Source organism: Macrotis lagotis, chromosome 1 (genome assembly GCF_037893015.1).
Source record: "Macrotis lagotis isolate mMagLag1 chromosome 1, bilby.v1.9.chrom.fasta, whole genome shotgun sequence".
Taxonomy (NCBI): domain Eukaryota; kingdom Metazoa; phylum Chordata; class Mammalia; order Peramelemorphia; family Peramelidae; genus Macrotis; species Macrotis lagotis.
The window spans coordinates 477,787,715-477,859,803 of NC_133658.1; the positions used below are offsets into that span (position 1 = coordinate 477,787,715).

General features: G+C 34.5%; 1 protein-coding gene and 1 pseudogene across 1 annotated transcript; both read right to left on the bottom strand.

The window, feature by feature from the left end:
* Positions 1-20,164: 20,164 nt before the first annotated feature.
* On the bottom strand, positions 20,165-20,857 carry LOC141519997 (elongation factor 1-alpha 1 pseudogene; annotated as a pseudogene).
* On the bottom strand, positions 20,826-21,628 carry LOC141519985 (putative elongation factor 1-alpha-like 3). Its single transcript, XM_074231909.1, has one exon. It carries the CDS (start codon positions 21,576-21,578, stop codon positions 20,826-20,828), a length of 753 nt encoding a protein of 250 aa, XP_074088010.1. The 5' UTR covers positions 21,579-21,628.
* Positions 21,629-72,089: the final 50,461 nt, after the last annotated feature.

Below are 72,089 nucleotides of genomic sequence, written 5' to 3' on the forward strand. Positions count from 1 at the left end.
AAAAACAAGCATTTCCATAATACTGTACAATGAAAAAGATGATTGCCTATGAAACTGCAAATCTACCGTATGCAATTTGTTATCCCCTCCAACTATACAGCAAAGATATTGGGTAAATTTTCTTTTCTTTTTTCTCTCCCCCCCCCCAAGTCTAGTACTATACTCAGTCAGTCTATCAGCATTTATTAAGTGCCTGCTGTATGCCAGGTACTATATATTAATATACTATATACTATATACCAGTCACATATATTATGCTGGGTATACAAAGAAAAGCAAAAGATAATCCCTTCTCAGGGTGGCTAGGTGGAGCAGTGGATAGAGCACTGGCCCTGGAGTCAGGAGTACCTGAGTTCAAATCCAGTCTCAGACACTTAATAATTACCTAGCTGTGTGGCCTTGTGCAAGCCACTTAACCCCATTGCCTTGCAAAAACTGAAAAAAAAAGGTAATCCCTTCTTTCAATGAGTTCACAGTCTAATGGAGGAGACAACAAGAAAATAACCATGTACAAACTATATTATTTACATATATATGTATCACACATAAATATCTGTATATAATGTATATTTGACTGTATCCATATGTGAGTATATATATATATATATATATATATATATATATTTGTGTGTATATATATTTGTGTGTGTGTGTATTTCTATTATATTTAGATTTAGATATAGATATAGGTTAGATATATACAATTGGAAAGTGATAGCAAAGGGCATAAAAAAGACTCCAGAAATCATGCTACCCAATTCTCTAATTTCACAAGGAAGGAAGTAAACTATATGGAGGTTAAAAGAAACTTATTCAAAATCATTCAGATATATTGTTTGTGGAAACATTTTTTAGGTGTCTGGTTCACATGGACTCCTACGGAGTCTTTTAATAAAGGCAGACATTTATTTAGTAGCAGATGGCTTGAAATAGCCAATCAATTAAACAAGGACTGTTAACCCTCTGGTATGTTCAATACTGCTAGGGAGCAAGAGAGGGGCATTCAATCTGTGGTCTAATTCCTTAGAGAAATATCCAAATATCTCTCACTCTTCCTTTTCCTTCATTTTGTCCTTTCTCTTACTCAATCTTGCACTTAGACTTTGCTAATTCTCAAAATCTACAGAAGATTTTTTGACTTTTTAAAAGTACAATTTTGAGGTTTTTGAAACCTGGGAAAAAATTAGACATGGAATAGCGCTCTCACTGGTCCTATCAAACTGGAAAAGGCTTTGATTATAACTGGTGGTGATAGGCAGTATTTAAGAATGAGCCTAATTTTGAAGCAGCATTTTACCAGAAGTTTGCATGTCATATGATGATTTTTTAACTCATGAAATGAATGGAAACACAAAACAACTCTTAATGATATTCAAATATCCTGCATATCCTGCAATGGTCCAAGCAAAGATCAGTTAATATCTGACAACCTATCAGTTAACAAACATTTGTCCAGCATCTACTAAATTTCAGTCAGTCTGCTAATTAGTAGAAATATATATTTTTAAAAAAACTTGCCCATACAAAGCATAGATTTTCAATGGAACAGAGACTGGGCAGAAACAGCATGCAAATGATTAGTTGCACACAAGATACAGAGTAGGAAAAATGCAAACTTAATTAGGAAATTTCTAGTACCTTTGGAGACCAGGAAAGGTTTCTTTCTGATCATGCCATATGAACCGAAGGACCTAGAAATTTCAGAAGATAGAGATAAAATGAAAATATTCCCGGTATAGTGAAGAATACATGAAGATGGAAGATGAAGCATACTGTTAAAGGAACTGCAAGTGAGACAGTAAAGGGATTCAGCAGAGCACGTAAAGAAAATGCAAGAATCCCATTGCTGGATCATCCACACATTAATTTAACTATTGGTATTTAATATGTGGTTTTTAGCTAATAATCCCTGTCCATTGAGTTGATGTATTACTAAAGATACTGAATCTTAGGTAGCAACATTGAAACTCTAAAGATATTATAATCAATAAATTTTTAAGCTCAATGAGTATTGAGGGTCCATGGAAGATTTATGAGGTTATATAGATAAGAATTTCTTGGAACAGAGAAGCCTGTGGAGGGGCTGCAATCTGTATGGATCTGTATGCAATCTCTATGTACACCTACGGAAACCTAAGTACTCCAAGTATCCAAAACTAGCAGGTGAAAGACATTAATAAATATTCAAGGGTCTTAGGTCAATTTTACTTTGTTTTATATTACTGTGCAAATAGTAAAATAAGGCAGAGTTGTACTTAATATTATTTTCTATGAATATAAGTGAACCTAAAATCAATAAAACAATGTAAAAGAAGTCTTCCTTTTATGTGATAATTACCAAGGTGGGCAATGTACCAGGGGCTTCAGTGCTTTGCATTCCAGTAAAGATGAGATTCCAAGAGATCTTAAGTGTTTCACTCCAAGAATCAATTCTATGGCTCAAAGATAGACTGAGAGTACCTGGGTTCAAATCTGGCCTCAGACACTTAATAATCACCTAGCTGTGTGGCCTTGGGCAAGGCACTTAACCCCCGTTTGCCTTGCAAAACCCTAAAAATAAAAAAAGACAGACTGAAATCAATTGTATACCTCTTTTTTGGGCCAAGATAATTGGCTTGGAATGGACTGAGCCCAAGGATGCAATGATAGATACTTGGCTCTAGAATCATAGAATTAGAATCTGAATGGACCTAGGAAGTGATCTAATACAACTCCTTCATTTTACATATGAGCAAACAGTAATCCAAAGGGATGAGGTGATTTCCTTAAGGTCATAAGTGGCAGAACCATGATTCAATCTATGAAGATTATGCCTGACTACAAATGGAATATTTTCTCAAAGACCAAGTCTATTCAAACTTGGAACAGACTCTAGAACCATTTCTTTCCTCACCAGTATTCTTAATTTTGGGTGATCTGAGGTCCTCTTAAGGATTTGGTAGCAATCAGACCCATCTCTGCAAAAGAGCCATAAGATTACCATCTAAGTAATTACATTGGACTACTTAGTTATCAGAAAAAAAATTCTCAGGCAATAAATATAAATTAATTGAGATCTTATTAGATCTTGGGCCACCTTGAAAAAAAGAAAATAAAACAACAATTCTAAACCAAGCACTTCCTTGATATGAAATGAGGATATATTTTGTTTTTAAATTCCATTAGTAACTTCCTTATTATATTTCTCAGTGTGTTAGAGCAATTGGTTTTGGTAATATAACCCATAAGGCATGCTGATGTGATGGGAAAGTTGTTAACATGATCCAAATTCTTTTAGGATTATTGTATTAGTGACTTCCCTGTCATGTTAGCACCCCTTTTGTATCATATTAGCAAAGGCAGCCCCCGTAAATGCAATAAGAGACTTGACTATGCAATATGTACATTGCTAATAAGATTTCTCAAATTATATTACTAGCTCTCAGAACAGGTTTTTCTGGTGATAAAATAAATAAATACCATGGTGCCATGGCTGCCAGTGTGGAATCACATTCAATACTTTATCACTGAAGCAGCCCAGGGTGCTGCTAGCCGGCTCCTGACATTCTCCAGGACATGCTGAGATGCACACGATGAGAAATGACATGAGTGCCAGTCACCACAGCAGCAGAAGAAATCACCTGGCTGAGTGAGAATAAATAAATGCATCTTTTAACTGAGGAGATTTTGCCAAATGCAAAAAATACTTTCAGATTAACATTGGAATCACTATCAGCTATATGGTCATATTTAGCTCCAAATATGTAAGCTTCTGTTTTAACTTTTATAACTAACAAGGTTTCCAAAGTAAATGTTGAGTATGTATATAAGCAAGAGTTGCTCTTCACTGTAGTCACCATGGGTACCCTACCACTTAGTCCAGTCATGCCAACATTATTCATACCATTTTGGGAATTCCAGTGATTCTGAAAGAATCAAGATTTCTGTTTCATTGATAAGAGAAAAGTTTCTTTCTTGAATAGCTTTCCTCACTGACCAAATCAGTGACAATCTGATGAGACTAGGCTATTGTCATCTTTGTTTGGAGGGGATTTCCTTAAAATGTTTGCTTTATTCTTTTTTTAATGTTATTTCATTTTATTTTTTCCAGTGACACCTAAAGATAGTTTTCAACATTCATTTTTTAAGCTTTATTGAAGGAAACTTAGAAGTGATCTAATCCAACTCCCTCATTTTACACATGAGTAAACTGAAACAATGCTTTTTAAACATATTTTCTACCATTTTCCTTTCCTTCTCTGCCCTCCCTATGATAGCAAGTAATATGATATGTTACACATATATAATCATGTTTAATATATTTCCATATTAGTCATGTTGTAAAAGAAGAATCAGAACTAAAGGGGAGAAAAACCATGAGAAAGAAAGAAAAAACATAAAGTAAGTTTTGAAAAAGTGAAAATGATATCCTTTGGTCGGCATCCATACTCCAGAATTTTTTCTCTGGGTGTGGATGGCATTTTCCCATCATATCTTTCAGAATTGTTCTTGATCACTGAACTGCTGAGTTAAGGCCATCATATCATCACATATTGTTGCTGTTAATGTGTACAATGTTCTTCTGGTTCTGCTCACTTCATGCAGCATCAGTTCATGCAAGTTTTTCCAGACTTTTCTGAACCCAACTCCTCATGATTTCTTATGGAGAACATTCATATAACATAACTTGTTTAGTCACTCCTCAACTGATGAGTATGCCCTCAACTTCCAGTTCTTTGGCACTGCTAAAAGACCTGTTATAAATCTTTTTATACATATGGTTCCTTTCACCTTTTTATGATTTCTTGGGAATATAGACCTAGTATTGTTGAACAAAGGGCATGCACAGGTTTTAGCCCTAAAATCGCTCTCCAAAATGATTGGATCAGTTCACAACTCCACTAACAGTATATTTGTCTTATTCTTAAGGCAAAAGTGTCTCTCATGCTTTCTAAACCTTTATGGATTAATGAAAAGACCATTGGAACTAGAGTCAGAAGGCATAGGTTTTTAATTGACATTCTTAGTTTTGCTACTTGTAGCTGTGTGACTTTGGACAAGTCCAATAACCTCTCTGAACCTCAAGTTTTCTCATCTGTAAAATAAGTGAGTTGGAATGGATGCTCTGTGAAGTTCATTTTTGCTAAAAGTCCTATGACTTATCCATTGCTCTAGTAAGAGAATGACCGGAGTAGTCCTGACTATCAACCAGAGGGCATCGGACTAGAAGCCTTGAGCCACAGGCATCTCTGAAATATGCATCTTCTACTTTAAGATGACTAATGCCTACAGAAAAGTAATATATTTATATATTGATGATTCAAGAAGAATTTTAGGGTCTATTGTGAACAAGACATTCTTTTAGTGACTTTTTGGGCTTGCAGAGAAAAGAAGAGGAAAGCGACATGGAAGAAAACTCATGATTCTATCCATATAGTAAACTCCTACTGAAGGAACTCCTTCCTGAGTGCTGAACATCAGTTGCTATGCAAATAACTGGCAATGAGAATTACTCTTTCAATGATTTACCCAAGGTCACACAAGCACATTAAATATTGAATGTAATACCTCCTGCTTATTTCTCTAACTACAGGTGAAAAGCTAATATATATCAGAAACAACTTGAAGATAGGTTTTTCTTATTCTGAAACCTGATCTTTATCTAATACTTCATGATGCCTCTTAGTTTCAGAAGGAATTATGCTTCTACATACAGTTCTCAATCATATATGGTAATATGAATAGCATTGAAGATCTGAAAATCCACAGATAAACACTATTTAACTTCATAATTGATTTTTAAAAATTCACAATTGCCTTATATACGAGGTTAATGTTCTTAAGTAAATGCAATTCCTGGAGCATTTCCTAATTGATATTGGTGAGGAAAGGTACCCAGGATATTTCTTTTACTGATTTACATAAGTGATGTAAGTGAAAATTCTTGATGGTGAGGTGAGATATTATTATAAAATTCTTTGCATGGTTGCAAATGATTAGCCAAAATGGAGTCAGGGCTTTTGAGAATGTATGGTTTAGGCCTGTGCAAGTCTACAAGGGACATCAAAGATCATGTTGGCCAGTGGGGAAAACTGAAGCCAGGATAAATTAAGTGATCACATGCCCTAGATTATATGGCTTGTTAGTGACTAGAGCCAGAGTTGGAACTTTGCTTTCTATACCACATTTCCTCTCTTAATGAAGTCAAGGACTAATAGCAGACTCACTCCTGTCATAGTGTTCTTTGATTCCTGACAAAATACAACTTGATTATAGCAAGAAAAAAAATACAAAAGCAATTTTCTTTAAGAAACTAGGGCCTCTTCAATAAACTCAAATTTCAATTAATAAAATGACATAGTGAAAGTACATTAAATATTGAATGCAATACTTCCTGCCTATTTCTCTGACCACAGGTGAAAAGATTTGCCCTGACAATCCCATCTCTGACAAAGAAGCATTAAATGATGCAAGTCTTGGAAACAGCCCCTCACCATCAGAATTCAGGCTTCCATACTTGAAAAATGAAAAAAACTTCCCAGACCAGGAAGATGAGGCCAACATCTCTTCCCTGCCTTCATACTCCACTTCCCCACCACAGCACATACCTTTTCATATCAGAGGACTCTAGAATCTATTTCCTTAGCCATTCCTTGGGGTTTCTGCATGTACAGCAACTTCTCTATGCATGGTGGGTATAGTTAGTACTTTTATTTGCCACCAAAGTAGCAAATTACCCTGTAAACAGCCCACCAGAGCTGATGGGTAATTGAATTGTAACTGTTGACTTTAGACATTTGGTACATTTGCTGCAAGAAGTAAATTTTCAAAACTTCATCTTGAAGCAGTCAGACAAAATGAAAGGTAATATTCTTTATCTGCCACAGATTGCTGCAGATGAACTGCTTTCATATGAGCTTAAATAAGATTTAGTGTATTCCATCCTTCAGCTGGCCACAATTGAGAGTGATTGTGATCAATACTGCCGGCCCTGCATGCAGCTCCTTGCATTGTGCATTACAATGGAGGAGCCACCGTATTCAAAATTTTCCTGTGTCAAATTAATTTCCATGTTATCCCCAAATTCAATTAGATGGGAACCCCGTGTAACTAAAAAAGTGTCCGACATCCCACGGTGACAAATTACGGTGCTTAGTGTGCATATCAAGGCGAAGTGTTGAGCCTTGCTAATCTTCTCACTAATTCTCAATTACCGTAAAATGAAGCCATAAATCACACAGACAGGGGATCGATGGAAATGTTGTTTTCAGGGTGATTGGCAGCCTCCCCAAAGGTTTTCTGTAAGTTGGTTTAAGGTTACCGTTCTCCAAGGGGGGAGGGGGCGGGATGCAAGGTAGGGTGTGGGGGGGGGGAGGGGGGAGAGGATAGAGTCTTGCTCAATCTCTATGATATAGGCCCACAGGCCTTTAGGGGATAGTGTGGAGGGACAGCACCAATTTCAGCCCATCAGACATCCAATTTTTCTCCTTTTCATACCTGCTGTAGTAAATGAGAAACAAATTAAATTTCACTCCACTATCTCCACAGAAACCATTTAAATTTTTCATGGAAACTAAATTGTCCCCAGACAAATAGCCCCCTGATTCTATGAAAATATACTGCAGCGCTGGGGACAGAAATAAATTTGTGTCACTCTGGATATGCCATTCTCTGTAATGTCATTCACCGCCGACCAATAAATGAGGCCCTCCCGGAACACAATGGCAGAGCCCCGTGCTCCGACGCATTTGCATTGTTCACCCACTCCGGAGCGGTCTAATATTCTCCCTGTTATTAATTTGCAGCCTGGGTTTTACATTCATGAGGCCAAGATTGAAATGTAAATGAGGCACAAAATAAGTAGTCAGCAGTAGCCCTGGCCGAGCAGCCTGTGTCATAGTCTCATGGACTTACATGAAAAGAGTTATCACTCAGAGAGATTAGCAGCTCAGAACATCAATCACAGCTGCAAGGAAACAATGAATAAAATCGCCCCGACATGAAGAAGGAAATTACAAGAGCTCTAAAGTGGAAAGGGAATATGTAATGGGGCTACCTGTTGTCAGAGTGCTAAAGGTGGCAGTAATAAAAGGATCCAAATTCCTTCTCTCTCTCTCTCTCTCTCTCTCTCTCTCTCTCTCTCTCTCTGTCTCTGTCTCTCTGTCTGTATACATATATATACATATCTATCTCTGTCTCTGTCTATATATCTATATATCTCTGTCTCTGTCTCTGGATATATATATATATATATATATATATATATATATATATATATATATAATTTCTCACTCTGTCTCTGTCTTTCTCTGTCTCTGTCTCTGTCTCTCTCTACATATATATTTTTTCTCTCTGTCTGTCTATATATGTATTTTTCTCTATATATATATATTTACATATATTTCTTTGTCTCCCTTTCTGTCTCTGTCTCTGTCTCTGTCTCTGTCTCTGTCTCTCTCTACATATATAATATATTTTTTCTCTCTATGTCTCTCTCTATATTTCTCTCTATAGCTGTATGTATTTCTCTCTGTCTTTGTCACTCTCTCCATCTCTCTCTCTCTCTCTCTCTCTCTCTCTATATATATATATATATATATATATATATATATATAATACAGATACAGATAGAGAGATAGAGATAGATTTTTCTCTGATTCTGTCTCTGTGTGTGTCTCTCTCTCTATATATATTTCTATATATGTATTTCTCTCTCTGTCTCTGTCTGTCTCTCTCTCTCTCACTCTGTGTGTGTGTGTGTGTGTCTCTCTCTCCCTTATTTCCCCTCTCTGGTGCTCTGCTGCTGGTATTTAAATCATGCATTTTTTTTGTCATCTCAATTTTTCTACTAAATGAGCCTCTATTCCTTGGCTGGAGGTATATGATGCCTCTCAATGCTGACAAATGGAAACCCACAGCAATGAGTTTGAAAGCCTGTGACTATATATATCACCCATTCCTATAAAGCTCCCAAAATCATGCATAACTTATTAATTATTTTTTAATTAAGTGGCTCCAGTTCCTTGAACACAGAATATGCCATCTATAAGTCAAGACAGGAAATCAGAGAGGTTAATACACAAGATTACCTATTTGTCTCTACATGATAATGATAACAATTTGTATTTATATAGTGCTCAAGAGCCTTCTAACAGATCAGCCAGGTAGATATTATTTCTATTGCCACTCTACAGCTAAGGATATGACAGACCTAGAGGTTAAGTGAATTGCCCAGAGTCAATCAATTAGAAGGAAAACAAGAAGAATTTGAATTCAGGTTTTCCCCATCTCAAGCACAATATTTAAGCCAGATTGATCAACATATCTCACAAAATTTGCCACTATAGCAAAAACTGAGTATGTTAAAGCATACTCTTTTTTTTTTTTTAGGAAAAAGTCAATTGGCAGATTGCTGAATCAAAGAATAAACTAAATCAAACTCAGAGACATAATTATACTTTATTTTCCACATTTTCCTACTTAAATATTACCTGTCAAAGGTAATGAATTCTGGAAAGTACTAAAACAAAACCCTCAGTTATAGTAAAGTAAGAACAAGATAGATTTGAACTCAGAAGACTAGGCCCGAATTTTAACTCTGACATTTGTGAACCCTCTGATTGTGAGAATCTCTCTGAAACTCAAGTCTCCTGACTTCTCATAGAATATACTGGGTTACTTCCCAAAGACATTGCAGTTGGGGAATGAGGAAAACCAGACTAAGTCCTTCCTTTTTCATGAATTAACTGTTTGATAGTGGGAAGCCCTTGGTTTCTAACAGTTTTCTGATTTACACATGTGAGTTGCTAATCTGTATTTCTAGAATGAATTCCCATTCTTGGAACTTCTAACATTCATGAAAATTAAAGGTCTGAAACCACTTTGCCTACTCTCCTCATATCCAAAACAAAATAAAAAAATAAAAATACAATTCTTATTTTCAGGGTTCTTGTGGTAGGTGTGCTCTATGGACTTTAAAGTACTATGTAAATATGAATTGCTTTCATAAGTAACAGTGAAAATATATGTATTAACTATGATTAATAATGAATATGAGAAAGATGAGCTAGTAAAATTTCTTTCAAGACAAATTGTTTGATTCTCCTAAGCCAAAGTTCCTTACTTCTAGAATACAGATATGACACAGGTTAGCTCAACAAAGAATCTTTATAATTATTCACCTCCCAAAGAGTTTCTGAAAATTCATTGGTGAGAAAGTACCTTGAGAATTTCAGAATTTTCAAAAAGGAAAGGAGCTCCCTCATTCCAAATGTGTAAAGTACAAGAAAAGCTTGCCAATTTAGACTGAAAGGAAGGGAAGGACAGTGTGACCTAGTGAAAATTCTGAATTATAAAATGTTTTTAAAGTATGAAGCTTAGCTGCTTTGAGTAATTCAGAGCAGGCTAAAAATTATTCCTGAGAGGATATGATTTAATGAAATGATAAGACTGATTCAGAGTTATCATATCTTTTACTCATATGAATGGAGCACAAACTGCTTACGGGAATGCATTTTTTCCTTAAATATTTTAACCATGCCCTACCCTCTACTCTTGTTTGCTTTATTGATTTGCATTCTGAAGAAAGAATTTGATTAAGCAAAATAAACTAACTAATCATCCATGTCAATTATCCCAAATTGTGGATTAGTGAAATCCAAGTCAATTTAAATTTATTGGCTTGACCTGTCTGAAGAACTTTCAATAGTAGTATATTTTTAGGACACTAGGGTATCACATCATACTGAGAACATTTATTAAACCATAATGTGTTTGCAGACAACATTGTGCTGATTTCATTAAGCCCTAGAAGAGTGTAGAAACTCTTAAATGAGATCCATAATCACTTAAAAGATTTTGGTTAAAGTATCCTCATGGGAAAAAAGAAACTAAGTGGATGAAAAAGTCCTATTATCCAAATTATAATATGAATAAATGTTGAATGAATAAATGAAAAAGTATGTATAGTTTACTTATGTCAAGCATCATGCTAAGTACTATTGGATACAAAAAAAGACAATCCCTACCCAAAGAAGCATATAATCAAATAATGTAAAATAAGGCATAAAAGGAAATGGTGATCACAGAAAAAAAATTTGGACAGTAAAGTGAAAGGAATGATGAATGGAGTCATAGAGAAACTGTTTGATATTTCTTTTCCAAGAACAGGAGTGCTAATTTAATTATTATTCTCAGGACTAGAGGTGGAAGGGTTTAGGGGAAGAGGGAAGGTTTGCACAGATGACCCAGGATTAGCAATATGGGGTTCTATGCTGAATTATAAATAATAAAAGTTTACCAGTCAAAAGCAGGAAGATTCAAGGTATTTGGTAGCTCATTAAATAGATTTTTAGAAAATGTCTAACTTCATCTGTGTATATACACAAACATATATGTATATGTTACATGAATATATAGGTAGACATTTGTATATCCACGTCCATATATATATATATATATATATATATATATATACATATATATATACATATATATATATACATATAATTTGTGATGTATGCTAGATTCTCATTGGGAAATTGGGCAGTGTTTCTAATAACCCCAAGCTTCTCCTTGAAACAAAGACTCATTCTTTAACATATGCCTCAAGTTAAGGCTTTAGTAGTGAGATTGTGCTGTGATTGTCCAGAAACAGCATTTCATTTGGAACAGATACAATGGTGGAGGAGGAGGTGGAGGAGGAGGAGGAGGAGGAGGAGACATTGATGAACCAGTCACCTTTAAGAATATGAGATATATAATAAGGGACAGACAACCTTTTTACCTTAGTGTTATCTTAGTGCTAAGAGAATATGGAAAAGTTATGGAATGACATGAACAAAAGTCATATAATGGAATGAATGGATATGATCATCATAGAGCACGATAGGCTAGTAGATGTTTTAGTTTCTTGGTTAACTGCAAATATGGTCCATCCAAGTAAAGATAAGGAGGTCAGCCTAGGAAAATGATCTTAAGAATTGATTTAGCCCTCCTGGTAAGAAGATAACATGATAAGGAAATGGGCAATATAAAAAGCCACCCTCTTTACTGTTTGTGGGCTTCTTAGATCCAAGACAACTTCTGGTTCTGTGTAGAGTCTCATGATTTGACCTCACTGAACTTGTCTTCACAGGGGAACTGGTAGAACATAAGCAACCCTGATCAATGTGTCCTTGTGTCTGCCACCATCTGAAAGGTTATTAAATAGTGTATCTCATTAAAGCTACTGCTTATTCACATACTTAGACTCTAAACACTTCACTGAATCAGATTTTATCCTTGCCTGAATAGAGGGAGTATTCAGAGATGAGATCACAAATATACCCAAAGCTGAAAACAGACTCTGTGAAGATACTGCATTCTTGAACCATGTAATAGGATCATAGAGGCACAAAATCTTAGAGCTGGAAGTGACCTCAGAAGTCATTTTAGTCAAACCACATGAATCTCATTTATCTAGCATCCATTTAAACACCTTCAGTGATGGGAAACACTATTCTTTGCAAGAACAAAATTCCATTGTTTTTAGCAGAAGATTTTAAACCTTAAATTGAACCAAAATATGACTCTTGTAGACTTTCACCTTATCATTTTAGTTCTATCTTCTTTCCACATGACCCTTTAAACATTTGAAGATTATTGTCATATACTGCTTCCCATCCTTACCTCAGCCCATTGTTAAATCTTCTCTAGGTGAACCCTACCCTGTACCTCCAAACTAAGCCTTCTATGGCATATTCTCCATTCTTCTCACATTCTCTCATCTTCTAGATGTGCTCTAGCTTTTCATTATGGAACTCGGAACTGTATACCATCAGATAGAGATGATGCTTCTAGGCCAGAACATAGAAGATTCCTCACCTCCTTTGCCAAACCAAAAGCATTACATTTCTAAGTTTAGCCTAAAATCACCTTCACTGACTTGATGCAGCATCAAGCTAATTCAGTTTGTTTATAATTATAGTCATTTTTCCCACAATATTCATGGTCCCTTACATTGCCTGTTCCCAAAAAGAATTTCTTTCTTTTGTTTGTTTTTTGCAAGGCAATTGAGTTAAGTGACTTACCCAGGGTTACACAGCTAGATAATCATTAAGTGGTGAGGTCAAATTTGAACTCAGGTCCTCCTGACTCCAGGACCAGTACTCTATCAACTGTGCCACCTAGCTGCCCTGTTTTCTTTCTTTCTTTTTCTTTCTTTCTTTCTTTCTTTCTTTCTTTCTTTCTTTCTTTCTTTCTTTCTTTCTTCTTTTTTTTGTTTTCCCAAAGAAAATTTCAAACCTATATTTGTTCAGATGTTTGCTTTTTCAATTCCAAGTACAGAATCCTATATTTATTAAATTTCATATTAGGAACTTGGGTCCATCATTTCAATTGTTTAGTATCTTTTGAGATCCTGTTTCTGTCATCTACCATATTAGGCCTTTTTCCCCATATGAATGCCCAATAGTGAGTACCTTTCCTCTTCTTTGAAAAGTCTAAGAGGACAGGATAAAATATGAATGACTCAGTGAAGTTCTTGGAGTCTAAGTATGTGAGTGAATGCATACCCCAGGGATATATCATACCCCTCAATAGCACATTTTAAGTTAACATATGACTACTTCTATATTTCTCAAGAGGTGGAGAAATAGATGAGTGGAGCAGTAAAACATAATAGCAAACTCATTAGAATTGTAGTGGAGTCCTTGTTCCAAATCTTAACTCCATCACCTATTCATATGACTATGAAAAAGTCATTTGACCTTTTTATAGCTTAGTTTCTTCATCTTTAAAATGGAATACTTTCACTTCCACTTTCACAGTGCTGTTGCTTATGAACCAGAAAGTGCTATATAAATGACCTATTACTATCATCATGATCATTAGTAATAAAATTTGTCTGAATTTTGATGATTTCCCAGGTATTGTTGAATTTACCAATCTTCACATAGAGAGAAATTAATTAAACCAAACAATACTATAATCTCCAGTATGTTGAAAAAGGTTCTAATTTCCTAGCTGCCATTCTTTTATCAGATGCCCTTATTCACTAACTTGAGAGAAATACAATTTTATTCAGTAGGAGTGATAGTATCAAAGCACACACACAGACACGCACACACACAAATATATTCACACCAATTCAATTTAAAATAGTTACTGGGGGAGGATGGAAAATATAACCAAAAATTAAGAATTGACTTAATAAAGACATAAAAGGGTATCACAATGAAATTCTACCCACATGACATCTAAGTACCAAAGTATTAAGCATGAAGTATATCATAAAAATTTCTGAGAGAAGAAAAAATATAAACATCCTTAATTTGAAGACCTCTTCTTTTGCTTCTATACAATTACTGACTAATTGCATGGGGTAGTACCTAAGTTGATTCTCAGGATGTGAAAATTCAGCTCATGGCTTCTCCAGGCCCTCTGGAAATATTTCTTCTCCCATTTACTCTTGCTATTTCATTTCATTTATTCAGTATCACTATCAGTAGAAGGTAGACAGAAGAAAAGAAAAGAACCTGAAACTCAAATGAATTCATTTGCTTCTTGTTAGCAGTTTTGATTAATTTTAAGTTTGTTATGCTAGAATATTGGTTTAAATTAGCTTTCTAGAGTCTTTATGAATTTCAATTATCTATTTTATTCCTGTCTCCCATTAACATGGATAATTGAGAATTAGTAGTAAGTAATCACATATATCCATAGCAAAAGTTCAAGTATATGCCATTGTGTCCCTTATAAATGATAGAACAGAAGAACTACAGGTTGAGAAACAATCATCCTGCCTAAATGTTCTTTCTATAATTGTGTCTAATTTACTGTGCAAAAGTGGGCACAAGTCTTCACCAAGCTTTTAAAAAGCAAATGCAGCTTACAGAGCAGGTTGTGACCAGCAAAGCTTCATACTCCCCCTTCCCTATCTCCTCATCCCATTGTCTTCACTCTTAGTGTCTCAGAATATCTTTTTAATTGCTTATCAAATGGATAGTTATTGTATCATAAAATCTTCAAAGCCATTTCCTAGTCCCATTCAGTTGTAGAGCTGAACTTTTATATGATGATATATCACAATGGATTATGCTAATCAGCTTGTTAATAGCTCTGCTGGAATTCACTCTCAGAGCATTAAAACAAACCAGTCCTTACAATGGATTAGGAAATGTTTTATATAGCTTAAGAACCAGGGACCTTCATGACAAGGCCAGTAAATAATGGTAGAATCTGAGAAGAATGAAGAAATACTAAGTTAAATTATTTATACATTAATCAAAAATACAGTTGTTAAGCAATATCATTAGTTCATCACTAATTGTTTTATGGATTTGTGATGAATTACTCATCTAAATGCAGCATGAACCCAGTCTATCTTCACATTCTAACTAGACTCCTATAAAGTCTGATTTCTTTTTTCAGAACCATAACAGAAATATAGCAAGGAATGGAGGGGCATTAGAATATCCCCTTTTTTCATTTTGACATTAAAATTTGGTTTATTTGTTTCTGCCAAGATTCCCAGAATAAGAATTGCTTGAAAATATCCAAATTGAATTCTAATACTTTTTAAAATTTTGTATTTTCATAACACCTTTAGTCTAAAGATCTTAAAGAACTATTGTGAGGATCTGATGGGAAAAATCATACATGTAAGTACTTTGGCATAATAAGTGGTATATAAATGTAAGTTTCTATTATTATTGTTTTTTAGAAATGAATTCAATTGAACTTGATTGAATTTATTTTAAGAATAATAATATTAATGCTTATTGAATTTTATGTAAATTATGGAGAGGCAAACTTTTTTTATTTAATTTGGGCCCCCCAAAATGGAACAGACTATCTTGATAGGAATGAACTTCCAATTACTGGAATTATTTAATTAAAAGCTGTGTAGCCATTTGGGATTACTTCAGAGAGAAGACCAAACTTTCTATCCAACTACAAAACCCCATTGAGGCAGGAAGAACTTCCATTTTGGAAATATCCATGAAAGGAATTCTGGGATTGTCTGATTCTGTTAGTTTACCCAAGGAGATGGCAGAGTTTGGACTTTAACCTAAGATCCCTGATTCCCAATTCATTGATGGCTTACCAACATCTAAAGAAATAGAATGAGTTGGTTAGTAGACTGCTATGTTTGGGGAAGTAGGTATAGAACTATAGCTCAAATGAGTGATTGATCATATACAGATAAAATAATTATTACCAAGGGCATATGAATGCATATGAAAATTCAAGTAATTACAGAGAAGTTTGTGCTGGATGTGTCTGAACTACTTTGTTGTTGTTCAGTTGTTTCAGTTATGTCCAACTCTTCATGACTCTAGTTGAAGTTTTCTTGGCAAAGATGGAGTGGAACATTTCCTTCTGCAGTTCATTTTGCAGATGAAGTAACTGAAAGAAACAAGGTTAAGTGATGTGCTTAGGGTTATACAACTAGTAATCATCTGGGATAAGATTTGAACTCACCAAGCAAGATGAGTCTTCCTGAGTCCAGATCTGGTGCCCTATCCACTGCACCACCTGGCTACTCCAAACTACACCATTATACTTTTGCCTTCCAGTTAAATGTTTAGTAGATAGAAATGTAAATATGTGCTCTTACAATTAAATGTTTTAATTTACACTTGCCTATATGTTGCATACTGAACTCTTTAAGAGACAAGATTATACTAGATCTCCCCTACCTCAAAATAACAGCTATGATATGACCAGTCATCTATTATGAAATATGAAATAGCACTTTTCAAGAGTGGCAAAATTTGCCACACAACAGATCAAGCCCTTTTGCATCCTCTTAACTGTCATAATTAAGGTCTCCAGACTTCCAAAGTTCATATCTAGAAGTGGAGGTAAAGCTATCACTTCAATAATTAAAGTACTAAAAATCTATCACAATATTGAAAAAAAATCAGAGATAACAATAGTCAATAATATTAATCAATCAACCTTTATTAAGCACCTACTATATGCTTAACATAATGAGAAAAAACAAATCTTGAACTCAAGGAATATACAATATAATGTTTCAAAGTCTCCAAAGGAAGAGCTAATAAAGATACAAAATCACAGGGGAATCATATACACTGCCTTTTTCCATGGAAACCCTGGGCTTTTCACCCGCATAGAATTTAGTGCTCTTCATCCCCACCCTAAGCCAAACTCCCTGGGGAGAATTGAATAACGTGTTTCAGGGTTGGAGGCAGGCAAAGATAGCTATGCCCTATTTCAACTGAGAGTCAGCTAATTATAGAGTATTGTATAGATTTGATTGTTTCTCAATAAAAGTAATCCAAGAGCCTGTAGATGGGTACATGACTATTTATTTGCCCAAAAGGAGCATAGTGGGGGCAGCTAGGTAGTGTAGTGTATAGAGTACTGGCGGTAGAGTCAGGAGGACCTGAGTTCAAATCGGCTTCAGACACTTAATAATCACTTAACTGTGTGACCTTGGGCAAGTTACTTAATTCCACTACCTTGCTAAAAACAAAAAACAAAAAAAAACAACAACACAAAAACAAAAACAAAAAAGGAGCCTAGTGGTTTGTACTGTGCTACAGAATTCAAGGGTGAGAAGTGATTGAAAACTCCCACTTTTCTTAGTCAAGATGGATCACTATATAATGCAAGCCCAATTCAAAGAAATACATTCTCTTGCTAATACAATACCTCTGTATGTTAGAAGAAATGAAGATACTTATTACCCTTGTAGGGATCCAGTGCCTGGGAATAGTGATGAGCTTCCCACCAAGAAGCTTCCCAAAAAGCTGAGAACTGGGTTCTATAATTCCGCACACACACCCCCGACAGACTTGAGCAGAACAGATCAAATTGAAATAGAGTTCAGAAGAGAGAAGAAATTCTACACAGATCACAGCATCTTCTTCATCATTTTAATAATATAGCACTCTTCACCTTCAAAGCACTACACAGACGTTAACTAATCAATTAAACATGTTCTTATCTTTCCTGATTGGAGCCCTGCTATGCAGGTCAAAAAGGCTTGGCCACATCCTGCTGAAATGAGCAGTCTTAAAAGGAAATGCAGACATGCAGATATTCTCTATTCAGCCAAAATTAAGTAATGTCATCATAGCAGAACTCAGGTGCTTCGGGAAGAAGATGCTCTGGAGTGTCTTTCAGATTAAATGAGGATGAATCTACGGGCAAAAACTAGAAATCTCAGTTAATGGGAATGTACCCCAGAAAGGAAGATCATACTGATTCTTTCAATCTCATCTTATTTGTATTTTTCCCACCTTTCCTGAGTCATAGAATATTCATTTTTTAAAAAGATTTCATTTATTTTGAGTTTTACAATTCCCCCCCATTCTTGCTTCCCACCCCCCACAGAAGGCATTCTGTTAGTCTTTACATTGTTTTCATGCTATACATTGATTTCAGTTGAATGTGATGACAGGGAAATCATATCCTTAAGGAAGAAAAATAAAGTATGAAATAGCAAAATTACATAATAAGATAATGGTTTTTTATTTTTCTGATTTGAAGGTAATATAATCTTTGGTCTTTAGTCAAAGTCCGTAATTTTTTTTCCCTCTGGATACAGATGGCATTCTCCATTACAGATATCCTAATATTATCTCTGGTTGTTGCACTGGTGGAATGAACAAGTCCATCAAGGTTGATCATCACCCCCATGTTGCTGTTAGGGTGTACAATGTTTTTCTGGTTCTGCTCATCTCGCTCAGCATCAATTCCTGCAAATCCTTCCAGGCTTCCCTGAATTCCCATCCTTCCTGGTTTCTAATAGAACAATAGTATTCTATCACATACATATACCACAGTTTGTTAAGCCATTCCCCCAAATGAAGGACACTCACTTAATTTCCAATTTTTTGCTACCACAAACAGGGCTGCTATAAATATTTTTGTACAAGTGATGTTTTTACCCTTTTTCATCATATCTTCAGGGTATAGACCCAGTAGTAGTATTGCTGGATCAAAGGGTATGCACATTTTTGTTGACCTTTGGGCATAATTCCCCAGAAAGGTTGGATGAGTTCACAGCTCCACCAACAATGTATTAGTGTCCCAGATTTCCCACATCCCTTCCAATACTGATCATTGCCCTTTTTGGTCATATTGGACAGTCTGATACGTGTGAGGTTGTGAGTTAGAGTATATTCTAATAGATGTCAAACTTCATGGCCTCTATTTTATATATAAAGAAACTAACTTACTGGGTCACAGAAGAATCACTAGCATAAGTGGTCTCTAGAATATGATTTTCTAATCTATCAGTCACTGCCTCACTTCAGTTAAGTACTTAATCCTCTGAATTACATAGAAATTCCAATTGTAAACTAAATTTCTGTGTTGCTTCTGCCACATTATTTTGGTAAACAAATATTTGGTAATAAATGTCAAAACAGGGACACTTTTCAAGTGTCTTCTAACAAATTTGAAGGACCAACAGTTTCTATTAGTTTGGCTAAACAATCACAACTGTCCAAATAAAATGTTCAGTAGAATTGTTATAAAATCATGGTAATAATTAGTTTTTTAAATGGCTTTGTTCTTATTTCACTTAAAATTGATTTATTAATACTGTTAAGATACTGAAAACTCTTGTTCTTACTTCAGAATTAGTCACTGATCTTGGGCAGTCTTGTTTTCATGCCATCTGACGGCTACCTATGAGCCACTGGTGACAAAGTTCATTAATAGATGGAAAAGTCATATATTTACATATATGAAGGGCCTATCAGATCCTAGAATATGCTTGTATCCAAGACACCTGAGTTTGAGTCTTGAATCATGGCTTTTAACCACAGACAAGTCACTTAACTTTTCCTAGTCTTTGTTTCCTCATCTGTAAAATAGGGATAATAATACTTATAATGATCACTTTACAGGGTTGTAGTGAGAAAAGTACTCACAAGTCTTAAAGAGCTATAGAAATATGACCTATCTTTTTTTTCGCATTAAACTGTTTTAATGGTCTCAAAATTCTGTGACAGATTTATGGTCAAGTTGTTTCCATTTAAAAATTACTGATTTTAAAAACTAATAACTTAAAACTGCCATGAAACAAATGGTCCACAAAAACATTCCTTTCCTCCTGAAGCTTTTACGATGCATTGTAATCATTAACCAGTCTTTTACTATTAAACTTAAATGGCCAATTGAGACAAACAGTTCTGAGACCTTCTTCCACCACTGATTAAGACTGGGGTGGCAGGTGTACAGAATATTCATTTAGCCTTCTGGGCCTTCTGGGCAGATTTTGTGACCTTGCCAGCTCCAGCAGCCTTCTTGTCAACTGTCTTGATGACACCAACTGCAACAGTCTGCCTCATATCACGGACAGCAAAATGACCCAGAGGAGGATAATCAGAGAAGCTCTCCACACACATGGGCTTGCCTGGAATCATGTCAACGATGGCAGCATCACCAGATTTCAGGAATTTAGGGCCATCTTCCAGCTTCTTACCAGAACGATGATCAAGCTTCTCCTTCAGCTCAGCAAACTTGCAAGCAATGTGAGCAATGTGACAATCCAGAACAGGTGCATAGCCAGCACTGATTTGGCCTGGATGGTTCAGGATAATGACCTGTGCAGTGAAGCCAGCTGCTTCCATTGGTGGATCATTCTTGCTATCACCAGCCACATTACCACGGCGTACATCTTTGACAGACACATTCTTGACATTGAAACCAACGTTATCCCCAGGCAGAGCTTCGCTCAAAGCTTCATGGTGCATTTCAACAGACTTTACTTCAGTTGTAACATTGACTGGGGCAAAAGTGACCACCATTCCTGGTTTTAGAACACCAGTTTCCACTCTGCCAACAGGTACAGTACCAATACCGCCAATCTGGTAGACATCTTAGAGGGGTAGACGGAGGGGCTTGTCAGTTGGGTGAGTTGGAGGCAGGATGCAATCCAAGGCTTCGAGCAGTGTAGTTCCATTAGCATTACCATCCTTACGAGTGACTTTCCATCCCTTGGACCAAGGCATATTAAAGCTTGGCTCCAGCATGTTGTCACCGTTCCAACCTGAAATTGGCACAAAGGCTACTGTGTCAGGGTTGTAGCCAATTTTCTTAATGTAGGTGCTGACTTCCTTGACAATTTCCTCATATCTCTTCTGGCTGTAAGGGGGCTCAGTGGAATCCATTTTGTTTACACCAACAATCAGTTGTTTTACACCTAGTGTGTAGGCCAGAAGGGCATGCTCATGGGTCTGCCCATTCTTTGAGATACCAGCTTCAAATTCACCAACACCAGCAGCAACAATCAGGACGGCACAGTCGGCCTGAGATGTGCTTGTAATCATGTTCTTGATAAAGTCTTTGTGTCCTGGAGCATCTATAATGGTCACATAATACTTGCTGGTCTCAAATTTCCACAGGGAGATATCAATAGTGATACCACACTCACGTTCAGCCTTCAGCTTATCCAAGACCCAGGCGTATTTGAAGGAGCCCTTTCCCATCTCAGCAGCCTCCTTCTCAAACTTCTCAATGGTTCTTTTATCTATTCCACCACATTTGTAGATGAGGTGGCCAGTCGTAGTAGACTTGCCAGAGTCTACGTGTCCAATGACGATAATGTTAATGTGAGTCTTTTCCTTGCCCATTTTTGTGGAGGTTTAGCGATGGTTTTCACAACACCTGTGTTCTGGCGGCAAACCCGCTGCGAAAAAGTGAAATATGACCTATCTTGAGGGAAATAGGTGATTCAGAGAATAGAGTACTGGTGTTAAAGTCAGAAAGATCTTCTCAAAGACCTTGAGGAATGACTTCTAAAGCTTCTTCAGACACTTAACCCCACTGCTTCCAAAAGGTAAAAAGAGAAAAAAATAGGGGCAGCTAGGTGGTGTAGTAGAACTGAGTTCAAATTTGACCTCAACATTTAATAATTACCTACCTGTATTACCTTGGGCAAGTCACTTAATACCATTGCCTTGGGGGAAAAAAGTAGCTTTGTGACAATGGACAAATGACTTTACTTCTTTCTATCTCAGTTCCATCATCTGTAAAATGGGGATAATAACAGTATCTCTCCCCCAGGGTTGTTATGAGAATGAAAAGTTGGAATATTTTTGAAGTCTTTGCAGCCCTTAAAGTGTTATATAAATGCTTGCTATTACTATTGTCAGCCTTTATAAAAATGAACTAGATGTAGGCAAGGATAGGTAGGTTTTGCAGTGGATAGAGTGCTCTAAGGCAAAAAGACTCATCTTCTTGAGTTCAATTAGCTGTGTGACCCTGTGTGACCCTATTGGTCTCAGTTTTCTCATCTATAAAATGAGCTGAAGAAATAAATGACAAATCACTCTAGTATCTCTTCTAAGAAAACCCCGAATAAGGTGACAAAGGGTCAGATACAACTGAAATGACTGAACTACAACAAAGTTGAAGGAAGAAGAAGGAAATCTAAGAAACAGAAGATGGGAGGAATTGTTTTGTTTTATTTCTTAAGTATTATAGACTAAATCTCTGGGTGTTAAGCTTGAAAATTATGGCTCTGGGCATTACTCTCCACCTGAGATTTTGAACCTTAACTTTAAAACAACTTCAATGACATCTCATAAATTAAATTCTTTTGGATCATGGAGAACGGCTTGTCTGAAATTTTAAAATATACATATTAAAAAGAAAAACCATGTCCTTCATTGCACCAGCACTCACAACCTCATTGTAAGTTGTGCTCCAGGCAGAAATCTCACTTGACAAATCCAAGTTCTAGTTCTTGGGACAATTCTTCTATAAGGATAGAGGTTTGACACTTGTCACCAAACACTTGTTTACCAAAAAAAAAAAGTAGCAGAAGCAACACAGAAATTCAGGCTACAATTTGAATTTCTATGTAAATCAAAGTAATAGTATTTAAACTGAAGTGAGGCAATGATTGATAGATTAGAAAATCACATTTTAGAGATCATTCATGGTAATGATTCTTCAGTGATCCAGCAATTTAGTTTCTTTATATATAAAATGGAAACCATGAAGTTTACTAGCTATTAGAACATTCCCTGACTTCGGAAAAGCAGAAAACAAAGGAAAAGAAATGAGTCTTCTCTCTGTTCTAAAAACCCAGGGTATATTACGTAATACTTAAATTTGAGTTCATTTGTAATATCTCCCCAAAACTGGGGCAGAGGGATGAGAAGTAGATGAGTATTCATTTTATACTGTGAACTAGTATGGGGATGATATTTAGTTACTATGAACAAAATAAATGTTAAATATGACAAAAAGACATAGAACAGGACTCATTAATCTATATTACAACTATTCAAATGGTTTTTGAAGGTTAAGATTTAAATTATGCCATGACATGTAGCAATTTGTGGGAATACTAAATATACATTGTTTCTGTTCACCTTAGCTCTCCATTTCCCCCTAAAGTCCCTGGCTTCTAACCAATCTAGTCAAGGCTTTGGCTCTTCTTTTTGGTGATCATATTCTCTAATTCAGAAACTCCCTCTACAATCAGTTTTCTCAAACCAAGGGATCCAGAATTTCTAGTATCTTAAAATTACAAGTTTGTCTCCAAATCTGGATAAAGCCATCCCAATGTTAATGGTTGGTCACATACTTAAATATGAAACAGAAAAAGAAGGAGGAAATCTAAAGCATTGAAATTCATTCTCCAGTTTTTGTTTAAAAAATATATGTGTTTCAAATGTACATGTACAACTTTTCAAGGTATGGGAAAATTTAGGGAAAGGAATGAGCTGTCCATTCCTCATTCCCTCATGGGAAGGTTTGACGTCTCTTGTTACACTTTTTTTAATTTAAATTTATTTTTATTAAAGATATTATATGAGTTTTACATTTTCCCCCAATCTTGCTTTCCTCCCCACCCCACAGAGAGCACTCTGTCAGTCTTTACTTTGTTTCCATGCTGTACCTTGATCCAAATTGGGTGTGATCTCTTGTTATACTCTTCACAGGTCTTGTCATTCCTTTTAAAGATCCACTGATTCATGGCCTCTTCCTGATTGGTGGGCCAATAACAGAGTTTTTTTAGCATTTTGGAACACATACTTATAAATCTGGCATGACACATAACTGATTGGAGGTGTTATCATGTCCACAGCCCCCAAAAACTTTAGTCATGACATAGAACATATGATCAGCAAGAAGGCTGATAGTATACCAGAGATCTTACTCCTTGCTTGTCCCTGGTCCAGACTGAAGATTAAGAAAGTAGGCATGAAATGTGTCAAAGAAAGAGAGGAGAGTATTCCAAGCAAGACCTCACCTGAATGCACAGCTTTCTATAGAACCCTAATTCTATAGTGCCATATCTAACTTAGTTCAAGATTAATATCTTCTCCTCTTTAAGGTAACTGGATTCTGATGACAATATGTTTATCTAGAAGGGTCCCTTTACAGGTAAGATTTAGTTATGTCATTTCAGTATCCATTTGCCTGACTTTCTGTCCACAATTTCTATAAACCTCATCTGCTTAATCTCCTCCCTTCCACACCCCCCCCCCAAAAAAAACTCTTGCCTTTGTTGGTCCTAAAATGGGCTCTTGGATTTTAGACTTTGAATATCTCTAAGACTATTTTAAGAAACATTTATGTCTTCATTAGAAGTTACCCCTCCCTTCTCTTTGTTTCCCTTCTTACTGATCCACTAAATTAGTTTTTACAAACTTGATGTTTGGAATAACTCAGCCTATGATGAAAAGGTTACCTCTTCAGTCTATGTCATATAGGTCATGGGACTGGTGACCAAAACCACTTTGGTCTTGGTTTCCTAGATCTACAACTTTGCTCAATGATGACTTGTCCTAGACTAAATTTTCTCTAGTTCTAAACCAGTTTTTTCACATTCATTCCCATCCGGGATCTCATTATTGGCCAAACTTTTCAGAGAGATAAACTTTCTAGCCAAGAACAATCAGATTTTATTTTCCTTATCACATAAGAATTCAATCATTTCCTTATCTGGTGATCACCAGTCACTGATCATTTTTTGTCCCCTTCTTTGTAAGGGAATCTAGATGGCATAGAGGGATAGATCAGAAGTCAGGAAGACCTGAATTGAAATCAAGCTTCAGACACTATAATGTAGGTGACCTCTGGAACATCAGTTAATATTTATCCATCTCAGTTTTCTCAACTGTGAAATTGAGATAATAATGGCACCTACCTCCCAGAGTTGTTAGTATGATCAAATTAGATGTTTTTTAGGTTTTTGCAAGGCAAATGGGATTAAGTGGCTTGCACAAGGCCACACAGCTAGGTAATTATTAAATGTTTGAGACCGGATTTGAACCCAGGTACTCCTGACTCCAGGGCCGGGGCTTTATCCACTGCTCTACCTAGCTGCCCCCTAAATTAGATATTTTCAAAGCATTTTGCAAATCTTAAAGTACTTTGTAAATGTCAATATCATTATTGTTATGATTATTATAATTATCAACATTATTCTGGAAGGAAAGACTATAAGGTAATTTAGGAATAAGAAGTAATAGGTATGTCAAAAATCGAATGTTCTCTCACTCCTAGCTTCCTACTCTTCAATAATTATTGACTAATTGAGAAGAGCTATTTTACTAATCCTATCTATCAAGATTGTGAGCATTATTCAGACCTTTCGTAAAGGGAAAAGGCAGTTAGGAGATGCAGTGGATAGAGTGCCAAACCTTAGTCAGTAAGACTCATCTTCTTGAGTTCAAATCAGGTCTAACACATTTAGTAGCAATATGACCCTGGACAAGTGACTTAACTCTGCCTCAGTTTCCTCTGTAAAATGAAATAAAGAAGATGACAAACTATTCCAGTATCTTTACCAAGAAACCCTAAATGGGGTGATAAAGAGCCAAATTTGACAGAAATGACTAATCAACAATGGCGAGGGGGAAAGGAGAGAGGCCAGGTATGCATGTTAACTTGGCTAAGTTGATTTTCCTCATGTTATTAAGCCCTATCCAGGTATTCATTTATCAGAAGGACTCTTCTAATGACCTATCCTTTAACGATAGGGAATTTTAACTTGTTGCTCCTCAAAAGATTTCAAGGGTCTATGCAAATTTGTTTTCACTAGCCTCTAATTAAAATTTAACATCTCCTTCAATAAGGATTGTAGGCAGTAAAGCATTATTTAAGACAGGATCACATAGAGTCCCTACCAAAAGCCTCTATGAAATAAAAGAAAGATTAAGAAGCCCTATTCTAGAATAATAGCTGTAAACATTCCTCAATATATTCTTCTTTGCAGTGGGAGATATAATAGAACTTGAGCCAACATAAGCAAAAGATCATTTCAGGAACCCTGTGAGTTTTTTCACCACTGCCAAAATTAAATTATTTTACACATTAAAGTTGAATTAAAGCTATTATATACCTGAGCCTAGTGTATATAATAGCAAGATCACATTTATAAAGCACTTAATAAATTACAAAATGTTTTTCTCACAATATTCTGTAATAGGTAGTATAAGCATCAAATTCCATGTTTTGTTTTGTTTTTTTTAAATGGAGTCAGACCATTTTATTGACATGGAGCACTTCCATTATGTAAACTACTACTACTAGTAAATGGGGGCATATTATTTATAACTTCTAGTCTTAGAGATTTAAATGAGATGTTGAGAAGTTATTTAACTTGCCCTGTATCAGGGTCATAACTTGAACCTAGATCTGTATCCTTTCCAATGCCCAATTAAGATGAATACATAATAACTTGGGATTCAACTGGAATCACCGAATCAGAGATCTAGAATGAAAAAGAACCCGAGAAGCAATCTACTCTCTAACCTTTATTTCACAGATGAGTAAACTAAGGGCTGAGGGCAGGGAAGATAGGGTTTGGGCATTTGTTTATCATCATATAAATTGAATTTGAACCTAGAGACGCATTTTTCCATTGTCCAGTGCCATCATCCAGCTGAACTGGTATTATTTCCTCATTATATGCATGGTAGAAACAGAAATTATTTCTTAGTTTTTTTCCTCTTCTTTCTCCATCTCTTTTCCCCCATTTATTTTTAACCCTACTCAACTACATAAGAAAACCTCTGCAGAACAGGAGAGGGGAAAACTACAAGTTATCTTGACTCTGCCAGTATTGGATTTACCACAGTTTGGATGGACATGACTGATACTGAAGAAGAATGATGCCAAGACTGGGGCTTCTCACCACTTTTGGAAGCTAGACATGGAGCAAACCTCAGTGTTGGACAATGAAGTAGAATCCCTGCTAAAGGCATGTTACATCATTAGGTGATAGGCACTGAAAATAAATAAAAGCACCTACTGGTCATTTGCCCACTAGGTTGATTCATTGAAGATGGGCTGAAAAGCCAGGACAAATTCTATAAGATTGTCAAAAGGGACTCACTGAAAGAATCAGGCAGCTACAAAGAATGAAGTGAACTATCTCTTCTCATTATAGTCAGGAGACCAAGCCTGTGATATCTCTAGGAGCTCAATCTAAATAAGGCCCTATCCTCTCGTCTCTTTCACATTATGAATAAAAACATGAAATTAGTTTTATGTCAGAAGAACAACCCCTAAGACACTTGTAACTTATAATTATGATTTCTAAGCTGTTTGGCTTGTCAGTATCAAGGAATTCACAGCCCAAGACTTCCAGGACTTTATAGGCTGAGACACACTGCACTAGCTGTGGAAAATTAACTATGAATCTCTCATCTGCATTCTGATTTATTAACTACAGTGAAAAACAGAAACTAAGAAAATGGATTCGACATCCAGAGAATATTGGCTGTGAAAGGACCCTGTGGATATGTTTCAATGCTTCACCAAAGAGTTTTACTTTTACTTATAACAGTGGTAACAAGGTAAAGAGGCAATACTTTTCCCAAAGATCCCATATTGCTTACTACAGTAGGCAAAAAATGAGTATGCTCCATTTCACAGATGTAGAAAAGAGGTCAAAAACAAGTGAAATCATTTGCCCAAGAACACGTAATTCTATAGATCTTTGATCATCATGATTTCCCTCCATATTTCTCATCTATCCCAATTACTGTCATGAGTCCAAATAAAATACCTAAGGAGTTTCTGTATTTTAGAATCCAGGAGGTGAAAAGGGACTCAAAAACTAACCACAAAATCACAGCCCTAAAGGACAATACTCATTTAATGACATAATTCTTCTGGTTCAGTGATTTTCAAAGAATGAATAGAAGTTTTGCTAAGTGTGCTATGAAATTTGAGATACGTTATCACAGATGAAAGACATATAATTTTCTTTAGCATAATTTTGCAAGCATAAGTAGTATGAAAAAGTATTCAAAAAGTTAAAGAATAATAATACAATTTTCCTGTTACACATTTACACTAACCTCAAAACACATTATACCTTTTATTCTTTTGCTTTTTATTCCTAAAAAATGACTTCCTAGGACTTCCTGTTTGTTTCAGACTTCTAGAATAGTCCTATTCCATTGAATTCTCTTACTTTTCTGTCTTCTGGGTTGTTTTTTGTTTTGTTTAGTTGTTTTTTAAGGTGGAGGTTGTTTTGTTTTAATTTATAGAATAAAACAAACAATTCTATAACAATATAATAAAAAAGATAATTGCACATAAAATTGCATGCTTTTGGGTTCCATTTTGTGATGAATCCTTTGATCATGGCAACCTATGAAATGAAGAAAATTGCAAACTAGATTTCAGTTTAATATGACCTCCCTTTTCCTTCCACGTGAACCAAAGTAAGACAATAGAAAAATGGAGAGAATATTGAAAATCTCTTGTCTTCTTCATCATGTACAATTTTGACATAACTATTGTTCATCTATATTCATCATGTTTTTCCAGTAACCAGAAAATACATATATGAGTGTAAGAATTGAATTATAACACTTTTAAAACATTCCTATTATAAATGAATTTATGAGACAAAAAGAAATTGCAGCTGAATGCAAAGATAAGTTCCCGAGGATCTCCTTGGAGAAGAAAATAAAGAAGTTGGTAGGGTTAGTACTGATTTTATCATTTATCAAGGATAAAAAGAAGCAATTTCAATTTTAATATAATAAAGTGCTGATGATATTTTCAAGAAGATCACCTTAAAAAATAGTTGAAGCTTCAATTCCCTTAACTGTTAAAAAAGATAAAGAGGTTTAAAAACTTCTACAGAGATCTTAAGTTAGTCAATGTATATATATATATATATATATATATATATATATATATATATATATATCTTTAGCGCATGTAGAGCAGGCTAGCTGGATATGTATTAGATGGCTTGAATTTAGATGAACATATTCAGCTGTCTCCATCAAGTTGGATCTATGTATTGAACACTAGTGTCATGAAATTTCCTTACAGTCTGATTAAGACAATGTTAATTGAGATCCAAAATAAACACTACAATGCTTTCTTGGATTGATTTCATAGTTAACATAGTGGCAATGACAATTATGTTTTGATCAACTTTATTCAGTTTCAGGGAACTTGAAGTTCAAGTTCAAGTTCCCCAGGAACTTGATAATGTAAGTTGTTAAAAAAGGAAAGGAGGAGATATTCAGATTTTTTTCATTTTGTGACCACAAATTCTCTTTAACATTGATTTATTGATCTTCACTGTTTTCAGCTGTTTTTTGTCTTGACAAAACAACCTACTTCTTTGCCTTTGGAATTATCTCAGGGAAAAGGAAAGAGATATTTTAATATTTTTGTAACTTCAGTGCAATATTAGAATATTATAGAACATTAGAGGAAGATGACAAAAATAAGTTGTAGAATATATAAAAACCTTATGCATATATATATATATATATATCATGAATACATTCTCTGAGAAGAGAGTTGGGAGGCTATATATATATATATACATATATATATATATATATGTATATATGAAACATCAAATAAAATCTTAAAATAAGAAATTGATTATATTTCAATGGATGGAGGAATGATTTTCATTTCTGAATTCATCAATCTGGAACGAACTGAATCAACCATTCTGGCACAGTCAGATTACCAATGAGTTAGAGGAAAAAAAGCAAAATTAATATCAAATTAAAAAAAACAAAAATGAAGATAGGGTATTCAATTTAGTGAACTCCAACCTAAACTATTTAAATAAGCTATTTTTGCTGACAAATGGGAAGTGAATAAAAGAATAAACATTAATACAAATTATTGTCATTTCCTAAAGATACTTTACTTATTCAAATTACTTGTCATAAGGACATAAATAGAACTTGGAAACTACCTCATTAATAAAGCACTTGATTTTATTTCTTATTTGACTTCCTTGATATATACTCTTAATAGTGATCTAGAGTTGCTAGATCAAAGAGTGTGAATATGCTTTAGGTATTTTTCCTACAAAATTCTAGTGATATGGAGAGAAATTGGACTATTTCACAGTTCCACTAACAATGTGTAATCTTTCCTGATGCCCTCTCATGCAATGTATCAAAATGGAGTAGAAACACTCCAGCCCTTTCTCTGAGTTTAACTTACCCATCCACTTGCTCTCTCTAGCAGGTCTAGGTTGTTAAATACAAACCTCCACAACACAATTACGTTCATACACTCTAGAGTTTATTAAAGTTTATGCTGATGGAGGAAATACAAATTCTTATTTAACATTCTAGCTCTTGAGCCCCTACCTAATGTGTTTTCAGTCTATACAGTTAGCCAATCACAAGGTAATACATCTATCTAAATGGTACATGATATATAAATAACTAATAACTAATATAATGGTGACACCACTGACTTGTTAGGAAGACAAAAGAAATAATATCATAGATACTAGTAAATTAAATCAAATACATAAAAAGAAAATGTATCTGGATATAAATATAAGTCCAAAAATGATTTTCCATGATGGCACTTTACCTGGGTTATATAGACAAGCCCAGTCAATTATTAGTTTTGGTATACAGTCAGAATGATACTGACAGCTTTCATTCATGAAATCATCTCACCATAACAGTAAAGTCCCTATCTGCTCTTCCTTCTCAAGTCAGAGTTGGCAACAGAATGATTCACCTTTCTTTAGTGCTTCTTCTTCTTCTTCTTCTTCTTCTTCTTCTTCTTCTTCTTCTTCTTCTTCTTTGTCTTCTTCTTCATCTTCATCTTCATCTTCATCTTCCTTCTTCTTCTTCTTCTTCTTCCTTCCATTTTGTTGCAAGGCAGTGGGGTTAAGTGACTTGCCCAAGGTCACACAGCTAGGTATTTAATAAGGGTCTGAGGCTATATTTGAACTTATGTCCTCCTGACTCAAGAGCTGGTGTTCTATCCACTGTGCCACCTAGCTACTCCTGATTCACCTTTCTGCGACACTAGATTTTCTTGAAGGACAATGGTTAAATTTCTCCAACCTATCAGGAATCATTCAATTGAAGTCTTCTCTCCACTGACTACTTTTAACTCACTCAACTCCAACTGTTTTTTTCATACCTCTGCCTCACCCCAGTCTTCACCTTATCTTAGGTTTCTCTTCCTCTGCTGATGCTGACTGCTTTTGCTGGGATTCTTCAGTAGCTTACTCTCAGTGACTTACTTTTCATGTAAAAACAACTCCTCAAATTTCTCCCACCAAATCAGTACTTTTTGTTTGTCATACCTCAGCTTCCAAATGTTTATATTTCTTATTTTCTTAACTTTATCATTTCTTTAAAAATGTTTTATTTGCATTATTATATTTGACCCGGGTCCTTCTTGACACCAAGAGCCAAATATAATTATTTCTATTTTACAGATCAAGGAAACTGAGACTGAAAAAGGTTGTGATTTGCCCAGGACCACATAGATTAAGTGTTTGGATTTGAACTCTGGTCTTCCTGGCTCCAAATGTAGCATTCTATTAACTTTACCATATAGTTGCCTGATTTTTTTACTATATTTAATCATAAAACATGCCTATGCAAATTAGTGGAGGTATCCAACAAGCTTTGTAGTTCTGCATAAAAGTATTCATTCATAGCAATGGCAAAATCTTGCATTCTTTGACAATATAGATCTCATATTTTCTTTTCTTTTAATAAAATGTCCTTTATGAAAAGTTTAAGAGAGACAGTGTATTTTATAATTATACCAATTCATTGCTTTACCAACAATGCATTAGTGGTCCTGTCTTCACATAACACCAACATTTATTATTCCCATTTTTTTATCATCTTTGGCAATTTTTAGCACATAATGTAAAACCCCAAGTTTGTTTTGATTTGGATTTCTCTTAAGTAATAACTGGAACCATTCTTTCATGTAGTAAATGATTGTAATTCTTTTTAAAATCCAATAGTTTTATTAATAGTTTTATTAATACCTTGTAATGTCTTAAGTCCTGAAGATAGTAAAGATACTTTAAAATATCATTTACCATCATTGGCAGTGGAGACATAATATTTTGACTATGACATTATAGTCTGACTATAGTATGTAGACATCTTATTTTCCTTATCCAGGCCTAATCCTCAACTACTTTGGACCTATATCACTGGCAGTCTGACTTAGTCACATTCTTCAGATGAGGAAACTAATGAGATTCAGTGAATTATCCATGGATGCATAGTGAGCAAGTAACAGAAAAGGCCAGGTCCTTCTTGACTCCAGGATCTTTCAATGTTGCCTTTCTCTTTTTCTTGCTGCCTCTCCTATTAATCTTTGGAGCCCCTTAGTGCCTTTATACAATGTCCTGAATGGAGCAACTACTTAAATAATATTTTTTGTTTTCTTTTTAACGGAGATCACATAGCTGGATAAAGTCTGAGCTAGTACTGGAAGTCAGATTTCTATATTAATGGCACACTTACATCATGTTGCTTAGAACCAAATACCAAAAAAAATGCTACAGAAGTGTTTTTATAGCATAAGGTGCAGTAGAATATCAAGCCTCTCGATTTGGAAACTATCCTGTTGTTGTACTGTTGCTGCCATCATATCTGACTCTTATTGACCCTGTTTGGGATTTTTTTGGCAAAAATACTGGAGTGATTTCCTTCTCCAGCTCATTTTATAGTTTGAGAAACCTCCAGAAAACAGGGTTAAGTGATTTACCTAGGACCATACAGCTAGTAAGTGTTTGAGGCCAGATTTAATCTCAGAAAGATGAGCATTCCTGATTATTATAATACCTAGGTGCTCTACTAATCCTTCTGTTAATGTAGCCCATTACCAGGGTTCTGCATCAAATTCTGATTTTGTTACATTTTTTTCACTATGGATGTAATGCTAACTTTTCTAAGACTATATTCCAGGATCCCAAATGCTGGCATTTCCTATTATGTTGGAAAGGTTTAAAACCTGGACTGAACAATTAAACAATGTCTGTCATCTGAGAGCCAGACTAGATGAAGTTGGAGTGATTTGTTACCAGAAGGTTGACCATGAGTCTAATTCTAAATCATATACTCCTAAAGTCATTTTAAAATGTTTTTTCTAAATGCAGAAATTCAGAAAGAATGTCTGTCACGAGGATCTATGTTAGTCAATGGAATAATTACCCAGTTGCATGACATCCTTATCACACAGTATTAAAATACTGCAATAAGATTGCTTTAATTTTTAAAGTTGTCACATTCCACCACTGATTCCCATTAAGTCAATGTTCAACTTAAACCCCAAGATTCCTCTCACAAAACCCTATAAATGTGATTATCTTTTATTCTAAAAGTGATGTAGTACAGTAGAAAGGATTCCTAATTTGAGACTGGAGGAACCAGTTTCTAATTCTGACTTTGTCACTTAGTCTTTGTGTGACATCAGCAAGTTATTTGGGATCATAGATCTAGAACTGGAGAGGATATCAGATAATAGCTAATATTTACATAGTGCCTATTATATGGGCTAATTGCTTCACAAATATGATTTTATTCTCACAACTGCCCTATTGTCAGTGGGAGGTCAATGCTATCATTGTCCCAATTTTATTGTTAAGAAAACTGAGGCAAGCAGAAGGTTTTTTTTAGGTATTTTTTTTTTTTTTGCAAGGCAAATGGGGTTAAGTGGCTTCCCCGAGGCCACACGGCTAGGTAATTATTTAGTCTCTGAGACCAGATTTGAACCCAGGTACTCCTGACTCCAAGGCCGGTGCTTTATCCACTACGCCACCTAGCTGCCCCCGGAAGCAGAAGTTGAAATGAGTAGTTTACACAGCTAACAAGTGTCTAGGGTAAAATCTAAGGATATCTAGTCATCTAAGGCAACTAGGTGGCTCAGTGGATAGAGTGGCAGGTATGAAGTCAGGAAGTCTCATCCACCTGATTTCAAATCTAACCTCCCAGGGAAGTGCAGTAAGGAGCAGTAAATGAGGCAGAGTGGATCCTCACCTCTGATTCTGATCAGAGGCAAGTCATTTCACTCTGACTACCTCAGGTTCCTCTTCTGTAAAATGAGCATGAGAAGGAAATGACAAACCACTCCAGCATCTTTGCCAGGAAAACTTCATAAATGCCTGAAATGAATGAAAAAAAATTAATTTTCAGTCTCTTCATTTTACAAATGAGAAAAACTGTCATTTATAGCATCTTACCTTAAAATTTGTAAAGACTTTCATATATGAAAAAAAATTTTGTGCCTCTAAAACAACCTGATGAAATAGATACTGCTGTTTTCCCCCCATTTTATAGATGAGAAAACTAAGGATAATTTCAGTTTATGGAAGTTATCTAGTCTATATAGCCAGTAAGTGTCAATGCCTCAATTACCAACACAGATCTTGCTGAATCCAAGTCCAATACCCTATACATTATGCACACTGCTTCACATTCATTACAAGAAAGAGTGTTTAAAAATGTCAACCCTCCAATGTTATTCAGCTATTCCAATGACACAAAATCAAGACCCTGTGTACTAACTTGCTGCAAATACAATTTTTAAATTAGCTGGTTTATTTGTATTACATCTAATGAATGACTGCATGACATTTGTTTGCAAAATTATAACCTTCAGAATGCTATGTATGGTAATCCCCTGACTAATTCAATCACCTTTCAGATCAAAAGTAGGGAAGTTAGTGGTGACACATCTCTTAGTCAGTCACTTTTCAAAAAGGAACAAACTGCCACTGTTTATCAATTTGCCATATCACAAGTCAGTGAAATCCCCAGGACAATTGGGTTCTTTCTCGCTTCCCCACCACTTACGTTCTTTTTGGCCTCTCGTTTCTCTCTTTTGTCTCTTTTTTTCTCTTATTCCCTCTTGAGAAACAGATGTCTCATGTTAAAAAAAAAATTGAGTTACAGATTCAGTGTGAGATTCACGATGTTTGCTCCAGTTTATTAATGTTAACCAAATAAAAATGACATTAGTGAAAAAAGATCTACATGATACCTCGAAACTCCCAAGATTAGGCCAGATGGTCACTTCTAACCGATGTAATCTAGTAAACTGGTGAAAGGCAGCCTATTGATTGGATTTCTGACTTTAAATGCAGGCCCCATATCTACACATGTCCACACTGATATCAGTTGCTTGAAATCCAATACAGAAGTGTAGATTGGGAGATGATGTTAGTTGCTGCCTATTAAAGCTGTCAATTCCATCTGTTGTCTAATACTTTAAGATGCCCAATGTAGTTTTTTAATAGATCAGTATTAGATTAAAAGGCCATATATTAAGACTTTTATTGTTTAGGAAGTGCAGATAAATCTGTAATTAAATGACACAATGGATCAGGAGCTGTGCTGGCTGGATTTGGACCAAAATTCACAATTAGCAAATTGCCAAAGATCTAAAAGGCATCCAGAATGGCCTGGGGACAATTTATATTTGTATTTATTTATTTAGATTTATTTTCTTCTTATTAAGATAAAAGAAAAGAGAAAGAATGCTTCTCTGTAAGTAATCTATATCATCATTGCCATTCTTTCCAGAACTCACCATGAGGATGTTCTTGTGGTGCTGTTATCTTAAAATCCCCAAGCTCAGCTCTTTGTAGCTCACTCCTCTCTCCTCTGCACATAAGGGCTATGGTTTGATATCTGTCCCAGAAGTGCTGCATAAAGAAAATGGTGAAAATCCCATCAAAGCTGCAACTCTGGGACTGTTATATACTCTCAACCACTACTCTTCTTTTCTTTTTAGTAGAGAAGCTAAAATGAATGGTCTGTCACCCAAAAGTACCTAAAGCTTTGAACATCTAGGATGTAGCTTCCTGTCAGAAAGGATCTGAAAAGCTTTGCAACAGGATAGCATTTTGAAGAAAATCATAAAACCAAATAATGACAACAGTTTAATAGTGTTGTTCTTTCACTTTTAAAAATAATTTTTCATACACACACACACACACACACATATATATGTGTGTATATATATATATATTATATATATATATATATATATATATACACATACAGCATTTGGTTACTGTAACAAAGTAAGTTTTCCAAGTATCATTATCCCCATTTTAAATCTACAGAAATGTTCAGACAAGATAAGTAATTTACCCAATGTAACACAGCTTGTAGAAACAGAATTGACATTCAAACTTGGGTTTTCTAATTCTGGTGGCACTTATTCAGGAGAAAGTGGGTAAGCTCCAAGCACTAAAAATAATAAAAGGAAATCGACATTCTCAAAGGGGAGGAGAAGGGGTGGCTAAGTGGCATAGTGGATAAAGCACTGGCCCTGGAGTCAGGAGTACCTGGGTTCAAATCCAACCTCAGACACTTAATAATTACCTAGCTGTGTGGCCTTGGGCCCAATTTGCCTTGCAGAAACCTAAAAAAAAGGGAGAAGTGGTTATCAGGACCAAAGAATTGGTACAAGGTCATGTCAAATGCAAAATAATTGTAGCCCAGGTGGCTGGGGCCAAAATGAACAGAATGGAATGGAAATGATTTAGATAAGTCTTCCCTTAAGTCTTTATTTACATATTTATATATTAGGTTCTAAATGTGACAGACACAGTCCCCATTAGAACAAGGGTCACTTATGATTAATATAGCTGACAAGGTGGGGGGGGGAGTGGGGAACCTACAATTACAAGACCACCTTATAAAGTTTAAGATGTTTGCATAATGCTGGGGAAGCAGGAAACCCCAAGACAAAAAAAAAGGATCACCCCCCCCCCAAAAAATCAGCTATGCTTTAAAGGAAATTAAAATGAGAAAGAGAAAGGATAGCTACCTTCAATCCTACCTATAGATATTGAAAGGAGGTTTGAATACAAGTGAATGCTTATTGTGGACCTAGTTCAATATTAAAAATAAAAAACAAATCTCTTCTAAATTGTTGATTGCTAATGATGTGATATTAGTCATTTCCATTTCAAACTTTCACTTTAGAGATGGCTCCAGTGGTTTAGTGGCAAAAGCATTGGATCTGATGGGCCCAGGAGTGTGTAATAGAAAGAACCCAGGATTTAGAATCAAGCCAACCTGAGTTAATATTTCTGGGTAAATAATCAACTAACCTCTAGGAACTTCATTTCTTTCATCTGTTAATAGGGAATGAACTAAATATATCTGCATAACCTACTTCATAATTTTGTTTTGGATTAAAAAAATTAATCTCTTTGAACCTCAGTTCTGAAGGAGGGAGGAGAGAGAGAGAGAGAGAGAGAGAGAGAGACAGAGAGACAGAGAGACAGAGAGACAGAGAGACAGAGAGACAGAGAGACAGAGAGAGACAGAGAGAGACAGAGGCAGAGAGACAAAGCCAGAGACTGACAGAGAGGGAGAGAGAGAGAGAGAGAGAAGGAGGAAGGGAGGCAGAAAAGAAAGAAGGAAGGACAAAAGGCAGAAAGGAAAAGAGGGAGAAAGGGAAAGAGGAAGAGAGGGAGAAAGGAAAAAGAGAAGGAAGAGAGGAGAGGAAAGAAGAGAGGGAGGGAGAAAGGGAATGAAGAAGAGAGGGAAGGAGAAAGGGGAGGAGGAAGGAAAGAAGAAAAAAATATTTATCTGAGACAACTTTATGCTAATCTCAAAAGAGTTCCACATCATATTTCCCTCAGCTCTCTGAATACCCAGGATTGCAGAAACTCTAATTCTTTAATGACCAGAAACAAAAAGAAAGAACCTTGGGTTCTTTCTTGATTTCTTGCACCTTGAGTTCACCAATATGACTCTCAAGTCTGTTTTTTCACTCCAAGAAACTGCTTTGTTTCTACCTTATTATCTCCTTGCTGATAATCATTTGCTCTACAAGGGGGAAAAAATCCCTTGTATAAATCTAAAGTGCACCATATGATTAAGTCTTTATCATTGAAAAATATCCCTTAGCACTTTTATGCCTTGATTTTTGTTACAAGATGCCTTCCTTTAAAAGAATGGTTATAATGTGGTATATGATTATGATGGAATATTAATGAGCCACAAGAAATTACAAGAAGGATGATTTTAGGAAAAACTTATAAAGACTTACATGATGCAAAGTGAAGTGAGTAGAACTGGAAGAACAACGTATATTAATAGCAATATTGTTTGAAAATCAACTATGAATGGCAGCATTTTCAGCAATAAAATGATATTAAGGAAAATCCCAAAGGACTCATAATGAAGCTTGCTAACCCCCCCAGAGAACGAATTGTTATTGTCTGAATACATGTTGAAATATTATTTTTTCAGTTTTTAGTTTGAGACTTCTTGTACAAAATGAATAATATGTAAATGTTTTACATGATTGCACAAGTATAACCATATCATAATACTTTCTCAAGGATGGGGAGGGTAAAGAATAGGGATAGAATTTGGACAAACTTTAAAAAAAAGACAAATGTTAAAAAATTATTTTCTCAGGTAATTAAAGAAAAAATAAAATATTTTTTAAAAAATATCGTTATATTTTCCAAGATATGATACCTAAAACCACACTGAAACAGAAGAGGGTTATAAAAAACTAAAATATAAAAATATCTTTTCCTCAAAGCCAATTTCTCTTCCTACACTGGTAGTTTGTTTCTAGAGCACCACTCTCAGTCATCCAAGTTCATGACATTGGAGTCATCCTCAACCTTCTATTTTTCTTCACTTCCTCCCAAAGTCTGTCAAGTCTTATCAAATCTGTCTTTATAACATCTCTCACATCCCTCCCCTTCTCCTTCTTCAAACACCCATCACCTTAGGACAGGTGCTTATCATCATTCACCTGGAATATTGCAAAATGACTCAAATTGATCTCTCCAACTCTTGTCTCTCCTCTAATTCATCCTCTTCACAGCTACCTGCAGTTTTCTTAAAGCACATGTCTGATCATCTGACTCTTCAGCTCAAAATATTACTAACTATTACCCCTAGATAAAACACAACTTCCTCCTTAGGCTATTCAGATTTTCACAGTCAGTCCCAGCATACATTTATAAGCTTATCTCTATTACTTTAATTCATGTACTATATATCTGTTATAATTGATTTCTTGTTCCTTCTAAATACTACTCCAAGTACATTCTCCATGCCTTTCACTGGTTGTTCTGACAGTTAGAATCATGCCCCATTACCCCTGCCTCTTGATGTCCCTGCTTCCCTTCAAAGTTCAGTTTAAATGCTGACTACATGTGGCCTTCCTTACCCTCTTCAGTACATCCTGAGCTACTCTTCATTATTCCCCTCAAATACTTACCACAGTGGATAAACGCAAAATTCTAGAAGCCATTTTTATTTCCTTTTTACTTATATCAGGAGCACATACATGGATGTCCATCTATTATGCCTATTTCTCAGCATATATCCAGATCATTTTCATTTTCTGCCATCCATTTCTTTGACAATATCTTTTACTGCTTGATTCTTCTTTGTAGTTTTTTTTATTTGTTTTGTGTTGTAGCCAAGTCATTCAAATTTATATAACACTTTACAGATTAAAAAAAAACATATTATAGAATTACTGAAGCAATATTTGAAAAAGCAAATCATGTTTTGTTGGGGGGGGGGGGGGTTGGTTTGTTTTTTGTTACTAAGATGTTTGCTTTCTCCATCAAAGGATTTCTCCAGAATCTATAGTCACTTAAGTAGGCAGAAAGGGTTGAATTCTGAAGAAGCTTATTCTCCTAGGCTCTTCCACCTCTCTGGCTCTTAAAATCCACACCTCAGAACCCTAAAAAAACATAGATTCATATCCAGTTTCTCCCCAAAAGGGGAAACAGAAAAGTTCTCAATATGAAATGCAATTCAGCTATAGATCTACTACTTATTTCCTCTACACAAAAGAAAAACTTAACATACAAGATCCTCAAGTATACAATGACAGAAAAACTTTAGCAATTACCAATAGAAGTTACATGATTATTGTAATACTCTTTGAGGAAGTCAAGGCATATTTAAAGAGAAAAAAAACATTTTGTGTGGTTGATAAATAGCCCTATCCTTGCCAAACAGCTTCCTTAAGGACCAAGGCTTTTGACTAACTTGGTCAGGGATCGGGCTCATCTTCCTGTAAGTAGTTATCTTATCATGGAATATTAGGATAACCACACTACTTAGAATCAGAAGTCATATACTCTGTGTTCTTCTTGCTGCTTTTATTTTTTTATATAAAGCCATGGAGTTAAGTGATTTGGCCAAGGTCACACAGCTAGGTAATTATTGTCTAAGGTTGGATTTGAACTCAGGTCCTCCTGACTTCAGGGCTGGTGCTCTATCTACTGTGCCACCTAGCTGCCCCCTCATTGCTGCTTTTAGAGGTAAATGATGTTATGAAAAACATTCAACTTCCTTATCACATATTAATATAGAGAATTATGATGAATGAGGCAGAAACATAATCTGTAATCTTTTAATGCTATTAAAATCTGGTAATCCTGTTATGAGTGTGGAAGGCTGCTCTTGAGATGTAAATTGACTTCTATTGTTTCATTGTTTAATGTAAAATTTGTAGCTTATCTTCTCATTCCCAACCCCTCAGCTTCCAGCCCTCTACCTGATTTTGGTCACTTGGGAGGGAGGTAGTTCCCCTTTTGTCCTCAGTACCCAGATAAGAGTCAAGGCTACAAAACCTGGGTTGAACCTCCACTGTGGGCCCATTTGCTCATCTGGCCTAGTCAACTCCCTTTGACTATTCCTTATCTCTTTCTCTCTTTATCTCTCTCTCCCTCAGTCACCATCTGTGTCTCGGTCTACCAAACAGCCTCACCTAGCCTTTTGTTATTCATCTTGCCATAAAGTGCTTGTTGACCCTTCAGGAGGAAAAAATTTTAAACATTTACTTCGCTATATTTCATAATAAAATCCTGGCAGTTTTAACATCCCAAAGAGCATGCAAACTCTTGTCCTTTTCAATGGCACTCAACTTCTCAGTTACCCTAAATTCCATCTTTAATTGGTGATCCCTCAAAAAATCAACAATATGACTTTCCACCTCTAACTCTGAGTGTTTTCTCTATCTTCTAGGCTTAGAACTCTCTTATTATTCACCTTTTCTTCACTGACTTCCTTTGAGGTTCAGCTAAAGTCCCACCTTCTTCAGGAAGTTTTTATTGATTTTCCTTAATCTTAAAACCTTCCCTCTTAGATTATCTTTTAATTTATCCTATTTCCTATTTCAATTTATGCCTATTTGCTATTTTCACCTAGATGTTTACATTATCTCCCTTATTAAATAGTGAACTGTGAACTCCATGAGAGAAGGAACTATAGTTTTATCTTTCTTTATATCCCTAGTGTTTAGCACAGTGTCTGGTACACTGGAGGTGATTAATAATTGCTTGTTGACTTGGTTCCTAGCACTTCTCTTCCAGTTTTCATGTCAGACAAATGGTCATGCTCTGGATCTACTTCATCTGTTGGGATGGTTCCTTCTTGGTTCACCTAAGCAGAGACATATACCTTAACATTCATGTGCTTACAGTGCCAGGTTTCAGGCTGGGGGAGTTAGGAAGGGCAGCAACCCTTCCCTGACCTTTCCTAGCCCTTTGTAGAGAGGCTGCAAAAATCCTTTATGAGACAGGATAAGGAGAGACTGCAGATAGAGAGATTATCTGAGAGAGAGAGAGAGAGAGAGAGAGAGAGAGTGAGAGAGAGAGAAAGAGATCAAAGATAGGGTCCTCTTTTTTTTGAAGAGACAATGACTCTTTTTGCTCAGTGATCATTAAAGAAATGACTTTACATTTCATAGTACCAAGGTCTTTCATTATTGAGCCATATATGTTACAATAAATACCAGGTTAGCTCTTGTCCATGCTTTGTCAAATGTAGCTCATATAAAAATAGTAATATTAGATCAATTTGAAATTATCAAAATGACTTGACAAAGAATAGTCAGTATTTAGCTAGGTGGTACAGTGGATAGAGTGCTGAACCTGGAATCAGGAAGATGTGAATTTAAATCCAGTCTCAGGCATTTATTAACTATGTGACCCTTGGCAAAATATTTAATTTGCCTCAGTCTCTACTTCTGTAAAATGGGAATTATAATGATACCTACCTTCTAGAATTGCTATGAGGATAAAATAAGATATCTGTAAAGGACTTTACAAATCTTAAAAACCTATAAATAGTCTAGTAATCATCATTGCCATCATTATTACTCAATACTTAAGGTCAATTTGGAAAGATGCCTTCAATGGAATTCCTAGTTATCTGCACTTGGGCCTATTGGCTTGCTATTTTTTGTTAGTTATTGAAATAAAAGCAAATTCAATAAATTTACAAAGGACATGAAGGCAGAGGAGTTAACTAACACACTAGATGACAGAATTTTAAAAAATTTTCATAGGATAAAAGATTGAGCCAATTCTTATGTCTTAATAAGCATAAAAGTAAAATCTTTCACTTGGGTTCCAAATAACTACTTCACCAATACCAAAAAGAGAGGAACATGCTTAAAGAGCAGTTTCTTTGCTAAAGACCTTGGAGGATTTTAGGTAATAACATGCCAGTATGAGTCAATAGTGTGAAATAATAATCTCTAAAAACCTATTGGGATCCTGAACTGTGTTAAGGGAGGTATAACTTTCAGGAATGAAGTGACAAATCAGGGGTTGCTAGAAGCAACTCAAACTGGCTCGCAAGAACCAATTGTTAAATTTTCAATGTGAGTGCTTACACTTCAGAAATTGACAAAACAGGATTTGACTTGTTGTTTTCCTGATCTTTATTAAAGAAAATGATGGAAAAATGTTTGTAAAATAGATTAAAATTAAAAATTGGTTGTGAATAATTTTCCCCTTTTTGAGCTGGTTATTATGATAAATCTTGCCAGCATACCACTGTGACTCCTACTGAACTCAGTCTTAGTCAAATTCCATTTGGGAACACTTTGCTTAGTTCTGGATATCATCATTTAGGAAAAGACATTGACACATTGCCAAGCATCCAGAGGAAGGCAAATAAAAGAGTGAAGGACTTTAAATCTACATTAAATAAAGATCACTTGAAGAGAATGAAGATGTTTAGCTACCTTTATGTTTTATAGAAGTGTCAAAAGGGTCCTCAAGAGGAAGCTTAAATAGGAAGTCAGAACTTGGAGCAATGGGTAACAGTTACAAAGGGACAAATTTATGCTTGATGTCAGGAAAAAATTCCTAATAATTATCAACATCCCAAAGAAGAATGGGCTGTTTCTGAAGAGAGTGGTTTCACCTTCATTGGAAATCTTTAAGCAGTCTATATATATAGTGACATATCAACTATTTTGCACAGGAGATTCTTTGTGGGAAAAAAAATGAGCTAGATTAAAGTGGGGCTAGTTAATACAGCAGATAGAGCACCTGCTCTGGAGTAAGGAGGACCTGAGTTCAAATGTGGTCTCAGACACTTAATACTTACTTAGCTATGTGACTTGGGAAAGTCACTTAACCCCATTGCCTTGCAAAACAAAAAACAAACAAAAAATGAGCTAGAATATATGGCCACTGATATCCCTTCTAAAGGTGAATTTCAATGATTGTGATTTCACAACAGCTAGGTGACATATAGGGATGTGCTAGTAAATGGTGAGCAACTGGCTCTGCAAAGATAGTAATGATAAATAGGCACATGACAAATTTTAATTTTGATTGGCATTAATAACATATCTGTCACTTTGTTAAGCCTAAACAATCAGCAAAGCATTAAATCAACCCCTCATTTGTAGGGTTTGTTGATTTTCAAGGTATAAATTCTCACAATGGAAATTTTACAATTAGCTCTTGTGAGTTGATTTGTGCTCACTCCAGGACACTCCTGGTATGTTATAAATTTGAATTAATATTATATAACAAGGGTTTTACCAAGCACTATTCTCATGACAACTATACTGAGTAATACAATTATTGTTAAATACATTTTACATGTGAGGAAACTGACATTCAGAGAGTTAAAGTGACATAGCAAATAAACAAAATATGTAGGATTCAAATTCAGTTCTCATAGCTATTTCTATTATTCTATACTATCTCTCTATGATTATGCACATTAATCACCCCAGAAGACATTCTCAATGATTTATAAATAATTGAAAATCAAAGCACTGTCTTTCAATTATGTTCATGTAACCTCTAGATGATGTTCATTTCTATGTAGCCAAAGTACAATCAGACTAGGTATAGGAAAATTATCTTTTTTATCCAAGTTAGGAGAGAGAAGATTGAATTTAGGTTTTATTGGGGAAGATGTCTTCCAAGCTAAACTTTTTAGTAAGTGTTTATATTCTTATAAATTACTCCTACTGCTTCCTTTGGATAATCTCTATTCTCTTCTGTTCTATTCAATTTTTTTTGTACTTGAACCCAAAAGCTAGGGAAGCATTGCAATACTGTGGAAAGAGTAATTCTTTTGCTTTTAGTCTTTTGTGTCATGGAATAGTTCTGTAATTTTGAATAAATCACCTCAACACTCTGAAAATCTTAAATCCTCAAATATAAAATAGGTTTTGATGAGGGGATCACCAAGGTCCTGTTGAGATCAAATATTTTATCTATCTCCTATGATGATACTTCCTTAAAGTTCCTAAAAAACAGATAGGACTTAAATCTTAAGTAAAAATAAACACCAAAGTAGATTCTATTGTGTGCATTTCTTCAACAAGAAATAATTGCAAAAATATTAACTTTGGGATTACTATGTGCTAGTCACTCTGATAGCCCAGACTATTATAGTCAAATTCCAAAATTCTCAGACAAAGGAGAAAATACTGCAAGTAGCCAAAAAGGAGCAATTTAGATACAAAGGAGGTACAATCAGAATTACACAGGACTTATCAGCTTCAACATTAAAGGATCAGAGAACTGGAATATGATATTTCAGAGGTCAAAGGACCTTGGATTACAACCAAGAATTTACTACCCTGCAAAATTTAGCATATTCTATTAAGGGAAAAGATATATTTTCAATGAAATAGAGAGCTTCTAAAATTTTCTGATTAAAAAGATCAGAACTGAACAGAAAACCCAGTTTTCAAATACAAGACACAAGAGGTACATGAAAAGGTAAATGGAAGGAGGGAAAAAATTCAATGCTTGTCAACATTGGATTATCCCTACAGGGGAAGATACATCCCTACAGGGGAAGATAACATTTGTAACTCTTGAGAATTGTATTTCTCTTAAGATAGCTAAAGGGTTGAATATAGTTGAAAGGAAAATATTTAGAAGATATGGGTATGTTTGGGTCTTATCCTTTGTTGTGTAAAAAGACCAAAATAACCTCACTATGTTGAAACAAATTACAGTGTTTCAACTTGGCTAATCATGGTTCAGATGAACCCCTTGGGTGTTTACTCTAAACTTATGTATCTCACTATTACTTTGAGTTACTTTAATTCTCCCTTGCTCATAGAGCTCAGCATTTTCTCTATGCTGGGAAATCCTATACCAATGTCTCCCATGCCTTACTCTAAAGTTTTTAAGAGAGACCTTCAGGGTGTCCCAGAATTTAAAATACTTAGAGGCTTTATATATAATTAAATTGAAAGCAGCCTTACTTTACTAGATACCTTAGTTAAGAAGAGTTGTAGTACAATTGGGGTAGAAGGTGGAAATTACTTAGAAATTACTTTGGACATAAAGAGATTAGAAAGTAATCTTGTCTTAATCCATACTTTAATATCATGGTTGTGGACAGAGGGAGACAGTGTACCCAATACTTTGATTGAGGAGGATAGTAGGACAATGGCTAGAGTAATATAGAGATGAAGGGAGAGGATGTACATAGGGGACTGGAAATGAAAAGTTCATGAAGTGGTTTTGCTTTCTTTTTTGGCTTCAATTGGAGGAAGCAGTCTGGGGAGGGAGGTACAAATAGTTCCTGAAATGATTTGACTTTCCATGATACTTTGTTTCATGAAGATTGTGTGTTCATGGGAGGTACTTGAAAAGAAGGTAAAATACAAAGCGATTATAAATTGATGTGATTTTTTATTCTTAGGAAGTGTATGTCAATTGACACAAATGAGGGGAAGGTACTTAGTGCTTATCCATCAATCAACCTTTGAGAATAGTTCTTTTCTCAAGACAAATAAAAGGAGTATATTAGGACAAAGGGGTTGTAAGTACAAGAAAGGATTAAAAGAATAAAAACATAAAAAAGAAGTTCTATACTAGGAGAAAACTAGGTATTAGTATATTAAAAATACCAGATGAAAAGGCAACTATTATAATAGAGGAAAAGAAGGGAGAGTGTGAACACTGAGAAAATCTAGTAAATAGATTTGGCCGGAGAGGAAATAACATACATTCCCAATTGTATTTAAAAAAATCTATTCTATCCTACAGGGAAATGGGAGGGCCAGAACAGAAAGAAAGAAAGGGGAAGAAGGAAGTGATAAAAGGGAAAGCAAAGGTAAAAGTAAAAGTAAAGTTAAAGTTAAAATTTTAAAGAAAAGTTAAAGGGGAAAAGAAGCAAAACATTGGTGAGAAGGAATAAGAAGAAAGGAAAGAGACAAGTATAAATGGGAAAAGATAGAATGAAGGGAAAGTTAGAACTAGCCATTTTAAATGCAAATGTGAATGGGATGAATTCTTCCCTAAAATGGAGGCAGGTAGCAGAGTGATTAAAAACCACAATCCTATAATATGTTGTTTATAAGAAACACATTTGAAACAGAAAGATATACACAAGGTAAAGGTTAAGGGTTGAAACAAAGCATAGTATACTTCAGAGGAAATAAAAAAAATCAGGGATAGCAATATTGACCTCAGACAAAGCAAAAGCAAAAATAAATCTCATTAACAGAGATAAGAAAGGAAACTACATCTTCTTAAAAGGCACCATAGGCAATAAAGTTATATTATTATTAAATATATATGTATACTATATATACACACACACACACACACACACACACACACATACGTCTGGATGTATAGCATCCAGATTCTTAGAGGAGAGGCTGAAGGAATTACAAGGAATCATAAACAGTAAACTTTTAATAATGGGGTACCTCAACCTTCCTTTCTCAGAATAAGATAAATTAAACCCCAAATTTCACAAGAAGAAAGATGAATAAAATCTTTAGAAAATTTAGATATGATAGACCTATGGAGCAAACTGAAAAGAGAGATAAAAAATATTTATATACCTTTTTCTTTGCAGTACTATATACCTATACCTATACCTATACCTATACCTATACTTATACTTATACTTATACCTATACATATACCTATACCTATACCTATACTTATACCTATACCAAAATTGATCATGTGCTAGGACATAAAACCCCTACAATCAAATGGAGAAAGACAGAAATAATTAAAGCATACTTTTCATATCATGTTGCAATAAAGTTGCATGTAATAAAGTAATAATAAAAAATAATTGGAAATTAAAAAAACAATTTTAAAGAATCAGTGTAACAGACAACAAATCATAGAAATAATCAAACATTTCATCTAAGAAAATTATAACAACATTTATGAGATACAGCCAAAGAAGTTTTTAGGAGAAATTTCATCTCTAAATGTTTATATGACTAAAATAGAGAAAGAGGAGATCAATAAATTGGGCATGCAATTGAAAAAGTCAGAAAAAGAACAAAGTAATGATCCTCAATTAAACACCAAATTAGAAATTCTGAAAATCAAAGGAAATATTAATATAATTGAAAGCAAGAAAACTATTGATTTAATAAATAAAACTGAGAGTTGGTTTTATGAAGAAAAAATAGATAAATCTTTGGTTAATCTGATTTAAAAAAAAAAGAATACCAAATTGCCAGTATCAAAAACAAAAAGGGTGAACTCACCACCAATGAAGAGGAAATTAAATAGATAGTTTGAAGCTATTTTGCTGACTGTATTTCAATGAATTTGACAACCTGGATGAAATGGATGAATATCTACAAAAATAAAAACTACCCAGATGGACATAAAAAGAAATAAAGTACTGAAAGAACCCCATTTCAGAAAAAGAAATTGAAGAAAACATCAATAAACTCCCTAAGAATAAGTCTCCAGATCCAGATGGATTTCCAAGTGAATTCTACCAAAGAGCTAAGGAAAAATTAATTCCAATTCTACACAAACTATTTTGAAAAATTGGAAAAGTAAGAGTTCTGGCAAATTCCTTTTATGACAGTAATATAGTACTGATTCCTACACCAGGAAGAAGTAAACTCCCTGATGAACATTGAAGCAAATATTATAAATAAATTTTTAGCAAGGAGACTACAACAAGTTATTATTAAGATAACACCATGATCAGGTAGGATTTATACCAGATAGGCGGGAGTGATTCAATATTAGGAAAACATTCAACTTAATTGAATATATCAATAACAAAACCAACAGAAATCAAATTATTATCTCAATAGATGCTGAAAAAGTCTTTGACAAAACATAACATCCATTCCTACTAAAAACAGAGAGTATAGGAATAAATGTAGTTTTTCTTAAAATAATAAGTAGTATCTATCTAAAATCATCAGAAATTCTATATGTAATGGGAATAAGCTAGAAACATTTTTAATAAGATGGGGGGGTGAAACAAGAATATCCATTATCACCATAATTATTCAATATAGTATTAAAAGTGCTAACTTTAGCAATGACAAGAAAAGAAATTGAAGGAATTAGAATTGGCAATGAGGAAGCAAAACTTTCACACTTTGCACTTGATAAAATTGTTTACTTAAAGAATCTAAAAAATCATCTAACATCTTCTTGAGATAATTAACAAATTCAACTAAGCAGCAAGATTTAAAATAACCCCACAAAAACCATAAACATGGAATTTTCTGGGTGGAGCCAGAAGACAAAAGTAGTGCCAAAATGTCTACATGTGAAACTTCAAAGGAGTTTATGAATAGGTCTCAAATCCAAAAGAAACTTCCTGGAAGAGCTCAAAAAAAGATTTTCAAAAATAAAGAAGAGAGAAATAAGAAAATGGAGAAAAGTAATGAGAGTCATGCAGGAGAATTAGGAAAAATGACTGAAGGAAATGACATCTTTAAAAATAAAATTGATCATATGGAAAAGGAAAACAACTCATCAAAAAGTAAAGTTGACCAACTGGAAAGGAAAAAACACCTCATCTAAAAGGATAATTAACTTATTAGAAAAGGAAAGACAAAAATCTACTGAAGAAAATGAAGCCCTAAGAATTAGCATTACTCAAAGAGAAACTAATATCTCTGTGAGATACCAAGTTATTATTTTTTTAAAAAAGCAAAATGATGAAAAATATAGAAGAAAAGATAAAGTACCACTTAGGAAAAATGGCCAAGCTGGAAAATAGATCCAAGAGAGATAATTTACCAATTATTAGTCTACCTGAAAGCCACAATCAGAAAAAAAGTCTAGAAAATATCTTGCAGGAAATTATCATAGAAAACTGTCTTAATAGCTTAGATCAAGAAGACAAAATAGTCTTTGAAAGAATCCATTGATCACCCCCAGAATGAGATCCCAGAATAAAAAGTACAAGGAATGTTGTGACTAAATTTAAAATTCTCTTCTAATGGGAAAAAAAATACTAAAAGCAGTCAAAAAGAAGCAATTTAATACCAGAGAGTCACAGTCAGGATTATACAAGGTTTATCAGCTTCAATATAAAAGGATTGGAGGGCCTAGAATATGATACTCCAGAGAACAAAGGAGCTTGGATTACAATGAATAAAAAACGATAATGCAAAATTCAGCATATTATTTCAAGGAAGAAGAAAGATTTTCCACATAAGAGAGGACTTCCAAACTTAGCTGACAAAAAGACCAGTAGTAAAGAGAAAATTTGATCTTCAAATACAAGAATCATGAGATGTATAAAAAGGTAAACATAAAGGGAGAAAATGTTAGTCAATAAGAGTAAACTGTGTACATTCCAACATAAGATGATACTTGTTTGTAACTCTTGAGAATTGTATTTCTCTCAAGTCAATTGAAAGGAGCATACTTAGACAGAAGTGTATGTATAAATTGAGTGTGATCAAACTTTTAGCTATTGAGGGTTGTTTTGTTGGAGGTATTGTACTTAGAAAGCAGGTGTGTGAGTATAAATTGATCATAATATAAGGAGTCTTATGGCTCCTGAGAATTGTATTTCTAACAGCAGAGTTGAAAGGAATATACTTTGATAGAAGGAGTAGATATAATATAGTTATAAAATGTTAGTCAATAAGATTAAACTGTCAATATTCTTAAACAGGATGTCATTTGTAACTCTTGTGAATTTTATTTCTATTAGAACAGTTGAAAGGAGCATACTTAGCCTGAGAGTATGGGTACAAATTGATTTTGATGTGATTTTGATTATGATTCTTGAGAATTGTATTCCTAAAGGCTAAGTTGAGGGGAGCATACTTGGACAGAGGATGTGAGTATGAAGTGATTATGGTGTGATGATGCTTAAAAATCAATCCATCCACCAACCAACCCTTGAGGATAGTACTTCTATGAGGACAAATGAAAGCAGTATGATTTTAGAGACAAGTACAAGACAATTATAAAACAAGAAATTTTAAAAAAGGATTATGCTGAGAGAAGAAGTGTGAAGGCATTAGAAAATAAATACTACATGAAGAGGCACAAAAGACCTATTATAGTAGAAGAAAAGAAAGGAGTGTATGAACACTGAATAAATCTTACTCTCCATAGATTTGGCTCAAAGAAGAAATAACATCCATTCCCCATTAATTTAGAAATTTATCCTACACTACAGGGAAGTATGAGGGGATAGGAGAAAGAAAGGGAAAGGAGGGGGATTACAAAATGGAGGGAAGAAAAAAGAGTACAAGGAAAGAAAAAATAAAAGGGGGAAAGGGAGAAGAAAAGGGAAGAGGACTGATAGAAGACAGGGCAGTTTTAAAGAGGTATTAGTTAGAAGCAAAATAGAGGTGACATGGAATAAGAGGAAAGGAGAGAAAAAAGTACATCAGGGGCAAGATAGGATGGAAAGAAATACAGTTATTATTCATAATTGTGAATGTGAATGAGATGAACTATCCCATAAAGCTAGAACAGATGGCAGAATGGATTAAAAAACAGAATCTTAAAATATGTAGTTTACAGGAAACACTTTAGAAGCAGGGAGATACAAACAAGGTAAAGGTCAGACTGCAGTAGAGTAGCTCGAGCTTTGGCAAAAATTAAACAAAGAAAACCAGAGGGAAAAATATCAATCTCAGATGAAGCAAAATTAAAAAACAGTTCTAATTGAAAAGAATAAGGAAGGAAGCACATCAATATTAAGCATATATGCACCTAGTGGTATAGCATTCAAATTCTTAGAGTTAAAGTATTACAGGGAGCATAGTCAGCAAAATTATATAAGTGGGGGATACCAACCTCCCTCTCTCAGAATTAGAAAAATATAATATAAATAAACAAAGAAGAAGGTAAGAAAATGAAAATTGAATTTTAGAAAAGTTAGATATGCTAGACATCTAGAGAAAATTGAATGGGGATAGAAAAGAACATACTTTCTTCCCAGTGGTACATGAAACCTACAGAAAAATTGACCATTTATTAGGGCATAAAAACTTCACAATCAAATGCAGAAGAGCATAAATATATGCATCCCTTTCTTGTAATAAAGGACCTTTCCATGCAATAAAGAAATGAGTGGCCTTGGGCAAGCCACTTAACCCCATTTGCCTTGGAAAAACCTAAAAAAAAAAAAGAAATGAGTGAATAAACAAAAAATAATAGAAATAAGGAATAATTTTATCCTAGAAAATGAAAATGATGAAACATCATGGCAAAACTTGTGACATATAGTCAAAGCAGATAACAGGGAAAATTTTTGTATCTCTAAATATTTACATGAACAAAATAAAGAGGAGATTATTTAGGGGAGTGCATGTTGTTAAAAAAAAGTCAGAAAAAGAACAAATTAAAAATCTCCAATTAAGTAGCAAATTGGAAATTATAGACCAATCAATCTTCCTAATGAATGTTGTTGGAAAAAAAAAATTTTTAGTTTTTTTTTTTTTTTTGCAAAGCAATGGGGTTAAGTGGCTTGCCCAAGGCCACACAGCTAATTAATTATTAAGTGTCTGAGGCTGGATTTGAACTCAGGTATTCCTGACTCCAGGCCCAATGCTCTATCCACTGTACCACCTAGGTGCCCCTGGAAAATTTTTAAATAAAATTTTAGCAAAGAGATTACAGCAAGTTATTTCAAGAATAATGCACTATGAGCAGGTAGGATTTATACCAGGAATAACAAGCTGGCTCAATATTAGGAAAATAATCAGCATAATAACAATGAACAGAAACCATATGATTATCTCAATAGATATTGCATACTCTTTTGACAAAATATAGCACCTGTTCCTATTAAAAACACTAGAGAATATAAGAATAATGCAGTTTTCCTTAAAATTATGATTGTTTATCTAAAAACATCAGCAAGCATTGCATATAATGAGGATAAACTAGAAGCAACCCCAATAAGATCAGAGATAAAACAAGGGTGCCCATTATTACCACTATTATTCAATATTATATTAGAAATGTAAAGTTTAGTAATAAGAGAAGAAAAAGAAATTGAAAGCTTTAGAATAAGCCATGAGGAAACAAAACTCTCACTCTTTGTATATGATATGATGGTATACTTAGAGAATCCTTAGAAAAGCAACTCAAAAACTACTTGAAATAATGAACAACTTTAGCAAAGTAGTAGAATGTAAAATGAATCATAAAAATTATCAACCTTTCTATATATGACCCACAAAGTCCAACAACAAGAGAGAGAAAGAAAAATTCCATTTAAAGTAACTATAAACAACATAAAATATTTGGGAATCTACCTCCCAAGGAAAACTCAGAAACTTTATGAAAAGTTTTCAGTCAGATCTAAACAATTGTTAAAACATCAATTACTCATGAATAGACTGAGGCAATATAATAAAAATGTCAATTCTACCTAAATTAAATTACTTATTTAGTGCCACACCAATCAAACTACCAAAAAACTATTTTACAGAGTTAGAAAAAATAATAACAAAATTTATCTGGAGGAATAAAAGATCAAGAATATCAAGGAAATTTTTGCAAAAGAAAATTAAAAGGAAAGTGGCCTAGCCAGACAGGATCTAAAACTATTATAAAGCAACAGTCAACAAAACTTTCTGATACTGGTTAAGAGAGAAGGGGATCAGTGGAATAGATTAGATACAAAAGAAGCAGTCATAAGTGACTATGCAAAACCCAAAAGACTTCTGGAACCAGAGCTCACCATTTGACAAAACTGCTGTGAAAATTGGAAAATAATTTGTCAAAAACTAGGTATAAAAACCACATCACATAATTTATACCAAGATGAGGTAAAAATGGGTAAAGGAATTAGACACAAAAGGTAACACTTTGGACCAATTGGGAGAACAAGGAATAATCTATATGTCAGATTTATGAAGAGGGGAGGAAATTATGGTCTAACAAGAGATAGAGAACATTATAAATTGTAAAATGTATGCTTTCAACTACATTAAATTAAAACATTTTTGCACAAACAATACCAATGCCACTTCAATTAGAAGGAATGAAGAAAACTGGGAAACCATTTTCAAAGTTAGTCTTTCTGATAAAGAGCTTGTTTCTAAAATATATAGAAAATGGATTCAAATTTATAAGAATACAGGTCATTCTCTAATTGATAAATGGTCAAAGGACATGAACAGGTAGTTTTCAGATGAAGAAATTAAAGTTATCTCTAGTCATATGAAAAAATGTTCTAAATCATTATTTAGCAGAGAACTGCAAATTAAAACAACTCTGAGATGCCATCTCATCATACCTTTCAGACTAGTTAAAATGATCAGTGGTGGAGAGGATGTGGAAAAAACTGGTACATTAATCAGTGTTGGTGGATTTATGAACTGATCTAACCACTCTGGAGAGCAATTTGGAACTATACCTGAAGGTCAACAAAACTGTGCATACCCTTTGGTCCAGCAATACTTCTGCTAGGTCTATACCCTAAAGAGATCATAAAAAACAGGAAAAGACCCACATGTACAAAAAATATTCACAGCAACTCTATTTGTAGTGGCAAAGAATTGGAATTTGAGGGAATGCCCATCAAAAGACTGAAAAAGCTATAGTATATGAATGTTCCATAATATTATTTTTTGTAAGAAATCGTGAGCATCTGGACTTTAGAAATGTCTGAAATAACTTGCATGAACTGAAGCTGAGTGAAGTGAACAGAACCAGGAGAATATTGTCCACATTAACAACATTGTGAAATGATCAACTATGATGGATGCAGCTCCTCTCAACAGTTCAGTAATCAAGGACAATCCTGAGAGACCTGTTATAGAAAATATCATCCACATCCAGAAGGAAAAGAGCAATTATAGATTCTGAATGCAGAGTAAAACACACTATGTTCATTTTTTAAAACTTCTTTTGGGGGCAGCTAGGTGGTGCGGTGGATAAAGCTCTGGCCCTGGAGTCAGGAGTACCTGGGTTCAAATCTGGTCTCAGACACTTAATAATTACCTAGCTGTGTGGCCTTGGGCAAGCCTAATAATTACCTAGCTGTGTGGCCTTGGGCAAGCCACTTAACCCCATTTGCCTTGCAAAAAACCTAAAAAACAAAAAAATTATTTTAATTTTTATTTCTTTCTCATGCCCCCCATTTCTATTTCTTCTTTCACAACATGACTAAAATGGAAATACATTAAAAACAATTAAACATGTACATGTTCACTGCTATGGGGAAGGGAGAAAGAAGGAAGGGTGGTAATAAAAATGGGGAATTCAAAAGCTTGCAAAAGGACAAATGTTGAAAACTATGTTTGCATGTAACTTGGAAAAAAAGAAAAGAACAAAAAGAACAAAAAGAACAATACAGTCCTTACTTTTAAGGAATCTGCAACCTTATCAAGGATGAAAATTGTTAGTCAGTTAATAATTTATCAAAGGTATGTATGTATCTTACATGTGTTAAGTGTTGGGAATTCAAAGACATGTAAATGACAGCCCAGCTCTCAAAGAGCTCACAATCTAATGGAGGAGCCAACATGAAAACTATACAAACAAATTATATACAGGATAAACTGGAAATAGAGAAAAGACACTAGAGATTAGAAAGAAATTCCTGAATAAGTGATATTTTGGTTGTTGTCCTTCATTATTGAAGATGACCAAAGTGACATCACTGGGTTAGAGTCAAGTTACAGTGTGACCAGCTGTGACTGATCAGACCAATATGAACTTGGAATGCTATACCAGACATAGGTCAGACAAATAGATTATATGAATATTTGGGGTAGATTACCTAAATTTGCACATCTTGTATTCCTTCTCTGCTACTATGATTCAGCCTTACTCATTGAGCACAGTCCCTTCTTTGAGAAGAGCAGGTCCTATTGGGAAATCTTATGCCAATGTCTTCCATGTTTTAAAATCATTTTCAAAGATCTTAAGAGAAACTTTTAGAGTATACTTATATCACTTATTGATGCTGATATACATATGAGTGCTTGCCCTGTTTGAATTCTCTGTAAAATAAATTTTTTGGCAAGCCTATGTTTGAACACTGTAGCTACTCAATTGGAGTTGTACTCTTGTACGAGTATTTGAATGGTTGGCAGTTTCATTCGATAAAGGACCTCAGTGTCTTGTACCTTCTCCTGCCAGGTGATCTTCAGAATCTTCCTAAGACAAATTCAATGGAAGTGATTCAGTTTCTTGGCATGGTATTGGTATACCATATGGGTTTCATGGGCATACAACAATGAGGTAAGCACAATGGCTCCTTCAATTTGGCAGTCAGTCTTTTATCTCTTCTCTCCTACACTTTCCTTCAGAGCTTCCCAAACACTGAGCTAGCTCTGGTAATATGTGGTCAATCTCATTATCATTGTATACCTCCCTGAAAAGTATACTACCAAGGTAAGTGAACTTATCCACAATATTCAAAAGTTCTCCATTTGCTGTAAACAATGTTTTCTTGGTGCTAATAGGGAAAAATTAGCAGAAGCAGCAGAGAATCAATCCATCCTTTTTTTTTGCATCTCAACTTCAGAGGCTGCACTGAGTGCACAATCAAAGGACTTTTTTTCAGGTTTTTGGTTTTGTTTGATGGAATCTTGATATCTCATAGAGTTATAATCTTCCATTTGTCCAATTCCAGTTTTTAGGGTTTTGCTTTCTTTAGTTAATTTTTTTGTTTCCTTTTACAATTTTACTTTTAAGGAAATTGATTTCTTTTTACTTTTGACCAATTTTACTATTAAAAGTATTGTTTTCTTCAGTTTTCATAATTCTCCTACATGACTCTCATTTATTTTCTCCATTTTTCTTCTTCCTCTTTTCTTTGGTTTTGAAAATCCTTTTTTGAGCTTCTCCAAGAGGTCTTTTTGGAAGACCAATGCCAAAGAACCAAAGATTTTGTGTGGGAGGGATAGGGAAGGGGTATAAGATGAAAGAAGGTTAGAAAAGTAGGAGGAGAGGCAGATATAATAGAGAATGTGATAAAAAAAAAGTACAGCTTCAGAAAGATAACATGTGGCTTGGATGAACGTGGCAAAGACATAGATTTGTTGTACTCCCTTGGTGACTGGGAAACTGTGAGAGGTTAGACCCTTATCCAAAACCCAGGCAAGCATAGTGTAGTGAAATTGATAATGAACTATTGTTGAGCTTCTCTGGGCAATGAAATTTTGACATAATTTTCAATAAGCCCTCATGAATGCAATCCTTGGTTAGATCTATTTTAAAAAAGGCAGCAGCTTTCAAAGATTTGGTGTAAAATACTGCATTTATTCATCTGAATCAGAACACACAAATATCAAGACTGGCTTGATGAATATGATGGAGAAGTACAGAAGTTGCCAAATTAAAAATGAGAATTTCTCAAGGTTTACCAGCAAGATAGATCTTACATATCTCTAAGAAGGAAGCATTTAATTCCATCAAAAGTAAAGTGCAAGCAAAACTTAGCGAGATGATTCTTGGCCCAGTAAGAAGACAGATGAAATTAGGTTTTATGCTGATAGTAATAATGAAAAAGTGTTTTTATGATGCCCTGAAAGGTATTTATGAGCCAAAGATCTATGGTGCATCTCGGCTACTCAGTGCTTATGGAAACACATACATTAGGGTTAGGAGCATGATCTTAGAGAGACGGTTTGTACACTTCCAAACTGTTTTCAATCAATCAATTGAATTGCTTAATGGCTAAAGCCATTGACCATTTACCTCAGGTTGAAGTCAATCCCTCCCTAGCTGAAGTTCCAATTGAAGAAGAGGTTTGAAAGGGTAGACATTTTTCAGGTGGCAAAGCACCTGGTGCTGCTTCTATTCCAACTGAGATTTCCAATGTTGATGAGTTTATTGCTCATAACAAAAAGGTTTTAAAATTTTCTGAGTTATGTGGTAAAAAGAGGTTATCCCCCAGGAATTTAAGGATGCTTCCATTGTCCATCTCTATAAAGGAAAAGAGAATAGATTGTCCTGTGACAATCACTGGAGTTTTTCTCTCTTTGTCATTGCTGGTAAGATTTTTGCCAATGTACTTCTTAAAAGGCTGTTTCCCCACTTAGACATTGGTAAACTACCTCAAAGTACAGCTTCAGAAAGATAACATGTGGCTTCAGAAAGAGTGGGAAAATGATCAATATAGTATTTGCCTTCTGATACCAGGAGAAATGCCAAGAGGAATACAGAGGTCTGTACACAAGGTGAGATTTTAGGTGGGACTTGAAGGGGAAGCTGAGATAGAGATGAAGAGGAAAAGAACATGAGAGACAATGAAATTTCTCAGAATTGGGAGATGGAGTATATTTTACAAGAAATAACCAGAAGGTCAATGCCAATGAACTAAAGATTTTATGTGTGAGGTTTAAGGAAGAGGTATAAGATGAAAGAAGACTGTAAAAGTGGGAGGAGAGGTAGATATAGATAGAATGTGATAAAAGCAAAAGATGAGAGGCAGGTAGAAAACTATGAGAGAATCAGAGAAGGCAGTGATGCTAAGGGAAAAAATACAAGATTTGATGTCATAGGAGCTGGCTTCAAATACTGACTCTGACACTTCTTAATCATTTAGTCCCTCTGGATCAATTCCCTCAGAGATAAAATGAGTTATTTAACTTAATGGCTAAGGTTTCCTCCACTTCTAAATCTATGATCTTATTGTGAAGAAATCACTTTTCAGACTGTTAAATATTTGTCACTAAAAACTAAAATACATATTCTGCTTAGGGAGATGGGGGAAGCAAAAACAAGCAAATGACAACTCACAGTGAGAGGGGAAATAAAATGAAGCTTTTTATTCATTCCCTTCCTGAGAGCTCAGGTTGGCTTGACATACTGTGATCAATGGAACTCAAAGCAGAGAGCAGATACAAGAGAATAAGAATGGACAGATCCCTACCCTGTCATTCTTCTACCATACTTGAGACTCTATATAATATTGAAAATGATTAAGGAAGTCAAAGGACTTGAGATGATGTGAGTTAATTTTTCTAAAACTTCTTGACTGTCTTTTAAGAAATTGAAATTTGAACCAAGAAATGTTTTCCTGATCAGGAAGTAAAGTCCCCTTCTATAGTAACACCAGACATCTTGACTTCGTGAAAGGTTTAAATCTCTGTCCCTGCCAACCTCAAACCCTGTAACTTCCTAACTACCCTCTTGCAACAGATTAGAGGTGGAATGTCCCATAGGCTATGATGTGCTTGTCCTCTACAGTCCCATCATCATCCCTCAGCAGTCAGCAAAAACCTTGTATTTTTGAACTCCTACTGAGACAACAGTCCAGCTGTGATCTATTTTATTCATGGGCCCATTAGCTTTCCTTGGCTGAGACATCATTTGTGAATCACTTAGTACAATTCTACCATGCTTATATCATTGTTATAACCACAAGTGTCACCCATTCAACAGCAAAAACAATGTGGAAAAAAATTGCAGCTCATTATCATTCATTACACTAGTCTGGAGAGATTAGAAGCCTAATGGCAACTGAGAGAAATTATACTTCATGCTGTGGTAAGAACCAGGAGGTTCTAATCATGGCAAAATCATTGCCTTACTACTTAACATAGACCTTGTCACTTGACCAATTTTGACAGAAACTTCTAGATTTAAATGGTGTCATACAGAAATCTAGATGATATATTAAAATAGATCTGAATTACGAAATATTTACCAAAGAATTTTAGAACAAAGATTTATTAATGGCATGATATGCTTCCTAACATCGACTGAAAAAGATGGCAAGAGACAATGTCTTGACATTTATGACTGCATTTTTTACTACTATTTCTCACCTTCAGTCAATCCCCTGCTTTCTTAGAGTAACTTTCAAAATAAATATGTAAGTTACTGAAAAAGTACTAAACACAAACATGAATCAATAGGTAATGAAACATTAGACACATACAACACTGGAAAAAATTGACTCAATCAATAAAATGAGCCTGTTGAGTCTAAGAAGGAGGCGAAAATGAAAATACACTCTTATGCTGCTGCCCTTCATTAACAAAATTCAGCAAGTATTTATTAAATACCTACTTGGTATCAGCCAGTGGGACTATAAGCACAAACACAAAGTAGTTCTGACCTCAAGGAGCTTATATTCTACCAAGGGACATAGCTTGCACTTAAAAATTGTTTATTCTTTTTTTACCTTTTGAACATAGAAAATTTAGCACAAAATGTATATAATGTAGGGAAGGGTGGAGTGAGGAATATCCAGGAGGGATAGGGTTGACTATTGATAAATATGAAAAAGCTTTGAACAATTATATCTGAATATGGTTTACAAATTTTAATTTAGAATCATAGAATTTAAAGGTCCTTCTTTAATTACTTAAAAATTTAAAAAATTGTATTATCCTTTAAGACTTGGAGATAATAGTCATCTATATAGAAAAAGGACACAGATTAGTAAGTATTCATACAACTAGAACAAAACCAAGATACTTTACTTCCTAAGTAAGTGAGTCATCAATGACCCATATCATATTCCACAACTAACATGCTTATATTCTAAATTACTTTAATTAAGCTCAAAATAATTTTCTGAGAAATGTAGGCTCAGATCAAAAGGATCCTAGAACTAAGCTCCTTAAAGTATTTCCTAAGTAAAACTCATATGGATTTAATTGTGTGAATTTCCATCATTCCTGCAGCTTGCCTCTCTCCTTTTTGGCCTCGATTTTCAGTCTAATAATTAGTCAGAAAGTACTAATGGAAACTACTTATCTTCAAATATGATAAAAACCTATAGCAACTGGTAGGGATCCAGATTCATCAAAGGAAAGACTATTTTAAAAAAAAATTAATGATTTGACAGATTTTTGGAGATTAAAATTCCAAAGAAAGACAATAATGATATATTTGCTCAACTTTTTAATTATAGAAAAGTGCTTCATAAATATTGAAATATGTTCTTAGTTATCTGTGTCCTGGTTTTTTTCCATATGGATGCTGAAAATTATTTAGTGATTTAACTATTTTTTAACTTTGTATTCCTTATTCTTTTGATGAAAGTTCTTCCAGGCAAAGATTATAGAGCAGACATCTACAAGACAATAAGATCTGCTGGTGAATGGAATAGAACAAGAAAATCACTTCCTAAAATAGATTGACTTAGACTAGTTAGAAAGGTAATTAGACCCAAGTTTGGATCATCTATTCATTTTGGTGATCTTCACAGAGAACAGTGATTTCTAAAACTGATTTCAATATAAATAAAGTAATAAATAGTAATATCACCTGGTAATTTTAGGAGATTGAATTTTTCTCAAAGATTTTTATAGGAATAAATTCTTTCATTTTACAAATGAAGTGACAGGCATAGGAATATTACGGGATTTGTTTAAACACATATATCTGACTGGTGACAGATTGAGAAATATAACCTAGGTTTTCTGCTACCAGAATCTGTGCTATTTTATATAGGCTATGTCTGAAATAGTTGGCATAAACAGATTAGATCAATTTTTATTATTTTTTTTTTGCTAAATAACAGTTCTCAAAAATTGCAAGAGTTCAATCTGTCACATAGATCTGGAAGTGTGGGCAAGTCACTTAACCTCTTCCAGGTGAATTTATTTTAATCTGTAAAATAAAAAAAATAAAGCTTAAGCAACCTCTAAAATTCTTTCCATCTCTAACATCCTATGAGTTCTTGATTTAAAGTTTTATTCTTTTAATGAATTTAGTTTCATTTCCCTCAGCCTTTCCCCCATATATATCTATTGGAAGGCTTATTCTATATTTTTCATGTGTTTGGTTTTGTTCTGTTTTATTTAGTTTTATTTTAAATAAGGATGTATATTCATTGCAAGTGCTACAGAAGATAGAGTGCTGGGCCTGAAATTAGGAAAACTCATCTGCATGAACTCAAATCTGACCCCAGAGACTTACTAGCTGTGTGACCCTGGGTAAGTCACTTAACCCTATTTGCTTTGGTTTCTTCATCTGTAAGGAAGATAGTTTTTTATATGACCAATGTGCAATTTTTTTTTTATAAAAAGTAAGTTGTAAACCCTTCTAATATCTTTACCAATAAAACCCCAAATGTGCCTACGAAAAGTTGGGCACAAGTGAAATAGCTGAAAAACAACAACAATAATATTCACATATATTCAATAGTGACAGGAAATGAACAGAAAGTGTTCAAATAAGAAATCTGAACAACAAATATAATTAAAAAGTTTCAAATCATTAATAAGAGAAATATTAATTGAAACAACTCAGATTCTATATCATTTCCATTAAATTAGCATGACAAAAGAGGAAAATGACACATTGATGGGTCTTTAGTAATAGCATGCATGTTAATGCTATTGGTGGAATTTGTGAAATAGTCTAATGATTCTGGAAAACCATATGGAATAACACCTCACAGGTCAATAAACTGTTGTCTACACAACGGATCTAGAGAGCCACAGCTGAAAATGGTCTATGGTAAATAAGACTCATGGGATTTGTCCTTTGTGGTTTATTTGGTTATTGCTGAAGAGACATGATAATATGCATTAATTTTCTCATCAAAATATAGAAAAAAATTAAAACCACTATATTCCAGAATAAAATTCACACATCAAAAACATAAAGTCAAAAGAAATTTTGACATTGTCCTTATCCAAAAATAATTTTCTCATTCTATATCATGAATCTATCATCTTTTTGTCAGGAGATGGGCAGGACAGATCAATGCCAAAACACTGGAATTATAGTTTGTCAGTGCACTTATTAGAGATCTTAAGTCATTCAAAGACATTTGTATTTAAAATGTAATTGTTTTTGTCATAGTTTCTGCTAGCTTCACTTGGCATCCATTCATAAAAGTCTTCTCATGTTTCTCTGAAACATTTCATTATTTCTTTTACTATTTCTTATAACTCCAGGCAAGTCATATACCCGCTATTTGCCTCAGTATCCTCATACATAAACTAGAGATAATAGTTTCTACCCCCTAGGATTGTGAGGAAGAGCAAATAACCCCCCTCATTTGAGAAAAGGCTGAACAAGTTGTGGCTAATGAATGTGATGAAATACTGTAATGGTTTAAGAAATGACAAACAGGATGGTTTCAGAAAAACCTGGAAAGACTTATAGGAGCTGATACAAAGTATAGTAAGCAGAACCAGACAACACTGTATATAGCAATATTATATGATAAACAACTATGCATGATAGTCATTCTAAGCAATACTGTGATCCAAGACAACTCTGATAATTGATATCATTGCTTTCATTCTCTGAGGACAGGGAGGGAAACAAATTTGGAAAGTAAAATTTAAAAAAAAAAGGCTAAAATAAATAATATTTTAAAAAATAATTAATTGCTTAAGTTAAGCATAGACAAGGTGCTTTAACCTGCAGAATGAGAATAAAATTTAAAGGAATACATTACATACATACATATCTGGTTCATAGTAGACCTTTTAAAAACACATATCAACTATCTACTATATATGATGATTTTGTCATATTTTATACAAATGGTTTTTCCGGTTTATAAAATTTGTCTGATACACATCCCTCCAATTCTTTATACATAATCTCTGCATAGCCAGTATCAATACAACCTCTATTTGAATGTATAAGTCTGACAGATATTTATGTCTCTTATTGTCTAAAGTTGATTCATGGCTAAGGTAATGCTCCTCTAGAGCATGTTTTTTTGAACTAGGAAGGACCTTAAAGCTCATTAAATTCAACCATCTCATTTTTTACAAATGAAAATACAGAGAACAAAAGATTATGTGACTTACCTAAGATCATGCAGCAGTGTAGTGCCAGAACCATAATTGAAACCCAGATTTTTAACTCCAACCAACAGTTATTTTTCACTTCACCCAGCAGCCTTACTAATGAAGACATGGCCTAGATATTAGTATATATTATACTAAGATCTAACAAACTTCTTATCCTCTACTGCTAGTATTAGCTGGGGCTCCTGGCTAGCTGAGAGTTAATGGCCATAGGATTTTATGACTTGTCTAATTGAGTCAGTCATCTTCATATTCCATGAACCCCACCAGACTGCCAATATGCCCTGAACTCAGGGTGAGGGCACGTTGGTTATTTAGTATGTGCTAGAAGCATACATTTTCTTTTTTTCCTCCATGTGAAAATAGTTAACCACATGGAAAGAGTCCCACCCCTCCACTTTGCAAAATGGTGAAATTAAGTTTCCCATACAGCTACCAAGGGACGACAGTAAATTACCCTGGTAACAGAGTTTACATTGATTCTGAAAAAAACACTTGTCCATATGTAACAATGATAACCTTTTAGAAGGTTTGGAAAACAAATCTGACACCCCATTAAAAGGCAAATGATTTTTTCTCCACACAAGAAAAAGAAACTTTTAAAACATAGAAGGCTATTAATAAATAATGGGCCTTTTTATATACATTATATATATATATATATATATATATATATATATATATGTGTGTATATATATATACACATATATAGGAAAGGCTGACATGAAAGCTAAAGCTGTAAACTGTATCAGAGGCCATATTTTGACTCACGTGGCTTATTTGTCAAAGCAGTGAGATACGAAACTCATTTTATTAGCTGCACAAAAGATATTTTATTGTAATTTGATTTTAAAAGGAATAGAAAAAAATTACATTTTCTCAGATACATAATACTGCAAAAACATTATATTCATACAACCACCAACCACTTTGAGGGGGTAACAGATGCCCCAAAGTATAGATGGCACCACAAAAAGAACATATTTCAATTTTCATGTGCCTGATCCCCTTCCTGAATTTGCCTTCTGTTTTGATGGTCAGATTAAAAAGAAGTGAAGAGAATGATATGTATTGAATTTCAGGAAGGGGAAGGCCTAAAAAGTGAAATAAAAAGTCAGTTCCAAAAATTTCAGAATTTGTTTTCCTACACATCATTTATTCATAGGTTAAGATTTTGCATGATGAGAAGGCTTGTCATAAAAAATTAATTGGCTGAAATGGTAAACTTGAAATGGGAACTTTGCTTTTCTGAATTCTGTGAAGTGTCATGAACACATTGATGGTCTATGAATAACAATGAACAGATGAATGAGAGTGAAGTTTCACCTCTCCTGAGAATGTGGATGTCAACTGGTTAAAAAAAAAAAAAGATCATCCATTTGTTTATTCATAACCCATGACTTCTCTCACTGATTTGTCTATCCCCCTTGCATCCTGAAAGGCCTCACAAAACAAGTGAACTTGAAACACTCTGACTAGTTTTAATATCATTCCAATGTCCTGAATAGACACCGCTACCCTTTTTAATGATTCATTCCTAATAGCATCTATGACTTTCTTGAAAGTGACATCCCAAACCAAGAAAGCCTCTCTTCCCAAGTTTTCCTATGATCAAGCTATATGACATTGGTTTTCATTCACAATCCCAAATTTCTAGATTTGATCCCAACTGCTAAAAATAGTCCTTTTCCCTCAGTATCTTAGGGAGAGAGACCATCTCTGTGTCTTGCTGTTACCTAGAATTCAGACTAGAAAATTAAACATCAGAAGGAAATTCCAAGTAAATTTCATCAGAATCAGGGCATAAATTAAAATGTGACATTCATTCAGGGTTTGATTTAAATACTTACCCACAATAACAAATTAACTTCTCTTGGCATGACAAGTGTCAGAAGGTTGCTCTGGGCTTCTCTACCCTTTCTTTACAATGCTTTCTCTTTTATACCCAAGCATTTAACATTATTTTCTCTTAATGCTTTGGCATAAAAGAATGGAAACCTAGTTACCCAGTTGTGTTGTGTGACATTATCTTTTCCTATGAAGAGCAGATATATTTTTTCTTCGTTTTTCTTCCTTCCTTCCTTCCTTCCTTCCTTCCTTCCTTCCTTCCTTCCTTCCTTCCTTCCTTCCTTCCTTCCTTCCTTCCTTCTTTGCCTGGTGGCTCAGTTAAGGTTTTGTTGATAGTCATTCATTAAATAGTATACTTCCATAATATGACATCTATGAAAGGAATAGTTACTCTAATTCAATCTCAATCATTTGTCTCCTCTTGTCTTATCAAGATTCTTTAACATCATGAGCAAGATACTATTTCTATGACTTATTGAATGTGTCCTATTTAGACAAATAAAGCACCATTTTTCTATTGTGCAGTTGCTACTTTAACAGGGCTTTGGTGGGGAGGGTTTGCTTTGATATCTTAATCCCTTTTAAAATTTTTTTTAATGTGCAAAAGGTTTTTAGCTCTAGAGAAGGAGTACTTAATGGAATTGCTTTAAAAGGGGAGGTAGTTTTTTGGAGCATTAAACATTGGTTAATTTATATTTTTTAATTTTTCAAAAATGGAATAATTATGCTTTCAATCATATCTTCTCAGTGAGAACATTGATTGTCAATTGCTAAGTCATTTAAACAATATGGGGCTAGGTAGTGCAGTGAATTGAGCAGTAGCCTTGGAATTAGGACAGGACTTCAAATCCAGACTCAGATACTTGACATTTACTAGCTGTGTGACCTTGGACAAGTTACTTAACTCTGATTGCCTCATATCTAGGACCACCTCCAGTCATACTGATTCATATCTGACCACTGGACTCAGATGACAGCGGAGGAGAAAATGGAGCTGTTGACCTAGCACAGCACCCCCTCACTCAAATATAATTCATGTGCTTATCATGGCATCACCTCCCCTGGTATCATGGTTTTCTTCGAGAATGAAGGACAGGCATATCAACATCATCAAATGGTATGTAAGGGTCAATCTGGGCCTTAGTGTTTATTTATTCCTTGACCTACTTAGGATTTTACTTCAAAGCCACTCATCTGAGATTATAGTATCTGTAATCAGCAAAAGAAGCATCTTTGAAATCAGTACAAAACTGAAGCTACAGTCTAATAGTGCCATAAAGACACCTAAGATTGTGAACTGAGACTTGATCATTGTCTCACCCTTGCAGATTTATGTGTTCATAGGGGTGGCTAGGTGGCATAATGGATAAAGCACTGACCTTGGAGTCAGGAGTACCTGGGTTCAAATCTGGTCTCAGATACTTAATAATTACCTAGCTGTGTGGCCTTGGGCAAGCCACTTAACCCCATTTGCCTTGCAAAAACCTAAAAAAACAAAACAAAAAAACAAAAAAAACCAGACTTATGTGTTCATATACAGTTATGTACATATGGATATTTATAATATGTAGGAAGTGCTCTGAAAATTTTGAATTTTACATAAATGTTAGATATCATCATTATTATATTATCACTATCATTATTGGAGAGTCTCTATTGTTAGGTTTCCTTAAGAACAAAACAAACAATTGATTGGACCTACCAATAAACACATTTAAAACAAGAGTACATCACCTATTACTATACAGAGGCAGATGATCCATAGTTAGGAAGCACTGCCTATATCATCACATTTTTTCATACATATTACTAAGTTGTGTTTATTTTTCTCTTCTTTTTTCTTTTAAAAATACTTTGTTAAATAATATGACTCTTGGCAGATATGGAGAAGGGTATAAGTAGATATTTTGACAATGTAAAAACAAAAGACATCAATAAACTTTATTTTTAAAATAAATTTAAAGATAAATTCCAAAATAGTTAAACTAAATACTTAATGGGATGCAGATGACTTCCATTGTGAAGGATGGCATGAAAGATTTTGGAAATACCAGAAAGCAAACCCAACACATCATCATATTTGAAGGTATGTATATTGCTTGTATATATTATATAAAGTTTATGTGTGTATGTGTATATAATGTATATATGCTATATACTCAAAACATTATATAAGTATACGTGTATAATATATATGTATAACCACTTGATGAGGTAAAAGTACTGCCCTATGAAAAGACTCTAGTATCTGGTGAACATACTTCTCAGAGATGCTTTTGATGCTCTGAAATCTGAGTTCAAGTACTGGTTTGGATCATGAATTAAAAAAGATGAATGTAGCCTCTGTGCAGATTTATAGGGTTGATTTCTCTGCTCCGAATCTGGAGAATTAATATCCTGTTCTATTGAATGTCAGAGCATTAGCAAAGTCATGGGAGGTCGCTATTTGCAATATTCCTGGTTCAATATGGTATTATTAGTCATATTTTCAAACCACTGCAACCACTTGCCAAAGTCCCTCCCCAAAAGATAATAAAGTAATAGTTGAGGTTAAGAATAGTCCAAATCAGACCATGATTGACTATTACTCCAAAGAGCAGCAAATATCAACTATTTCAAATAAGCTAAGGAAGAAAAAGTCACAGAATATTAATCTACCCTGACTAAATAATGAATCTTTATTTGTATTTGAACTAACTTAATGTGAAAACAGCTTTATATACTACTCCTACAATGCAGGGACTTAGGAATTTTGGAGACACTGGTAATTTGTATTATATTTTCAATAACTGCAAAATCATATCAGCTTTGGCTCTGATCAGTGTGGTGAAAGAATATGATGTAGTGGCTAACAGTCTTGAAGTTTTTACTATTTATAATTAATTATAATTGCAGAACAGTCAACCAAGATCTTTAACTTGTTAGTTCTTCCCTAAATTCCAATCATATCTTTTTTAATTGCCTCTTAAACCTCACAATTCTGTTGTCTTGACAACACGTCAAGCACCTGTTGCTCATCTCTCTTGTATTCAATCCATTTTCCACATCTCTGACAAAATAATTTTCCTGCTATAGTTATGTCTAACTATAACATTCTCTTGCTCAAGGACCTCCAGTAGCTCTCTATAATCTCTAAGAAAAACCTCAAATTTCACACTTTAGGGATTAAAATCTTACACAATTTAGCGCCAGATTACTATAATCAATTTATTACTAAATATTTAATCTCATGTAGTCTGAGTTCCAGATAAACTAGTTTACTTTGAGTTTTCCAAAGACAGTATTCCACATCATACCATTATGCCTTATTCTCCATACTTGAATGCATTATCTTCACTTCTGTCTTTAAAGTTGACAGATTAATTGTTTTCTATATCCCAGGCACTGTACTCAGTACTGAAATGCAAATACAAGCAGAAAGACAGTCCTTTGACCTCAACTAGCTTATATTCTAGTGGGAGAAGCTAAAACAAAAGGGAACTGAAAAGGAAAAGAGGAAGAGAAGAGTTAGAATCTGTAAATGTTGAGTCTCAGATCGAGTGTTATAATCATTATCAATGTCCTTAGCTTTTTAATGTTCATTACTTCTTTCTCAAATTATCATGAATAAACAAGATGTAACAAAAGTCTTAGCTAAGCTTTAAATTTTAATAGTTACAATGGTTCAGAACTACAATAAAACATGTAGGACAGGCTGTACTTACCTCCTTGCACTGTACATAATATCCACTCTAGTAAAATGATAGCTTCTTAAAGGTAGGGTTTAAATATATTTTGAAAGAGACTAATTTAGAAGCATCCTCCAATGACATCCTAGAATTCCATAATTCTATTAATCATAAAATGCTGTGGAAATAGCAATAATCCTTAAAAGAAAGAGAATGACACTTTTCCTTAAAAATCATTTTTATATTTCTATAAAGTCATTCATAGTCAAGCATACTATCAAAGAGAAAGCATTAAATGAAACTTCAAAGAGAAGAAAAAGGCACATAGACCTCGTTCTTATTGTATCTTTCCCCTGTCCCACACAAGGAAGTACTCCATTTCCTCATTTATGAGATTTTGTCCCACAGAAGGAACTACTCAGTTTGCTCATTTTTGAGTCTGGACTTGGTGACCTGTAGGATTTCTTCCAACTCTAAATCAATGAACCATGACACCTTTCAATGTTCATTCTTTCACAGCCTGAAGCATTTTGCCTATCAAAAATATTTTCATGCAAATTTCTGAACACACTTTCAAATTCAGTTTTGAGTGTCTTCAGCTCTTCTTTTATTCTCCCCCCCTCAAAAAAAAAAAACCAGTCTGCTGAACATATTTCAAGATGAAAGCTAAGCAATAATAAATAATGATTAAAGAATAGAATTTCAGGACTATGAAGTTCTATAATCATGTCTAGTATAATGAGATTCTTCATATACATTATAAAACATTGCACAATGTGGAAAAAAATCTCTTAATAGAGGCAATCCCCCCATAATTAAAAACATAATAATTGATATTAGTAAATTATTTCTCTTCTGTACACTGTCAATTGGCAGTCTGTTCTCACCATTAGCATCAATGGAAGACATATTTTTTCCCAACAGCAAAATCTTGCAGATGGGTAATATCACCTGTAATGTGCATTTGTGCACAGGATGTGGTGAGTCATGGGATTTAAGTAATCAAGACTAATCAATGTAATTACACTATCCCCAGAGTTGATAGAGAGCTGTTCCAACAGTGTAAACACATCAAAGTCCTATGGTTGGCATTAAAAAAAACTTCAATTCTTGTTTTGAAAATTCTGTTATCCTTTTTTCTTTTTCATCCCTGTTCTTTTACTGTCTCATAAAACCCAATATAAAATTGATCTAATCATTAAAAATAGCATAAATAGTAAATCTATATATATATATATATATATATATATATATATATATATCATTTAAGGGAAAAGACCATTATTTTCATAGCTATACCATGCTACATATTCTATTGCAATAGATCTATAAGTTTAGAAAAATGGTAGGGACTTTTTCAATTCCTATGTAGTTTACATTTTTAAGGTTAATCTAATGGTCACATCTTAATGGAAAACATAATACAGCATAAAGTTGTTTTATCTATAACACAGAAAAGACTTGCATACAGGAGAATGGCAAAGATAAAAAGGGGAAAGGGGGAAACAGAGATAGAGACAGAAACAGTCAGAGACAGAAAGATGGAAAGAAACAGACATGAAGAAAGAGTAGAGAAAAGAAAAGAGACAAAGAGAGGAGAAGAAAATAGTAGAATGAGCAAGAGAGGGAAGGGGAGTGGAAAAGAGACAGAGAAACAAGCAGAAGGATAGAGATTCAGAGGACAGAGAGAGAAGGATAGAGGGAAAACAGAGAGAGAGAGAGAGAGAGAGAGAGAGGAGAAAGAAAAAGCAACAAAAAAAACCAGGAACAGAGAGAAAGAGTGAGGGAAAGAATGGGTAAGGGAAGGGGAAGAGAAGAGAAGTTCTGTTATAGATAAAACAGAAGAATACCAACTTTAAGAGACAGAGGAAGACTGTCATATATCATGCTACAGAATAACATAAAGTAGGGCAGCAATATTTTTCTTGATAAGTCCCTGTGTTTAATGAAATTTCCAGAATAATTTTACAAGTTCTGAGACACATACAATGTAGTGTATTTAGTATAAAGTACCTGTAGAATAGAACCACCAATAAAGGTTAAAGTGATTTAGCAGACTTTTGATTGTTTATCTGTCCAGGTCAAGCAAAAAGAGTTTGGATATTAGGCAGATTTGGCATGATCTATAATTTTGTGTTTAGATCTCATATTCTCAGTTTCTCAGATCCATCTCTGTAGAAAGAACAACTCTCCCTATTCTATAATCAGTTCTTTTTATTTTCACTTGCTTTCCATGTGCACATGTCTTCCCTTTGACTTCTTTCCCAGAGAATATGAAGAATTAAAATCAAGAAGACAGTAGGTGCTTAATTACTATTTGTTGAAGAAAATTTACAGTAAAAACTGTCAGATTGATACAAAGGAGATATCAAATAACTGAACAAACATTCTACTGGAATTAGGCAAATGAATGAAATAATTAGACACTGATTCAACATCCTATACCAGTACCTGAAGAAGATTATTATATGTTATATTCCAGTAAGCATCATCAAGTCATGGAGGTTTCACATTACTGTTGTTCTTCATAATCAAAGAAGACCATGACATCAAATGAATGATGACCATGACTTACATAGGGGAATGTTAATGCAGAAACATCCTTCACATTACCTTTTCCACAACCCTTATCTTCCCATTCCCTGATCTAGTAGGAAACAGAACTTTAGGTGACAGCCTGGATGTTGTGGGAATTCATGACCTTGAAAATGTGGGTCCCTCACATGTAAGCAAGGCACCCCAGTGTTTCAGCAATGTCAGGCAGAATGCCAGTTTGGTGATTTTTTTTGGCAAAATCTTTGTGACTAGACAAGATAGTCAATTTGTCTCTTGATGATCACATTGGCATGATATATTTATAATTTTTTGAGAGTACAGTGTAGTTAACCTCTCTCTTGATGGTCTAATTGTCAGTAAGGTGATTAAATTATTTTACTCAGTTCTACAACCATACTCCCCCTAAAACCCAAAGACATTGATTTCCCCTGAAGCTGGGTCATGGGAATGTCAAATGGTGACTCAGCAACATTTACAGTAAGAACTACTACAGTATCTGATCATCTTCAAACCTTTCACTTTTATTTTTGATTAATGAAAATACTCTTGGCAAATGTTTTCACTCTGGTCCATCTTGCTCCATATTGT

Excerpts from the sequence above, each read along its gene's own strand:
- LOC141519985 (XM_074231909.1), bottom strand. The coding sequence starts at position 21,578 with ATGGGCAAGGAAAAGACTCACATTAACATTATCGTCATTGGACACGTA.